General features: G+C 36.8%; 3 protein-coding genes across 5 annotated transcripts in view; 2 read left to right on the forward strand and 1 right to left on the reverse strand.

The window, feature by feature from the left end:
* LOC121386223 (persulfide dioxygenase ETHE1, mitochondrial-like) overlaps positions 1–11,324 on the forward strand; it is a 74,541-nt gene extending 63,217 nt beyond the window's left edge. Inside the window, exons 5-7 of the mRNA XM_041517053.1 lie at positions 912–1,001; positions 2,623–2,739; positions 4,324–11,324. Coding sequence (XP_041372987.1) covers positions 912–1,001; positions 2,623–2,739; positions 4,324–4,391 — 275 coding nt within the window. The 3' untranslated portion in view covers positions 4,392–11,324. The remainder of the gene's footprint in view (positions 1–911; positions 1,002–2,622; positions 2,740–4,323) is intronic.
* Positions 11,325–14,735: 3,411 nt separating this feature from the next.
* On the reverse strand, positions 14,736–49,154 carry LOC121386225 (splicing factor U2AF 35 kDa subunit-like). Of its 2 annotated transcripts, none has more exons than XM_041517057.1 (8): positions 49,051–49,154; positions 40,324–40,411; positions 36,526–36,592; positions 27,808–27,881; positions 21,620–21,691; positions 20,110–20,243; positions 18,905–19,000; positions 14,736–16,024 (listed from the first exon to the last, which is right to left on the reverse strand). In XM_041517057.1, the coding sequence occupies exons 1-8, from the start codon at positions 49,092–49,094 to the stop codon at positions 15,889–15,891; spliced, it is 711 nt and encodes a 236-aa protein (XP_041372991.1). In that variant the 5' UTR covers positions 49,095–49,154; the 3' UTR covers positions 14,736–15,888. The 2 variants fall into 2 exon arrangements, with proteins under 2 accessions (XP_041372991.1, XP_041372990.1); XM_041517056.1 differs by lacking the exon at positions 27,808–27,881 and adding an exon at positions 28,762–28,838.
* Positions 49,155–50,896: 1,742 nt separating this feature from the next.
* LOC121386507 (gamma-secretase subunit pen-2-like) lies at positions 50,897–60,586 on the forward strand. 2 transcript variants are annotated; one of them, XM_041517427.1, is made up of 4 exons: positions 50,897–51,044; positions 54,638–54,720; positions 55,618–55,722; positions 59,466–60,586. In XM_041517427.1, exons 2-4 carry the CDS (start codon positions 54,660–54,662, stop codon positions 59,603–59,605), a joined length of 306 nt encoding a protein of 101 aa, XP_041373361.1. In that variant the 5' UTR covers positions 50,897–51,044; positions 54,638–54,659; the 3' UTR covers positions 59,606–60,586. The 2 variants fall into 2 exon arrangements, with proteins under 2 accessions (XP_041373361.1, XP_041373362.1); XM_041517428.1 differs by having other exon boundaries at positions 50,913–51,044; positions 54,651–54,720.
* The last annotated feature ends 362 nt before the right edge of the window (positions 60,587–60,948 follow it).

A 60,948-nucleotide genomic window follows, 5' to 3' on the forward strand; every position in this document is an offset into this window, starting at 1 on the left:
ATTTCTCGTGACAGCCAATGCACCACAATCGGTATATCGAAGGCCGTGGTATGTGTTATCCTGTCTGTTAGATGGTGCATATAAAAGATCCCTTGCTACTAATGAAAAAATATAGCGGGTTTCCTCTATGACTAAAAAATTACCATATGTTTGACATCCAATAGCCAATGATTAAAAAAATCGATGTGCTCTAGTGGTGTTGTTAAACAAAACAAACTTTTGAATTTGATTAATGGTTGAAGCGAGCAATGGTTGATGTATTTAATTAATCAAAACATACCATCACACCATTTTATACTCTGAATAGCCAATGTGTATTTTTGTACTGGGGTGTTGTTAAACATGCATTCATTCATTCATTTACCGGCCTCGGTGGCATCATGGTTAGGCCATCGGTCTACAGGCTGGTAGGTACTGGGTTCAGATTCCAGTCGAGGCATGGGATTTTTAATCCAGATACCGACTCCAAACCCTGAGTGAGTGCTCCGCAAGGCTCAGTGGGTAGGTGTAAACCACTTGCACCGACCAGTGATCCACACTGGTTCAACAAAGGCCATGGTTTGTGCTATCTTGCCTGTGGGAAGCGCAAAGAAAAGATCCCTTGCTGCTAATCGGAAAGAGTAGCCCATTTAGTGGCGACAGCGGGTTTCCTCTCAAAATCTGTGTGGTCCTTAACCATATGTCTGACGCCATATAACTAAATGAAATGTGTCGAGTGCGTCGTTAAATAAAACCTTCCTTTCTTTCATTCATTCATTCATTCGTTCGTTCGTCCATCCATCCATCCATCCATCCATCCATCCATCCATCCATCCATCCATCCATCCATCCATCCATCCATTCATTCATTCATTCATTCATTCACACCTTAATATATGCAGTTATATGTTTTTGCTTGTTTTTTCCTTCAGGAAATCCCCAGAATCTGTATGACTCTGTTCACAAACAGATTCTGTCGTTGCCGCGTCACTTCATGTTGTTCCCAGCACATGACTATACAGGTGAGGCACGTGAAGAAATTCATTAATTACACACAGCTTCTAGATCATGGTAGCCCCACTCCCATGGCTAGTGATATTCAGTGCTGGGCTAGTAAATAACTATCATTGCCATGCCAAACAGCTAGTGAAAAAAAAAGTTGTCGAATACTGCATTTAAGTCTATTTTGTAAATATGAATATCCTACTCCCACCCCAATATTAGTGTTTTTAGTTTCCATATCCCTGTTTGGGTCACATATCTGATTATTACTATTAGTAAAATTGTATAAATTTAAAGTAGGGCTAGTGAATTTTTAATCATGGCAAGTCAATTTTTAAAATCTATGATCTCATGGCTAGTGGATTTTATAAAAATTCTAGAAGCCCAGAATTACATGAATATAGTAAAACAAAACAAAAAACCTAAATGTTTTGATCACTATGGCTACACAACATGTTGACATGTTGAAATCATTAATATTCTTAATATACTTTTAATATAATATACTTTGCACAGCACTTTATACTGTGTTTTATTTTTATATTAATGTTGATAATCAATTCATTAATTTATTTACCATTGTTTGACACCCAGTAGCCTATCTATTTTTAAACATTTATGCATTCATTAATAATTAAATTTACATTACATTCATTACCATGATTTGTTTTGTGTTCATACCACAATGAACGTAAAAGAAATAAGAGACAGTGCTCAAAAGACACGTTTGTGTGTTCATACCACAATGAACGTAAAAGAAATAAGAGACAGTGCTCAAAAGACACGTTTGTGTGTTCATACCACAATGAACGTAAAAGAAATAAGAGACCGTGCTCAAAAGACACGTTTGTGTGTTCATACCACAATGAACGTAAAAGAAATAAGAGACAGTGCTCAAAAGACACGTTTGTGTGTTCATACCACAATGAACGTAAAAGAAATAAGAGACCGTGCTCAAAAGACACGTTTGTGTGTTCATACCACAATGAACGTAAAAGAAATAAGAGACCGTGCTCAAAAGACACGTTTGTGTGTTCATACCACAATGAACGTAAAAGAAATAAGAGACAGTGCTCAAAAGACACGTTTGTGTGTTCATACCACAATGAACAATGAACGTAAAAGAAATAAGAGACAGTGCTCAAAAGACACGTTTGTGTGTTCATACCACAATGAACGTAAAAGAAATAAGAGACAGTGCTCAAAAGACACGTTTGTGTGTTCATACCACAATGAACGTAAAAGAAATAAGAGACCGTGCTCAAAAGACACGTTTGTGTGTTCATACCACAATGAACGTAAAAGAAATAAGAGACAGTGCTCAAAAGACTTGTTTGTGTGTTCATACCACAATGAACGTAAAAGAAATAAGAGACAGTGCTCAAAAGACACGTTTGTGTGTTCATACCACAATGAACGTAAAAGAAATAAGAGACCAAAAGACACGTTTGTGTGTTCATACCACAATGAACGTAAAAGAAATAAGAGACAGAGCTCAAAAGACACGTTTGTGTGTTCATACCACAATGAACGTAAAAGAAATAAGAGACAGTGCTCAAAAGACACGTTTGTGTGTTCATACCACAATGAACGTAAAAGAAATAAGAGACAGTGCTCAAAAGACACGTTTGTGTGTTGCAGGTCAGACCATGACCACGGTTGACGAGGAGCTCAAGTACAACCCGCGACTGTCGAAACCGAAGAGCGACTTCGTCAAGATCATGAAGGAGCTGACTCTGCCCTACCCTAAACAGATTGGTAAGACTGGTGCTTACATTATAGGGGTGGAAATTAACAAAGATCTATTTGCCTATTAGGAATATGTGAGACTGGTGCATCCATTATAGGGGTGGAAATTAACAAAAACCCATTGGGCTATTGGGAATAGGTGAGGCTGGTGCTAACATTATAGGGGTGGAAATTAACAAAGATCTATTGGTCTGTTGGGAATAGGTGAGACCAGTGCTAACATTTCAGTGGTGGAAATTAACAAAGATCTATTGGTATATTGGGAATAGGTGAGACCGGTGCATTCATTATAGGCGTGGAAATTACCATCTATTGGCCTATTAGGAATAGGTGAGACTGGTGCATCCATTATAGGGGTGGAAATCAAAGAAGATCTATTGATGTATTGGGAATAGTTGAGGCTGGTGCTAACATTATAGGGGTAGAAATTAATAAAGATCCATTGGCCTATTGGAAATAGGTGAGACTGGTGCATCCATTATAGGGGTGGAAATTAACAAAGATTTGTTGGGCTGTTAGGAATAGGTGACACTAGTGCATCCATTACATGGGTAGACATTAACAAAGATTATTGGCCTTGATTTAACATTTCATGTCCTGGAATGTTTTTTAAAATGTCCTGGAAATGTTCTTGAATTTTATGTTTTTTCAAGAGTAAAAATCCTGTTACAGGAGTGGAAATTAACAGAGATCCACTGACCTGTTAGGAATAGGTGAGACGGGTGCATCCATTTTAGGGGTGGAAATTAACAGAGATCCACTGACCTGTTAGGAATAGGTGAGATGGGTGCATCTATTTTAGGGGTGGAAATTAACAGAGATCCACTGACCTGTTAGGAATAGGTGAGACGGGTGCATCCATTTTAGGGGTGGAAATTAACAGAGATCCACTGACCTGTTGGGAATAGGTGAGATGGGTGCATCCATTTTAAGGGTGGAAAAGGAAGTTTCGCCAATTTTGACCCCTGTTCTAGTTCAGTCAAATGGATGAAAGGTGCCAGAAAGCCATGCTATTAAAACCATGTAGCACACATCCCCATGACAGTAATACACCCTTTTCAATGGTTAATCGCTTTCATCGTTTAGGAGGTAGATGTTTATTGCTACCTGCTGATTAGGTCATTCTGTAAGTAAAGGTAGTATGTGACATCATATAATATGTATCACTGCATAAATTTGTTGTAGTCACGTCGCAGTACAAAACTAATATGCAGTCAATTTTATAATAATTATACTGTAAGTTATAAAGTATCTTTACGATTGGGCGCCAGATGCTACAGCGCTCACCTGATGCACAATCAATCTAGTATCGGTGGACCCATTGGGCTATTTCTCGTTCCAACCAGTGCTCCACAACTGGTGTAACAAAGGCTGTGGTATGTGCTATCCTGTCTATGGGATGGTGCATATAAAAAATCCCTTGCTGCTAATTGAAAAGAGTAGCGTATGAAGTCGCTACAGCGGGTTTCATCTCTATATATCAGCATGGTCCTTAACCATATATCCGACACCATATAATCATAAATGAAATGTGGTGTTAAATAAAACCTTTCTTTCCATCGTTTACGATTTGTTTCCGTTTTTTACTTTCAGACAAGGCTCTGCCAGCTAACATGGTGTGTGGTGCATACGATCTTCCCGCCGAGGCCACTACCAACTAAACAAGGGAAATAAAAAATCTTATCGCAGAATTGAACTTGGGTGTGTTAGCCTAAACTAAGCAAGCAGTATTTACTTTATAATAATTTGTGATTGAATACCCTCGCGATAATGCATTTGTGATTCTTGATGCAGTTTTCAGAAACCTTTTCTTCTCTTTATCTGTTGTCTGTGTTCACAGCAATGTTTTTTTAATGGTCGATCTTTAAGAATTTTTTTTATGAAAGTTATCTAATTTTCTTTTGAATTTTTTTGAGTGCATTCACTTTTAATCAAGTTGCTAATAATGTAAAATTGTTACTTTTGATGAAAATAGAAAAATATTTGTATTTTAGAACATGGCAGAGACTATGTACTGCATTGCTGTGGATAAAATTGTTTTACTCAAGTTATAAATACAAATGACTATAATATTTGCATAATTAGCACTCACAGAAGAAATTTTAATACTTTATAGTATTATAAAAATAGTTCTCAATATCCACAAAAGATGTTAACCTTTTTCATAAAAAGCCCTTGAAGTCGAACATTTAAATTAGAGTGTGTTGATTTCTTTTACCTTGTTCTAACGCTAAGCTACTTCCCTTGAGATTTATCATATATTTATGAAAATTAACTAATTTGAATTTTCACAAAAATCGGGCATTAATTTTTAAAAATCAAAACCACTTAAATTTGTGTTTCCCCTCTCCCTTTTTGATCATTCCCCCCCGAGTCGGATCTTGGATTCAAACTACTGGAGTAGGGGGGGGGGAGTGTGTTAGGATTTAGAAGATGACATTTCTCTATTTGATGTGACATGACAATAAATTTCCCAGAGTTAGGCAATGTGTCTTGATTTTAATTTTATAAAGTAAAACCCTGTCATTGTAATAGTATAAACCAGGGATTAATTTCTTTGTCATTGAATTGGATACACTATGAGGTACGGTACTGACAAAAATGCTTTTCAAGGAAAGTTGTAGTGAATATGCATTCAAACTACCACACACTTTCTCTATAATGTCACTTGTCCCGATTCTCTTATTCACTCTGATTCATGCATATTAAATTTACAGGGATGTGATTTTTCAGATTTTTATCTGATTTCAGATTTTTTGTGTAAAATAATTTTCACTGGATTTGATCTGAAATGCTAAAAAAAAACAAGACCTTTATATAGATATGGTACCGAGGTTTCACCTTTTTAAAATCAGTTCAGCTTTTTAAAATTCAGTCCAGCTTTTTAAAATCAGTTCAGCTTTTTAAAATTCAGTCCAGCTTTTTAAAATCATTTCAGCTTTTATTTTTAAATGACTATCACATCCGTGATTTAAAAAAAAAAAAAAAAAAGCAATTGGTTTATTTTTTAAAAAAAGATTTAAAAAAGAGTTTTTTGTTTTGTGGAGTACAAGGACTGTCTATACAAAGGATGGTGCATGCCATAATAACAGACATGAATTTTTAATTTGTGGTGGTCATATTCATAATATAAATAAATATTAAAGGGGCTTTATTCTAGTTGCATAATGGCAGATTCTCGTCAATTATTATTTTTTCTCTTTCTTTCTTTTTCTTTCTTTCTTTTTATTTTTGAGATCATACCTTCAGCTAGATATTTTGTATATTAGAACAATCCTTTTTATTGGCAAATCTACTGAAGGTGAACGTTAGGTTAAACGGATGATGTCGCAGTTTTATGTGTACATGTTTGGCACACAATGTCTCTCCCTAAATCGGTTGTGGTTAATTTCACAATTAAAACTGGAGGTCAAAATACCAAGGAAAACAAGATTTAAAACCACCAGTCAGAAAAGTGATATTGATTTTTTAAAATATACTTTCTATTTTAGCCAAGGATTTTTAGATTCTCCACTGTTTACACCACATGGCAGTACATTAGAATGTTTGTTCTCGGATTAATGATGCAAAGATGTTAAATGGATTTGGAATGATAATGGAATGTTCAAACAAAATGTCCTTTTTTCTTTCTTTCTTTCTTTCTTTCTTTGTGTTAATCTCATAAGAGTTTTAAACAGATTTCTTCAGTTATTGCAATATCTTGCTAATATTCAATTAAAATCAGAATAAATCTTGAAACTTTTCACTCTTTTTTTTTTCTTTTTCTTATTCTCTCTTTTTTTTCTTATTCCAGACACAAATTGTTTCTCTCTTTCTTGGTAAATCCCTCCCAAACTCAAAATATCATTCCTGGAAGTTAAAATGGAAGTGTGAGTTGAAATTCAGTCGGTTAAAAGGATCAGTCATCTACCTGGACATGAGTTTGATTAGTTTTAAACTGGGAACTTCAAATCTTTGTATAGCATTAGCTAGTATGCGTACTTGGCCTGTTGTAGTGGTGTTCCAAATTTGTATAGTATGCTTCTTATATAATTTGGGTGAAGTTTTTTTTTATATATATATCACAATATTCAACCAGAATTGTATATTGTTTTTTTAATGTCTTTTATTCATTGATGAATATTTCGTGTTGCCTTCCTTTCTTTTACTGCTGATTCTATTACTTAGAAAAGACACTTAGGATTTCTACATTGGTAAAAATAGACCTTCAAGATGGGTGCTGAAATAAATTGAGAGCAGTTATTCAGATTACCAGAGGTTAATAAGGTTGAAAATGGTAATTCCTTCATGACAAAGTCTTCATTAAAGAAAAAAATATGATGTACATTTTGAACAGTTATGTTCAGATATATACTGATGACCAAAAGAAAGTATTCTGAAATATTTTTATGTAAAATCGAGCAGTTTACCCCAAGTGCCGTTCATGAACTGTGATGTTCATATTTGATAGTAATTATTGTGAATACCTGTATTCATATCTCGCCAAATGATTATAGTTTTGAAATACAAGACTTACATATACATCAACTTGTGTTTTGAGGAGTTTTTACCATTTCAAAAAAACACCTAGCGATAGACTTTCTTTTGATCATCAGTATATAAGATACACATAGAAGTATCAATATAAAGATAACGATGATTGAAATCTGTAACACTGTTATTACTGTGTCTGTGAAAGACTTTAATAATGAAAATAATAGGAATTGTCAACTTGATAGATTTGTCATAATCTGTAGGTTACCAGGGCCCAATTTTACGAAGCGATCTTATGCATTTAAGATGCTTAAATGCATAACTACCTAATTCACTTAAGATGATCTTAGTGCTAAGATCGCTTCGTGGAATGGGGCCCTGGGCCCAATTTACAAAGCGATCTTAGTGCTAAGAACACCTGAAGTGCATAGGCTGAGGTAGTTATGCACTTGTGGTGATCTTAGCACTAAGATTAGTTTGTAAATCGGGACCAAGTTAACTAATTCACCAAACTCTCACAGCTATTTGATCTCGCAGTTCAATACAAAAAGACTTGCAAGAAGGATACAGTGGGGTTTTTTAGGATGTTTAAGAGAGCTTTACAAATTAGGTCCTCAGGTTTTTATTTTGTGGTAAGTAAACTTGAACATTGGTTACCAGACTTGTTCATTTTGATGCGTGCATTTGAAAAATGAACCTAATATCCAGAGTAACAACCATAACTGGTTATCTCCACTTGTTACGAAAATGACAGTAGTTGACTTTTAGCATTTGTTTTCTTTTTTAACCATAGTTAATTTGTTTTTGAACAAAGTTATTTTCTTTTTTAATGTAGCTAATTTCTTTTTTAAATGTAGTTAATTTCTTTGTTAAAAGTAATTAATTTCTTTTTTAAAGGTACATGTAATTAATTTCATTTTTAAATGTAGATATTTAATGTGGGCTGTCCATACATGGTATGTTTGGAAAACTATATAATTTGAATAAATAAATAAAAGTGTTATTTTGGATTTTTCTGTATTTTTTAAATATTACAATGTGTTTATCTGTAAACAATGTCATTGAACATAACCAGTTCTGTTTGTTAGTCCTGGCATTTTAAAAACAATGTTTACCACATAGAGGGTTAAATAAAAATCTGTATGGCATCCCTCTTGTGAAAGGCCGTGTTTTACAGCAGTTTTTATATAGACATTTCCATATATCGAGCATTAATTGAGTTATTATGTTTTGATAGAGTATTTATTTGGTAAGTTTTAGGGAGTCTTGTCGTACTGTTATCTTATGCATGTATCAATAATATAATAAAGCTTAGCTGATATATTGCACCTGATATATTTGTTAACTGAAGTATCCATTATAGACAGGTTTGTGTTATACAAGGTGTTCTTTATTGCACAGTTGATAAGCTGGTTATAAATAAATGGCATACTGAGAATGATTATTATTGCAGTGTTTCTTAACTTGTTTTGCTCAGCCCAACAGAACATTAAAATACTGCTTCAAATGTTCAAGACAAACCCAAAAATATTATAAAAATATTCATTAATTTAAAATATTAGAACCAAAGATGAACTCCGCATTAAAAAATGGTATCATGACAAATTTTAGTCACTGTCCATGGCGTATTAGTATGCACAAAAACCAATACAGTATACAAACCCAACAAAAATGGCTAGCAGAAATCATTTTGCTGGGGCATACGCGAACATGAGCAGTTGCTTGTGCCGGACAACAGAATCAAATATGAACATAGTCTGATGAGTTGCTGGTAAATAATGCAGCACAAGGTTGGTTCAGGTGGAGGTAATCACTAACTTCCATAGGGCTGACACCATGTAACCGTAAATAAAATGTGTAGTGCGTTATTAAATAAAACAATTCCCTCCTCCTTGTTTCTATAGGGCTGTTATCTTGTGTAGGTTGTAGAGATGAAGGTTTCCCTCGTTTATCATCTGTATAGTGTTTCCGGGTTTGTCACCGTTTCGTGTGTGTTTGTCCTTAATGTTCCATATTCTCCATCCAATACCTAAGTATGGTTTCAGCTGATGTTTTGCATACATTCTGATTGGCGGCTGCCATTTTAGTCCATATTGCAACCCTAACCCTAGGACAAACCTTAATGCCCGATCACCAATACTAAAATTTCCAGATTTGTTTTTTCGTAACCCACTTTCATCTCTGGCATCGAGAACAATGGGAGCCTATAGTCCGTCCCACGGGGAACGCCTTTTTTCATCTTATGGAATTTACTACAACTTATGTATTTCTGAGCTGATTGTTATCTAAATTAAGTCACAAAAATAGTATTTTATTGTTCTTTCCCAAAAAACTTTTACTTTTCTTCTTATGTCAGACCAACAAACCAAACTGAAATTGTTTACAAAAAAACAAAAAATAATAATAATTAAAAAAATTGTAGGTGATGGGACGAACTATAGTTGACGTTTGTGTTGTGTCATGTACTGTATTGGTCTACTGCTAAAATACTGTGTGCCACGATACATGGGTTGAGAAACACTGTGGTATATTATGGGAACATTTTTCAAGCAGATTTAAGCTGCATGGATGTATACCGAATGAAAAAAATAAGGGATCACATGCACGAATAGTACCAGAAAATAATGACTGATTGCGAGCAAAAGCGTTGGTCCATAGTATCACAAGATGGCCATGTTACTGACAGTCCGTTCAAAACTACTGTCTATATGACAGCAGTGAGTTTCATCCGATTGTTTAGACCATGTTTAAAATACAGAAATAAGGGATCGCACAAATAATAACCGTAAATAATGACTGCAGCCAAAATCCTCGATCCTTAAGGCAAGGCCACATGGCACGAGTGTTTAGTACAAGAAGAGTTGCTAAAATAGCCAATTGACAAGGCGAACATTATGATTTCATCGGTTGCTTTGCATTCGGTTATTCTTATGGCTATTCTTGTATAAGGCGATCGTATTGTGTAGTCAGACAGTTTATTCAGTAAAAGGCCTCTGGCCCAAAATACAGTCACTTTACACAATTTAAGAGCTTAAATTTAAGAACTTAAATTGTGTATTGTGTAGTGTCACCTTTAGTGTCAGAAGTTGTAGCTACTGATATTCTCGTATAAGGTGATCGTATTGTTTAGCCTCGCCTTTAGTGTCAGAAGTTGTTATTGCTATTCTCGTATGAAGCAATCGTATTGTGTGGTTTCGCCATTAGTGTCAGAAGTTGTTACTGATAGTGCATTCAACACTACTGAGACATTAAATCCCTCATTGCAACTTCGTATGAAATACAAACATTACTACGCTAGTAGTATATTAAACCTGGTGTACGAATCCATGAGTTTCCTTGTTTCTTTCAATCGGTATAAGTTTTTATTCTGTACACATTTCTAATGCGTATGTGTACAAAAAGAAAATCATTTTACGATAAATGTTTGTGCGAGTGTGCTGTATTTACTGCTTTCAGTTTCTACTCTAGACGTGAGTATCGTACTCCTTAATAATTAGGACTATGTCATATTTTAAAGGTGTGCCATCATAGCTATTTGTTGCTCCCGTCTCCAAAATATATTTTCCTCAACCAACACTATACTCAGTTTTCTACATTTATGGATTTCACCCCCAAGATTTCAAATGTTGGTCAGTAAAAAAAACTAAAAAAACATTGTTTCAAGATTTAAAAAACCCAAAATCAAACAAAACGAAGTCTACTTCAGCAGTGTTTTTGGTCAGTATATCAGCAAAACAATTAAAACCCCAAGCAGTTATGTGGCCGAATATCCTAAAACATTTAAAAAGCTAATTTGACAAATAATATTTGTCAGAGACTAAATCGGTTTTATCACAATGTAATTTATTTCTTTGTCCAGTGACGATCATGCAACCAAAAGTTAATGTTTCTTGTTGGTTATGAATCATCAGTCACAAATGTCCCGTGTCCCTAACAAAATAATACATTAGCTATGGCGTTGTAAAATTAAGCTTACGTGTCACGTTTTTTTCAAACTGATGTAGCTTTTTCCTGTAGATAGTTTTATTCATGTTAAAGTTTGTTAGTGTCTTCTACACAGACATCTGTATAGTGCTGTATGAGGGAAAACCTATTTTCCTAATAAAGGTTTTTAAATCTTACAAATATTTGTTGTTTATATGTGCATGTATTAGTTTTATATAGTATGTGTGTGCATGTGCGTATGCGTGTGTTTGTGTGCGAGAGAGAGAGAGACCGACACACACACAGACAGACATACAAAAAGAGAGAGACGGACAGACAAAGAGAGAAACGGCAAGAGAGAGAGAGACAGACCGACAGAGAGAAGAATTTAGTGTGAGTCTTGGGCAGCAGGCTAACTGGGTTTACTTCTTGGTATGGACCGGCCTCGGTGGTGCCGTGGTTAGGCCATCATTCTACAGGCTGGTAGGTACTGGGTTCGGATCCCAGTCGAGACGTGGGATTTTTAATCCAGATACCGACTCCAAACCCTAAGTGAGTGCTCCGCAAGGCTCAATGAGTAGGTGTAAACCACTTGCACCGACCAGTGATCCATAACTGGTTTAACAAAGGCCATGGTTTGTGCTATCCTGCCTGTGGGAAACCCAAATAAAAGATCCCTTGCTGCCCGTCATAAAAGAGTAGCCTATGTGGTGACAGCGGGTTTCCTCTAAAAAAACCTGTCAGAATGACCATATGTTTGACATCCAATAGCCGATGATCAGATAAAAAATCAGTGTGCTCTAGTGGCGTCGTTAAATAAAACAAACTTTTTCTTTCTTTCTTTTTACTTGGTATGGGTGGAGTCCAGCTCGGTTGCTAGAACACTTTGCTTGAGGTGCTTTCATTCCAAGCACTTCGATGGATTCATTCTCTGACTGGGGTTTTCCATCCCAGCCCAGTGGAAAGTGCTCGCTTGGGATTAATCCCCGTCGGTGGGCCCATTGGGCTATTTCTCGCTCCAGCCAGTGCACCACGACTGGTATATCAAAGGCCGTGGTATATGCTATCCTCTCTTATGGGATGGTGCATATAAAAGATCCCTTGTTACTAATGAAAAAAATGTAGCAGGTTACCTTTCTAAGACTATATGTCAAAATATCCAAATGTTTGATATCCAATAGCCGATTATTAATAAATCAATGTGCTCTAGTCGTGTCGTTAAACAAAACAAACTTTTTTTTCCATCCCAACCAGTGCTCAAAGGCTGGTATATCAAATGTTGTGGTATGTAGTCTCTTGTCAATAAGTGGAAGTGCATGTAAAGATCCTTTGATGCTAATGGAAACATGTTGGTTTTCTCCAAGACTATAATAATAGGTCCTGATTTATCAAATTGTTAACATCCTATAACCAATGATTAGCAAGTCAATGTGCTCTAATGGTGTCTTTAAACAAAGTTTAAAAGTTTTGGGTTTTCACTAGAGCATATTATATTGATTTATTAATCGTTTGGTATTGGAGGTGAAACATTTTGATATTAACTCGGACTCGTAGTCGACGGAGGAAACACGCTACATTTTTCCTAATGCAGCAAGAGGGCGGGACATAGCTCAGTGGTACAGCACTCGCTTGATGTGCGGTTGTTCCGGGATCGATCCCCGTCGGTGGGCCTATTGGGCTGTTTCTCGTTCCAGCCATGCTCCACTGTGGTATGTACTAGTCTGTCTGTGGGATGGTGCATATAAAAGATCCCTTGCTGCTAATCGAAAAGAGTAGCCCATGAAGTGGGGACAGCAGGTTTCCTTTCTCATTATCTGTGTGGTCCATAACCATACGTCCAGACGCCATATAACCGTAAATAAAATGTGTTGAGTGCGTTGTTAAATAAACTATTTTCTTTCCTTTCCTAATGCAGCAAGGGATCTTTTATATGCACCTTCTCACAGACAGGAACAAAGAAAGGGTTTATTTAACAACACACATTTTATTTCCAGTTATACGGCGTTAGGTATTGGGATTGATCAAAGACCGATTGCAAATCAGGTGAATGCTTTACTACTGGTCTATGTCCCAACCCCATCATTAAACAAAGTACCCTTTTAAATCTACGTACCTGTTCCAATCTGAACAGCTCATATGGCACGTGCATGACCACCAAGATGAAAATTAACAATGTCAAAAGATCTGGATCACTTTTAACGTGTTAAATTATGGTACCACACTCCCATGGCTAGTGATATTCATGTTGGGCTAGTAAATAACTACTATCGCCATGCCTGATGGCTAGTAAAAAAACAAAGTTGTCAAATGCTGCATTGAAGTCTATTTTGTAAATATGAATACCCTGCCCCCACCACTCAAATCTAAGGGTTTTTAGGTTCTATAATCATGGCTAGTAAACTTTTTATTAAAATCACTGATCCCAAGGCTGCATGTTAAGAAATATATTAGGTATAATATGTAGTTACAGAAGACATTCAAAGATGGAATTCATGGGCCAACGGACAGGGAAATTATTTTTATTATGCCACGGTCATGTGCCGAAATTGTAATGGGGGGAGGGGGGTGGGGTGTTCTAGACTGGTGAATAAAGTTTATAGAGGGGGATTGAGATGCTTTCCCACAAAATGCATTAGAAAAACAATTTCTCAAACTGTGGGGGCTGAAGAGATTGACCCCATCCGAAAAAAAACCCCACTTGTATGCCAGTACAGGCCGTCCAGCACACCCTTATGAAAAAGTAGGAATGAAAATATACAAAAATTGGACAAAAGTAGGAAAACCGAAGGAAAAAGGTAATACCGAAACGGTACGTAGCGACATTATTCATGCTCATACTGGGAAAACGAATGTGTTAAATCCAAAAAGTGGTATTATTATTTTACGTGCTGCACAGTTTGTACATTTATTTTCTGTTCCATCTAAAGTAATATGAATCTTATGTAACGGTCCTGTTATACAGTTATTTTAAATTATTGTACATTATATTAATATTTATATTTACATGCATAGTATTATAGATTCTGAAGCAATACGTACACATTGTACATTATAATCATGTTAATCATTGGAAACATTGTTAGTTTTCAGAGTGTATTTTTAATATATTGATTATATGGTGCCACAAATTGGGAGATTTCCGTAACTGTTGACTTTTATAATAACATAAGAAATATGCACACTCTAACAGCAATTGACTTGCATTTTGAAACAAAAAAGTAGGAAAAACTTTGAAAAACTAGGTAGTTTGAAGAAAAACTAGGAAAAGTAGGATCATTGGACAGCTTGCCAGTACTGTGGAGACATTGAATAAGTGGACCATGAAAAATGGATATTACAAAACTGATCATGAATGAATTCTTTTCTTTACTCACAATGACTCAATTCACAATTTTATGACTTTCCATGACCCAACTAAAAACTCCAGAACTTTCCAAGCCTGGAAAATGACATTTTAAAATTCCATGACCCAAATCAAAATTTCACAACTTTCCAGGCCTGGCAAATGACATTTTAATATTTCCATGACCAGAATAAACCATGTCATTTGTTTACACCATCTCACCCACTAAAAGGAAATCAAAAAATAATTTTAACAAAACTGATAATTCTAAAAACACATTTATTTCTCATAAACATTGTGATTACAGAATATGAATGAATGACAAATGTAAGTATGACATTATATTCGGTACCATGAAGAAAACATGTATCAAATATCGAACTAAATGTTCTGACATTTATTTAAGATGCGATTTAAAGTACAATTTTTAATACAACATTCTTTACATAATATATGAACCAATATTTTTGGACAATTTTGATTTTTTAAAAAGACTTATAACATGAAGTCCAATATTTCTCTTTGGCAATGTTAAACCAAGAGTCTAGGAACCGTGATAACTTCTAACCAAACATTTTTTAACTTTGAACCAAACACTTCTTTTTGAAAACTTTGAATCAAACACTTTTTTTAATACAAATTTGAATCAACCATTTCTTTTAGACAACTTTGAACCATACATTTTGTTTAGACAATACATTTCTTTTAAACAACTATGAACCATACAATTCTTTTTGACAACTTGGAAGCAAACTTTTTTTTAAAAACTTGGAACCAAATATTTCTTTTTGAAAATATTTACCAAATTGTGATCATCTTACGAACAACTTGAAAAGCCAATATATATTCTAATTTTCCACAACTTTGAACCTCACATTTATTTTTAACCAATTTAACCAATTCTGAAAAATTTGAACCAATATCTGAGATACATCTGAATACCATTTCTTACTCGAAGACTCAGTTTCATCAACACATCTAGCCTGGTGCTTATAAAACTGTTAAGAGTTTAGATTCGAGACTTTAATAGAGTTGGATACGTGAACGTCATGGCAACATCATACAAATTGTATGTGTGACGTTGTTAGAGATTGAGTTTTATAAGCACGGGCACTGATCTTATTAAAACTTACTTCAATAATCAGTCAAATAAGGTTTTTTTATTCACAAAAATATAGAAAACAAAAATAAATGTACATAGGTGAAGTTAAAAAAAACTACATACAGTCTGTTCACAATAACATGTTGAGAATGTTCTTTAAGGTTTGTTTCTTTTCATTACATTTTGGGAATTTTCTGAATATACATTTTGAGAAGTTTCTCTCCAAACATTTTGGGAATTTTCTCTCAATACATTTTTAGAATTTTCTCTCCATACATTTTTAGACTTTTCTCTCAAAATGTAACAAACATTTTCGTCAGTATCTTCCATGCCTGTCTCTTGACCTTGACCTACGACGGTCCCGGCTACGTGACCTTGACCTGCGTTCCCTGCTTCGCGACCTTCGTCTGTTGTCGACATCACGGCGGGTTGGAGGTGATCGAGATTTAGATCTAAAAATAACAACCAATCAAAACATTTCAGACACAACCAAGAATAAATGAAGATGTTTGTACTTCAGATTTAATTAAAAGGTGCATGAACGTGTGTCAATACAAAAGTAGTATTTCAAGGGAGGCAACTCACATTAATTTCAGATCACATTTTAGTCCGACTACCGTCACTATTAATTTAGGGATGTGTTGATGTCATAATCTACAGTATTTGATCAAAATGACTCCCCCCCCCCCCCCCACCACATTACACAAAATCTTTATTGATATTTAAAGACAGTCACATGGCAGGGGACTTACTAAATCATGTAAAGAGTGCAACAAAATATTGTCTGAAATAGAGAATAACTAGATAATGACGTCGGATATCTGCTTTATCGTGTGACGGTAAGAATGGGAAATTCCACGAGGCTCTGTGACTTCATAAGAGTGACGTCAAAAGTCATATCCGCTACTAGTAGGATAGGACTTTGCTTTAGCCGTCGTCATATTCTGTCAAAAGAAATGGTGTTTGCAGGATATATTTAGAGAATAACTAACGAGCTACGAGGAATTACGCATTATCTGTCCCGAGTGAATTAATGTTTTACAGCATTAATTCACGAGGGACAGATAATCCGTAATTCGTCGTAGTGAGTTGGTTATTCTCTTTATTACCCATTGTCAATCTTTAACGATTTTAAAAGTATATGTACGTTCTCGCTGCTGTAACAACTAACAAGCTCTACCAGCCATAACAATATATTCATACGTGCCGTTACCGGTGCACACCCAACAGTATCCACCAAAGAATAGTTCCAAAAAAACCCAGTCAAAATAATAAAATAAAAACATTTTTAAACATTTGTACATATATTTTGATTTTTAATTCCGTAAATGTTCGTATCGTAAAAAAATATTTGAAGTTCGTAGTAATAGTTTGACCGATGAATGGAATCATGAATGAACAAAAAGTAGTCCCGGAAGTATGTAATTGCCAATCAAATCTTTTTAAAGCCAGCCAATCAGTGACTGTAGAAGCAATCTGCACACTGTGCAGAGATCGAAAAAATATTGCCCCGTATATTTGAGCCCATATAGGTAATAAAATATATATATATACTCTTCAAAAGAAGAAACGCAAAACCACATTGTCGTAACATTTGGAGAATTGATTTAATTATTGAATGGTGAGTCCGATAATTACCAAATGTTGCAGGATTGTTCACAATTCACTCTAGTCCATTGTGAGTAAGTGATAGGACACACCACCAAGGTCAAGGTCATCTGGAGTCAATACCGGGTGTGGCCTCCGCGTGTGTTGACAACTGCCTGGCACCACCTGCCCATTAAAGCAACCAGAGTACGGATGACGTCCCGGGGGATGGTGGCCCACTCGGCCTGCAAGGCTGCTGCCAGCTCGGGCAGGGTCTGGGGCTGTGGTTGTCACTGTCGGAGGCGTCGGTCCAACTCGTCCCATAGATGCTCAATTGGATTCAAATCTGGTGATATCGATGGCCAAGGAAGGACATTAATGTTGTTGTTCTGTAGGAAAGCCGTTGTGAGACGTGCTGTGTGAGGCCTGGCGTTGTCATGTTGGAACACTGCGTTGGCGTTGGCCATAACTGGAACGATGTGTGGCCGGAGGATCTGGTCAATGTAGCCCTGTGCATTCAGGTTGCCCTGCACGTGGACCAGGTCAGTTCTGCCAGTGTGTGAGATGGCTGCCCACACCATGACACTACCCCCGCCGAATCTGTCCACTTCCTGCACACAGTTTGCCGCATAACGTTCACCACGACGCCTATACACGCGACATCTTCCATCATGACGTCGGAGCAGAAATCGGGACTCGTCACTGAACCACACCTGTCTCCATCGCAGTTGAGGCCATTGTCGATGAATCTGGCACCACTGCAGTCGGAGTCGACGGTGTTGTGGTGTTAAGATGACACCTCGAACTGGACGTCTGGCACGAATTCCTACCTCACGTAGGCGGTTCCGTACGGTCTGGTCGGATATCCTGCGCAAACCTGGTATTGCACCGGCTGTGGAGGTGGCAGTAGTCAATCGTTCCCGAAGGTGGCGTACCCGGATGTAGCGGTCCTGCCCGGGGGTAGTGACCCGTGGTCGACCGGATCTAGGGAGGTCACGTGTTGATCCATGTTGCTGGTAACGGTCCCACAGTCTGGAGATGGTGCTTGGGGACACATGGAATACCCTGGCAACGGCCGTTCTGGATTCGCCTGCGTCTAGTCGGCCGATGGCATTGTTTCTCTGCGGTTCACGGAGACGTGGCATGTCCTGGATTGTCAACTGTCGGCCAGATACAGAGGCCAGGCAAGCGAACACCCTGCACTTTTATACTGTCGGTGTTCATGTTGCACGTGCAGACAACGCACGTGCAGTGGTGACATGGTTTGCACGTGGCTGCGTTTTTGCGAATATTCACATTTTGGAACTTTATTGTACAGTAGCTGCGTTTTATCGAATGTAACCATGGGAATGTGTTTGGGACATGCAATGACCTTATATTCACAAAGCATGAACCGGTAGGAAACATAAAATCGGAGTTATAACCAATTTGTACCCTTTTGCGTTTCTTTTTTTGAAGAGTATATATATATATATATATATATACATGCAATTTGTCCTAAAAATTAATTCATTCAACCAGCTACATAGTTGTATCAATATTTAGATATAGATGTATAAATTATGGGACATTGGTTGTAGCAGAGAAAAACCTGTGCTCATCATAGATTAGGTCCAATGACATCAATCATGTCCATCAGGTAAGAACTATATCACAGGCTACAAACTGTCTCCTTATTCTTCAACGATACCAGTCAATAATTGGCTACAAAGAAACCTGTAAATGATAAAACTTCAAAGTTGTACCTTTTCTTTCTGCGTCGCCCGTACAGTTCTCGCCTCAGTTCTCGTGATATGGGCTTCAAGTGCATGAAGTTGCAGAATCCTCCTCGCGTACACTCCCTGAAATAGTGTGATGATTAACAAGTTAGTAACAGTTCTACAACACTCACACACACTGCTTTCTGTGAGATAGCAGTATAGTTATGCGTGATTAACCTAGACCAACTACTATTTATTCATTTTACTTCAGGAAAGGAATGGAAGGAAATGTTTTATTTAACGACGCAACTCAAACACATTGTATTTACGGTTATATGGCATCTGACATATGGTTAAGGACCACACAGATATTGAGGGAGGAAACCCACTGTCGCCACTTCATCGGCTACTCTTTTTGACTAGCAGCAAGGGATCTTTTATATGCACCATCTCATAGACAGGATAGCACATACCACAGCCTTTGATGTACCAGTCATGGTACACTGGCTGGAGCGAGAAATGGAAAGGAATGGAATGTTTGTTAAACAATGTTAGCACATATTAAACTATCGCTATTTCGCGTCTTAATATTATGGCCATTTCGACACTTGGTCTAAAGTTAAAGTTTGTTTTGTTTAACGACACCACTAGAGCACATTGATTTATTAATCGCCGGCTAGTGGATATCAAACATTTGGTAATTTTGACATATAGTCTTATAGAGGAAACCCGTTACATTTTTCCCCATAGTAGTAAGAGATCGTTTATATGCACCATCCCAGAGAGGATAGCACATACCACGGCCTTTAATATACCAGAAATAGTCCAATAAGTCTACCGACGGGAATCGATATTAGACCAACCATGCATCAGGCAAGCGCCCTCATAGATACTAAAACAGTACTGGACCTAACAAATTTTCATATCTCCTGAGTTCAATGGCCATAACTATGCCAAAAATGGGTAAATTGCCACAAAAGTCAAACTTGGTCTGTAACAGTACATGATAAAGCTACACATAAAAATTACAGCTCAATATCTTCCGACATTCCGGAAAAAGTGTCTGCAAGTCAAACTTCATCTGTAACTGTACATAATAAAGCTATACACAAAATTTTGGCTCAATATTTAGAGACACTGTGGAAAAAACAATCTGGAAACCTAAATGTGAAACAGCCAGAAGGACAATACAAAACCTACAACCCCTGCAGCTGGACCGGTAGGGGACGAAAATGAAGAAGAAAACCTACCCCATCTCATACTGTCTGCAACAAGCCTCTCGGAAGTCGGTTACTGGTGACAGCTCGGCGTGAATTGGGCGGCCATTAAACCACCGGTTGTTCAAATCAGCAACAGCCTTTTCTGCATCCTCTTCATATCGGTACTGTAAACAAAAGTGGTACATTTAACAATGTTAAAGTTTGTTTGTTATGTTTAACGACACTAAAACACATTGATTTATTAATCATCGGCTAATGGGTGTCAAACATTAGATAATTTTGACATATAATCTTAGAGTGGAAATCCGTTACAAGGGATCTTTTATTTGCACCATTCCTCAGACAGGGTAGAACAATGTGTACACAAAAATATATTTTTTAATTAGTAGGCATGCACAGACTGAACATCCTGGTACTCTGGGCCCAGTTTTACGAAGCCAGCTTAGTGATAAAATCACCTTAAGTTCATAAAGTAATGTATTTTGGTGTTATTCAATTCTCTGCATATGAAAGCTATCATCCGAGCAGAAATGTCTGATTGTGCTAGTGTGGAAGGATTAAGCTAGAGAAGGGCTACCCCCACTAGCATCTCACCACAGTCAAAATAACAGAAAAGCTGATTTAAAGTATTGCAAAATATATGTTTCACATATCAATCATCGTAAAGTTTCTCCCCTTCCAACATCTTCCATAAAGTTCACAGTTATCTGGTATCAATATTATGCCCCGATGCCACCCATCTCATCCCTCACCCACTCAATATTTTGTACAGGCTTAAATGTTATATGCATTTTTATCAGAGGCAGAATAACACGTCTTGGCTCCCAAGGCTGAAATGGCAGACATTGCTGTCTAAGGGGAGCGATCAATCTGGCTAGTTCTAAATTGTTTTTTTATCTAAGCACAGGAATTTTACTAAAATAGTGCGTGATTAGATATCATTGCTCACTATGGTAATATCTTAAATGGCTCCCAATAATCTAAATTAGGGGAGCAATTAATCACTCCCCTCTTATTCTTTTTATGGTGAGATGTGAAATGGGAAAGATCTAATGGGTCTACCAATACTAGCATTGTACCAAGTTAAATTTTGTTTTGTTTAACGACACCACTAGAGTACATTGATGTATTAATCATCTGCTATTGGATGTATTCTTCTTCTTCTGCATTCAAGCTATAGTTGATAATGCTTTAGATTTGGAGTCCGGTTGTAGTGATAAAAAATATTGGATGTCAAACATTTACTAATTTTGATAGTCTTAGAGAGGAAACCCGCTACATTTTTCCATTAGTAGCAAGGGATCTTTTTTATATGCACCATTCAACAGACAGGATAGCACATACCATGGCCTTTGATATACCAGTAGTGGTAGACTGGCTGGAACGAGAAATAGCTCAATGAGCCCACCAACAGGGATCGATCCCAAACCGACCGTGCATCAAGTGAACACTTTACCACTGGCTACATCCTGACCCTAGCATTGTACCATGAGGCACTGGTGCAGACTTTTACTTCAGTTATTTCAATAGCTATGCTTACCTTAACATAGACATTTCCAACAAGATGGTCGCCCAAGTTGTCACAGACGTTCATCTCTTCAATCTCACCGTACTGAAATACAAACAAATAGTGAAGAAAACAATAAAACAACATGGGACGTATGTGTTGTAACAACACATCACTTGCTGGATCGCAATTCTGAGATCACGCTGAAAAGATTTTGTTATATTTCTGCACTGATCCATATTTCCCTCGAGAAACCTGGTTTTGGGTTTCCTTTCACATACCCCATTAAACCTTCTGAGATGATACATTTTGAGAATTTCCTCTCCATACATTTTGAGAATTTCCTCTCCATACATTTTGAGAATTTCCACTCCATACATTTTGAGAAATTTCCTTCTGAACTGTGAACTTTCCATAAAAAAAAAAAAGAACAGAAACATTTTTCTTATAGTGCTAAAAATAGGAAATTCTAAAAAAATTCAAATTGTTTCATTACCCAATTATTAAGGTTCAGACACGTCTACCCCGGCCACAAGTTCTGACGTTACTGTTTTCAGTATTGTTTTTAAAGAAAGAAGTGTTTTATTTAACTCAACACATTTATATGGCGTCAAACATATGGTGAAGGACCACACACAGACAATGAGAGAGGAAACCCGCTGTCGTCACTTCATGGGCTACTCTTTTCGATTAGCAGCAAGGGATCTTTTATATGCACCATCCCACAGACAGGGTAGTACATACCACAGCCTTTGATATACAGGTCGTGGTGCACTCGCTGGATCGAGAAATAACCCAATGTGTCCACCGACGGGGATCGATCCCAGACCGACTGCACATTGAGCGAACGCTTTACCACTGGGCTACGTCCCGCCCCTTTGTTTTTCAAAAGTCCTGAATGAAGATGCCATTTTTGGTCTCAATTTTGTAATACAAACAACATTGTAATATTTTACAGCATTTCCCTCCATGTTTTGGTAGTTAATTAATTTCCAATTTTATATAAAATGACTAAAGCAGGCATCCAGTGGGCTTCCAGAAATAACACCATGATTATATACTCAAAGAAAGAGTAACTAAAAAATTTCTACAACTTTATTATGAATTAAAATTCATGAAAGTACTTCTTAAAGCCAAACAATGTTTTTTAAATTTGGACGTAACTGCTAAGTTGTTTTTTTTTGGTAATTCATGAATTTTATTTTATCATATCCTAAGTAATTGGAAAGTAACAACTTAAACCCTTTTCCGATTATAACAAGTTCCAAATTTGCAAAGGCCTGCATGTTTGTATCTCAAAGGCTGAAAAAAAGCTTATAACATACTGTAAATAGAAAATGGCAAAAATCACAAAACCTAACAAGCATATAACCAGTACGAAATAACACAAAGTAAATTTAAAAAATGTTTTAAATGCACTTTAATTATTTCTGGTGAAATAAACATTTCCCAAAAAAGATGGGCACACACACTTGTTCAATGGCTTAACTCTGTAAAATAAACAAAAACTTTAAAAAATGAGCAGACTACTTATTGAACATACAATTGTATGATAGCTACCACATTATAATTTACGTATCAGATATTAAGAGTGGGCGAATTGAGACAACCAAGAACTAACACAGAGACTAACCCCATAATTATCCCCGTCATTCAGCAATTGATTTATTGCAATGAAAAGGAAAGAAATTTTTCTCTGCCACTGGCACCCATCTCCCCTCCAGATTTAATATACGTAAATGCCACTTTTGAAGGTCAGTAACATTGTTTAAAGGGTATGGGGGGGGGGGGGGGGGTAGTGGACATATTAGTAGTTTGTGGATATATGTAAGCATCTAGTTTTGATAAACTCCTGTATCAAAATGATGAGGGGGAGGGAGATCATAGCAGTAAAGTAAAAAAAAACCTGACACATCATCAATATATACATGTAACTATACTTCTTTTTTCAATCTTAGTGTGTGTGTGTGTCATGGAAGTTATATTTAATAAATAATTCTTCTCAGAACCCCTTTTAGAATTAACTACCACCTATGTAACTTTAATTTACCATACCATTTACCCACACCTAGCTTACACAAGTTACAGTTTAGATTTCGTTCGTCCGTCAGTCTCTCTCTCTCTCTCTCCTATCTCTCTGTGTGTGTGTGTGTGTGTGTGTGTGTGTGTGTGTGTGTGTGTGTGTGTGTGTGTGTGTGTAAAGTATCCATTTCAGTTATTTTTATTTAATAGTTTATGATAATTTTGTTTGATAAATGTAAGAATAATCAATCAATTGTAATATATTAATATGTAAAAATATCTGTCACTTCTTCACTGTGGTTGTTATGGATACAAGTGTAAACAGGAGTTCTGTGAATAACAAAACGTAAGTTGTTTTTGTTTAAAGTAAAGTAACAATGGGGTCATAGTGACCTATATTTAAATGAGGCACATATCAGGCATAAAAATTAATTCCATTTGTCTTTTTATTAATAGAAATGTACTGATCCTGCCTCATACAGTAGTATATCAGACAAAAGCTACCATTACTTAAGTGGCAAAAAGCAGGCATAATATGTAATTTTATAATAAAACACCCTGCACTGCAAAATTAAATATACTTCAATATCTTCATAGTAATCTGTACATGTATTTCCGTAACTAAGTGACTGGAAAAACTTACGACAGCCAGTTTAGAAAAATCATTCCAAATAGTTTTTAAACTTATCATTTTTAATTGCTTATTGTTTTTAATTGTTAGTTTTTCAGTTTGGAATACAGTGAAACTCCTCTAAACCAGATATCCTGGGAACCAAATACAAAGTCTGATTTAAAGAGATATCCAGTTTAAGAGAGGTTCTCATCTGTACAGATATTTAAAAAGAGGACGCAAAAAAGTCCTGTTTTGAGGGGATTCCGGTTTACAGTGGGTCCTGTTTTGAGATGTTTCACTGTATATCCAGATATTAACTAAACAAGCAATATACTATGGATTGAGGCTACATGAAATCAACAGGTCGAGATTTAAACACACAGGAAACTGGCTTCACACTGAGAACTGCAAATAAACACGTTGATGTAAATACTCCGTCAGCTACATTGACCATCACAAGATAGACGGGGACAGATCTACCAAACTTTTCTCCAATCCATGGGATTGCATTCACCAGGCTCAAATGCAATCTGAATGAAAGTAAACTCTCATCAGAGTTTAACATACCCACTATCGACTGCGGATGCATTCAGCACATACATTGTAAATATTCAATTCCAGTGCCATACCAAAAATGTCTTTCTGGCGGAAACACTGACAATGGGGGCAATGTCCCTACCCCCAATACATCACACCTAATTTCCCCCTCCCCACCAGTCTTTTACATTTGCCTGTTGCCCCACAACTCACAGACAGTGTGGGTGCCCCTCCCCAACAGATGCAGATCTAGGGTAAGAAAATGAAAAAGGGGGTTGCACACCCACCCACCCCTTTTTCGTCGACGTTAAAATTAATAAAAGCCTGTTTACACACATGTCTGGCACATCCCAATTCCACAAATACCTGGATCCACACATGCCTCCCACCCATCCGCTGCATAAAATACCGTCTACGCCAATGCCTCGTATGACACAGTGTATCAAAATTCTCCAGACAAGTTACTTAAAAAATAGCTACATTTTGTTTTCGCATAAAAGAAAATGTCTCTTTTTGTTTCCGGTGGAAAAAAATTAAATAAAATGATAATGTGCAACATGATATATGTTGTTGTTGTAGATGTAATGAATTTCTTCTGTGCACTGTCGCTATAGATGCGATGAATGTCTTCCCATGTTAGCATGGTGGATCCAGCCAAATGTAGAAGCAGGTGAATTCTTCAAATTAAATCCAAAAGTGTACAATAATATAAAAATAGTTCTAATGTTTGCAGAAAGGATTATGATTACAATTACTAAATTGTATACAGAGGATACTAAACGAGTGGCCGTTAGATACTGTTTATCTTAGAACAAGTTGCTTAAAAATGTATTAACAAGTGAAAGTGAGTTAGATATGTTTTCAAGGAACGAGTTGTAAGATAAATGGTATCAAACGGCCACAAATTTAGTATTCTATTTATCACCCACCTACAATTACCATGGCATTTGTTGTATCACCTGCAAATGTAAACATTTACGATGCCATGACCTAATTTTAACAGTGTATGAATACATCAACTGATGTTTATGGAGTCTACTTCCGCGGACTTATAAATAACTCGTAATAGTAGCTAAATAAAAAAAACAAAAATAAAACATTATTTTATCAAACAAAGACTGTTTAATAAATTATTTTGATATATTTAAAATGCAGATTGATTAAAAAATATCTAATATGAGCAATGATGTCAGTAGGCAACACCAAAACTGCTTTTTTTTCATTTGATTACATCATTCATTAAAAAAAGTACAGAATAACTATAACATATATCTTACTGTAATTTCACTTCAAATCCATATTTTGTAAATAGTACAGGTGGTTTAGTAATTCTCAAACAATAACATTTCAATAGTAATTTTGCAGCATTCTAAAAACAGAAACGCCATGTACCCAATATAAGGTTATTGTAAGGAGATGCAATGTTACGTCATTGGAAAACTGACGTCATTCAAATTCAAAATTAGCTATATTAATACAATGCTTTGGCACATTACAATAAAACCAATCTACTTTCCTTGATGTCTGTCAAAATAATTCCAAGTTCTATACTGCGCAGACAACACAGTTTACAGGTTGGTATGTCTTCTTTTTTCAAAGACTGCTTAGTGTTTGTGCAGAATGATTTTTTAAATGGCCATGCTGAAAACCAACACAACAAGCCATTCATTTCGTAATGGATGGAAGTTCATTGCCACCAACTGGCTGTCGTTTAAAACAGTGGTGGTGTCTTTTTAGAATTCGTCGGCAAACAGAATATGCTATCTGGGGATGAAAAGTCGCTTGGTCGAAGCTGAGAACAGGAAGGAATGAAATGGTTTATTTAACAATGCACTCAACACATTTTATTTACAGTTATATGGCATCAGACATATGGTTAAGGATCACACATATTGAGGGAGGAAACCCGCTGTCGCCACTTCATGGGCTACTCTTTTCGATTAGCAGCAAGGGATCTTTTATATGCAGCATCCCATAGACAGGATTGCACATACCACAGCCTTTGATGTACCAGTCGTGGTGTACTGGCTGGAGCGAAAAATAGCCCAATGGGCCCACTGGTGGGGATCGACCCCAAACCGACTGTGCATCAAGCGAGCGCTTTACCACTGGGCTACGTCTCACCCCCTAAGCTGAGAATAGAGTTTAAACAGTTTTATAGGACAGCGTTCATCAGTTGTAACCCAAGCTTTTGGAGGTAGTAAATGGATATTCTGAATGTTTTCTCCAGTGCGTTCAACACGAGATGGAATGTTATGAATGAAAAAGTAGTCCCAGATAATTAGGTTAACCCCAATCTGTAGACCAATCACATTACAGATTTGTCTGGTATTACACTGTGATTTCTCTTACAGGTGGGTGATAAAAATATTTAATAACATATTCTGAAAAGATATTAAATTATGTAAATTTAAACCATTATGCACACATGTACAAGTTCATTCTCTCAATCCTTTTAAGTTTAATACAAACCTAAAAATAAAAAGCAAGAAATCATATTTTTAGACATGCTTTCTGTTACATGTACGTCATAAACAGTTATTTGTTGATTTAATTTTCAAGTTGTTCAGGCAATTTAAAAAAGTTTTTAAAAAACTTACATCCGTCCAGTAACGAATAGTAGATGGGTTCCGGAGATTTTCTAAATGACAAAACTTACAAAAACACACAAATTCAACCACGTCAACATATTTACAGCCAAATTAAATGTAGAAAATCCATACAGCTAACTGCGCATTAAACTTGTATGATGCTTTAAACAGTGAATTAGTAATAATTATCAATGGATCTTGAGCATTTTACCAAATATTCAAAACATGTATTCAGGTCATATTTACATTCTTTAGACGAAAACAATTTCAAAACTATACCAGTAATTTAGATAGCTCAAAATGGAGTCTTTTTTTTATTTTATTTTATTAAAGAGTCCACTGGATATTTTTCATGCATTCATATAATTTATTCTTTATAGCCTCTACAACGTAGACGCAGTCCAGAACAAAATAGGCTGCCAGTTATAAGGACTGAAATACAAAGAATAATCAGATACCTTTTCCATTTCAACATAAACCTCTTCGAAGAATTCATCATAGTGCTGCTGTATTTCAAACTCATCCATTTGGACTACAACGAAGCAGGAAATAGCGTTTACATATTTCACCAAGTTGTACAATGAAAGGAAAAAAATGAATTAGAGAGGTCACTGTTATTGCAAAATGTTTAACGAGTGCAACTGCAGGCAGGCAAATTCTTTATATATAAAATAGACAAGATAAATTTGTACATGCATAACCATTTAAATTTACATAATGTTGTATTTGTTTTCTTTTCTGAATATATTAACAATGCAATAACAATTTAGTAACTATGTCCTTTCAGAAAATATTAGGACTACCGGTATTTTTTATTATTATAAAAGTGAACGTTTCTGTTTATTTGAAGAATTTGCCTGAATCAATGTCACTTGCTATATTTTGCCTGGATCCGCCGTCTATGCTGAAAATCAAAGAAAGTGTAATATTACTAAGAAACAAGCACTTGCATTAACAAGCTTCTCTTAACTGTTTACTCAATATGACACACATACTTGTGTACAATTGTACATCAAAGTATCAGACCTTTAGACCATCAGTAATCTTAAAATGCTTCAGTTGAAAAACATTTTCTCTTTTACGTTGCTTTCAACATTTTGCACTAAAACAGGAATAAATTCAGAAGACAGTTTACTGATAATTTTATTTAAAGCACAACCATATCAGATTCATATGCATTCCAATTTTAAAAGGTTATTCCAATTTTAAAAATACAATTTAATATATTTTCACGACAAGACATGTAAATAATACGTCATATTATTTTCCCAGTTAAACTTCCACTATACAATGCAAGTGCCTGTTTCCATGTTTTCTAATCAACCGTTTTCACATATATAAGTGAATACGACTGACGGACGTACTCTATACAGGCCGGGGGGTACATATAACGGGGGATGTAGGGAAATTACCTTGTCCTCGAGTTCCGTAAATACCTCCTCAAAAAAATCATCGTACTCTTGTTGGGCTTCGACCTCATCGACAACAACTGAAACAAAAGATGATCACTGAAACCTTAGCGTTCCAAGCAAGCGATTACACAGCTCACACTAACAAACCAGTCTTTATCATTGTACACTAATAAATGTATACCACAGGATTTCAAATGCAGGGGTGAAACTAGTCTAAAATATACTGGAGTGGGGGTTAGTTATAAAACAACATGTTTGGGCCAGACTACTATCCATTTGATTAGAGTCGATGCTCCTCTCAGTGCATATTTATTTATTTTTTTAATAAAAATAAATTAAATAAAATGTTAAAAATTTTAAAAATTTAATTAAATTTTTTTGGGGGGAGGGGTTCAATGCATTATGATAAATATCCATAATTGCAACCATAAACCAAGTTTTATTGATCCAGGAGCGAAATGCAAAACTTTAACATTCAGCAAAAAACTAATATATTTTAATTAAAAATATTTAACTGATTACATGTACTAAGATGAACATTAATTGGTGCAACTAAAAACCAAGATTCTATTACTTATAGTTTGTGAGAAACTTATCTAAACTTAGAAACTTTAACATAAAAGTTACCATCACCTTCGGAAAAGTAATACCTATATTTTGCATTTTTACTTTGTAATGGAGACACAAAAAGAAATCCAAACATAGTAATTTATTGTCTTTTCCCCGTTACGCAAACAGGGCACTTTCAAACTAAAAGGATATGTATCAAATCTAGGGTGTACGTGTGTGTGTGTGTGTGTGTGTGTGTGTGTGTGTGTGTTTTAGAAATATTGTAACTGGATCAAATAATTACATTTAGTAACACTACCTAGTTGAATTACAGTTGGGAGTCAAGACCAACAAGCCAGAAAGCCATTCTTATTTGTATTCCGTATACAATCTTTATTTTCCATTTTGTCAGTAATGATTCTTCAAAGCTGAGTGCATTTTCCCTTAAATTCAATGGGCTAGTCCGAACACGCAACAAATAAAATTGCTACAATATTTATATATTTAGAATAATATCTATATACTGTTATGTTGTATTTTATCAGCAATGTTTCTTCAAATCTGATTTTACAATTTCACAAGCTTGTCTTAATCTCTCAAATGTTTCATCATATCTACAGAAAACCAGTCTAACGGACAAATACACTACAGTGCTAACACTGAAGAAAGTAGAAACGAGAGGTCATGCAAACTCAAACAAAATAGCAGGTTTCTTCTTTCCTACACAGTCTCAACCTCAAGAGCTCCTCCGGTCTGTATCTAAACATTAATTACAAACTTCATAAAGAGAAGACATTTATAAGTATTTTCAGAAACATCATGCTACTGTGTCAAATTTCTCAGAAATTAAACACATTAATTAGTAAATAAAATCATGTGAATTGTATGTATTAAAAATTATCAAATTTGGCATACTTGATCCTTAGAGAGTGCATATTGGATTTAGAAGGGTGCCACGAAATCGGGGGTACAGATGACCTTCAGACTCTATGTCAAGGCCACATTTCATAATAACTACAAACTTTCCGAATTTATATGATTTACTGTATTCTGATTGGCTGACGTCACTAAAAAAACAAGCGTTATCCTTCCATAAACCTCATAAAAATAAGTCATCACGGAAGACCAAGATCGACTGGAACTATTTTTAGCTGGATGGGCGAGAAGCCCAATGACCCAGTTCGGTGATCGTTTTAAAAATAGAACAAGGAAGTGACCTGTTTTCTCGATTAAAAAAATAAGGGAAACTGGATGAGATATTCATGTTACAAATAAATAAAAATTACAATATATTTTTTATTTGTTTTTATTCTGTTAAAAAAAACCCCAAAACATCCAATAGTATGTATACATGTATTCCTACGCTTATGGCTGACGGTAAGAACGAAAGAAATTATTTTTGAGTGTTTTAAGGTACACTTCTTGTACTGTTTGTAATTATAAAAATTGTTTCTAATTTTTTAGGAATTTATCAATGTATAAAAGTCACAAATGTAGTATAAAATCGTGTAGCGTAGAGAAGCGATTTTATACCATTTGTGACTTTTATACATCGATAAATTCCTAAAAAATTAGAAACAATTCTTATATAACACTGTGATTTTCTAGTTTGGCTAGATTTAAGTACCTCATTCTTCATCAAAGGTGTCCAGATAAAGGATATAGCAATGTAGAAGATATATTTTGAATTGTGTTGTCATGACATTATTTTCAAGGTCAAGGTCATAATGATAAAACATGAAAATCTAAATTAGTTATTTTTGTCAACCCACAGGATCATGGATATTTATGTATTATATTCTCAGCCTAGTAACTATACTACTCAAAAGAATTTAAGGGTCAGACGATATTTTCGACATTATTTTCTGAATGTCAATTAGATTAGCTAGACCATAATGTCACGCATGGTATTGTTCCATTTTGACGAAAGTGGGTCTAAGCAACCCATAACTGAATTAAAATCCACTGTCATTGACACTGTCGACTAGTTCTAATGGCGAGAACATGCTTACATTTGCACGTAAATTAGGGCGAAAGCGAAAGGTCTGCTAAGTGCCCATAACTTGCTTTTTCACAAAGCGCTTCATTTGCACGCTTTGCACGTGTATTCCATGTTCCCAATGCTGAATTTCCGTATAATTGGTGCTTGCGTTCGTGTACAGTGCACACTCCAAATTCGACAATGGTACGACTTCAACTGACTATCGAAGATCGAGGAAGGGCTATTGCTTGGCTTCAGGATGGCAATACGCAAAGAAATGTTGCTCTGAGACTTGGTGTCAGTCAGAGTGTTGTTGGCCGACTGTGGCAACGGTACCAAGCAACGAATTCTGTTCGAAATCGTCCACGTTCGGGAAGACCCTGAAGCACTACAAATAGAGAGGACCGCTACATCACCACACAACCACTGCACGCCGATTACGTGACAATCTGCGGACTGCGACTGGATCTCAAGTGTCTGATCAAACCATACGCAATCGTCTGAGAGCCAATAATCTACGGTGGCATCTGCGGTGGCAACGTGTTCAGTGAGGTCGAGTGATGTTCACTGATGAGTCCAGGTTTAGTCTCCAGTTCAACGACGGTCGGGTTCGTGTCTACAGACGTCCTGGGGAGCGCTTCACTGACGTTAACGTTAGACAACGTCACCGGTTCGGTGGTGGCAGCGTCATGGTGTGGGGTGGCATCTCTATCCACCACAGGATCCCCCTCTATGTGGTGGATGGCAATCTGAATGGAATCCGCTATCTGAATGAGATTATCCAGCCGTTGGTTCTCCCAGGCCTTCAGCAGATTGGCGGCGGGGCAGTTCTGCAGGATGACAATGCCAGACCCCACAGCGCCAGGGTGGTAATGGACTTTCTCAGACAACAAGGTATCGCCAGGATGGATTGGCCAGCATATTCGCCTGACTTGGCCCCAATAGAGCACGCCTGGGACGAATTAGGCAGGAGAGTTCGGGATAACCATGCCCCTCCGGCCAACCTTCATGATCTGGGTCAACTTCTTATGGCAGAGTGGCAGACCATTCCCCAAGAGTTCTTCAGACGTCTGATCAACAGCATGAGGCAACGATGTGTCGAGTGTATTCGCGCCAGGGGTGGATTCACACACTATTAAACGAATGTTCTAATGTGTAAAATCCATGTTTGACAACCTTCAACTTTGACAGCATGTCATGTGACTTTCTTGTATACAGTGACGTTTATTTGTGGGTTTTTGTAAATATGTAACAATAAATAAAAAATTTGGTGTAGTTTACATCATCAATCTAATACACTCTGAAACTTATTTGGTTATAACTTTTTGACCATTAAATTCTTTTGAGTAGTATAATATACTCGAGATGACCTTGGTAATGTAGGTCAAGGTCATGAGTCATTTTATCATTCAAGGTCATCAAAGATGAAATTGAAAATGATGCCCGTGAACAAAATTAACACTTTTCTGAAAATGACCACAACTTACATGCATATACCGGGTATGTACTTGCAAAAAACAATCTCTCATGTTGTCATTATCAGTCAATGATGGGTGTCATTGGTGATGACTGCAAAATTCTCAGTAGCATCAGATGCCAGTCAGTTTTTCACATTTAGATTTTACATAAATTTAGTTATAAATGTACTTATGTTCCACATGACCCACCACATTTGCACATTGTAGTACACTTCAGCCCTACCAATTTGCATTTGCAATGTTTGTGACACCAAGGTTGAGCTTTGCAACTGCATTTGACAAATTATCTGCAGGCCTTTGCTGCTTCTGACAAGAGGGTCCAAAGTGGCATCCAAGAATCATCATGCTTTGTCCAGCCATAACCCTGGGGACTAGGCTGATTTTGTTCTGACTGAAGACAACTGGTCCATATGATTGCTTTATACTGTGCCCTGTTAACATGTTGCAGTAATGCAGCCTGGGTTGGAGGTAGACTCTCCATTGCATGTGTTGATTGTGAGAAGAGCTCTTGTCTTAAGCCATTTACGCTGCTCTGGTTGGTGATCTTATCATACAGAATGCACGTGAATCGTTCCAGTGAAGCAAATGTTGTCATTTCCAGTTCAATGATCTGAAACGGATGGTCAGCCATATGGCAGAATGATTCGGTGACACTTGGATATGACTCCCAGGCTTCCCAGGCTTTTTTCTTCCCCTTTCCAAAGAATTGTGACGTGTATCAGATCCTGTTAGTGAGTGGAATACAGGTAAGGCTCGACTCTTCAAATTTCCAAGTTTCTTGCAGATGTTGTTGATGGAATAGTATTGAAACCATTTTCCAGAACCAAATGCTACCCACAGTTCAATTTCGGGGCGACCTGATTTAAGAGTGAAGAATATTCCAACGAGTATGACGATGACATCTGTGTCAACTGTTCATACAAGGATCATCTTGGCACCTTTCTCAAGAGCGTCACTGATGTGGATGCACATCCTCGAGTCTGCCTCTTCATGAGTACAGGTTCCCATGGGGTGCTTGGAGTCAATTGAGAGAACTGATTCTCCCTTGGTGATGTAGACCTCTTTTCCTGGTGGAAACTTGTGAAGAGCTGTCTTCTCAGTCAGGAGATTGAAGAGCTCTTCTTTGTTCTTTGGGTCTCGCAAGAAATCTTTAAACTTTGAAGGCAGTTTGGAATGGACCTCGAACTTTGGTTCTTGTTCCTTTTCCTCTCTTTTCTCTAGTTGACTCCTTCAGGCTGTCAGACTTGTATTTGTCCCACACAATGTCGATCCTGTCAGTATTGTCCATTTGATTTGTGATCCATGTGATGAAAACCTTCTCACAGTACTCGTCAAATGTTGAGACCTGACACGTTGGGAGGAGATGAGATATGACAGCACCATCAAATACCTTGGCATCGAAGTACGCTGGTGTTTCAGCTTGAGATTCTGTGTGAAGAAATGTCAGTAGATCTGACTTTTTTGTTGGCAGTCGAAGCTTCCCATTATCTGATAAGCATGGTGGCCATGAGTGGTTCTCATGTGAGAAAAACTCTTTGGGATCAACATCTCGGAACATGCTTGCAATATAAAGCTGACCAAAGAGAGTGCAGTCACTTTTAAGACAGGCCATTGTTTGCCTGAGGATGCTTAAAAAGGGGCAGAGAGTTCTTCTTGACTGGTTCATGGATTGACACTATTCTGTCAATGATGACATCCTTGACATATTTCTTGTACTGACTTTAACCTTTTTCATTTATTCCTCTCACTGTTTCCACCACATCCACATTGGCACAGTTGTGAGTGTCCAGAGTTGATAGTTCAGGACTATCATCACAAAATGGATTGCCCATTTGTTCAATGGCCTCACACAGACTTATCACCTGTGCTTTGAAGCTTTCTTGAGTTGTGGGTCCTTGCTCATGGTGATCTACTGCCAGTACGTCATCCTCGATGAATTGACTCTCGAACTCACTCAGCAGCCTTGCTTGCTCTGGCCCAGCAATCATCCACTGTCGAAAGGCTACTTGATTCTCCATCAGTCCAATAGCTTCACCAGGTGTTTTCACAATCTTATTGTTCTGTTCACGTGCCTGATCTAATGGTATGCAGGAAAATTTGCGCTGTGTCTTTTGAATGACCCAGAAACGTTTGAAGTCTTCTTCAACCTCTTGTGGCAGTGCTTTCATATCTCGTATGTGTATCGATATCCATCGTGCGTAATTTTGATGATCTAATGCAAAATACCAAGGAGCTAGAGCCTTTAATGTTTCAACATATAGGTCAAAGTCACCAGTCCATTGCGTCCTGTATAGCTGCACAACAACACATTTATTTCACATTCAAAACTTCTGTGGACTTAAAAATACATTTTAGTACATGCTTACGTCAGCTAATGGAATACACTTTTAACCATTAAATATAACGTAAAGTGGCAGCCATATTGATAAATGGTGGCCATCTTGAAAAAAGAACTAAACAACACAAGAAATTTATTTCATATGAACATATTATTACCAAGAAATATTAAAACGTGATATTGCAGAACCTGAGACAATCAATTTTTTTTCTTCAAAAATGCATTTAAGCCACGACCCCCTCCCTCATTAGAAAATAGGCTGCCATCTAGTGTTGCTACCATAATTCAACCGTGCATCAGGGCTAGAAATGATCCGGAGACACCCCCTAGTAGTGTGAGGTGCCAAATCAACTGTGTAGTGGAAGTTGCATGACAAAAAACATTTAAGCTGGTCCTGGTTCCAGGACTATTGCCAGCCTTATAGAAAAATGGCGGCCATTTTGAAAAAAAAAATCGTATCCACATTGAACTTACTGAACAACAATACACTGTTTATCTCATATGAATGTTATTAGCAACATATCTTTAAACTTTATGTTTAAACCAAGAAAATCAAATCAAATTTTTTACTATTACACTAAGCCACGACCCCCACCCCCCCCTCTTACATTCCTTTATCGTGACCTTGACCCATATGCTGAAGGTTATTCATGTGTTCTAACTATAATTTATGCTAATAGTAACCAAACTGAGTTGAAATAAATGATTATAGTTAACCAGAAAGATAAATACATAACATATTTGATATTTTCAGTATCGTGACCTTGAACTTGATTTTGAAGGTCACCCAGACCTCTGATTTCGTGGCACCCCTTCTGAATCTGATCAGTAGGCCCTAGGGGGCATGTGTACCAAATTGCTTTCTTCAACTCGGTAACGATTTCGTCAAAAATGGGGTTAAGCAACCCCACTAGCATCTAAAAATCTCTTAAATGTATTTTCTCATTGACAGAACAGCACATACCACTGTCTTTGATTGCCAAAGGGCACTATTTGGGGTAGGGGGGGAAAACCCAAGACCACCGAGAGCAATCGATCTTAGAACCCACTGCGTCTAGTATGAGCTCAGCACTCTACCACTGAGCTATATCCAGTAACAATGAAAGAGAAACAGAGAATTTAAAGCAAATACATAAAAATTACAACTTGTTAGTCGTGTTTTGGTTGCAGCACTAGTTAGTAGCATCACACAATTCTGTCTGTCTTGTGGGAAGCTTTTTAACAGAAAACGTTCAAATTCTTATACATTTTAATACAAAGGTATTATAAATTATCTGCGGTAAAAGGTCTTTAACAATCTAATTTGTGCATCCCTGATTACAAAGTGTATAAACAATCCAACCCTATTATGTAAATTAAGAGATTATTGAAAGTGTAATGATAAATAAATATATATATATATATTTAAAAGAACTCACTGTGAGATCCATCGGCGGTGAGAGCTGCATTCTGTGGATTCAGATAAAGATTCTGCAGCAACACCGTCTGAAAAAAAGAAATATATACAACATTCTTCAAATAATAACGTGTACAAATATTTCAGGATTCCATCTACTACTCTTATGTATCGGACACAAAATCTTGGATTCCACGAAGCATGGAATTAGGACGTTACATTTGTACCCTGTCTATACACAGAAATATTGTTTCTTAGCTTATGGATGAAATGCACGCACATTTATTTGGTAAATTAACCTTCTGAGTACTGCAGGCTAGTCATCTCGCCCGACATCACATCAGTCGACATACTGTACACTGTATACAGTGCATTCCACAATTCATATTTCCCGCCGTTTTGTACATGGCACTCACCAGAAACATAATAAAAGAAAAAAGATTTCTTTTCAAAATGGTGGCTTTTATTTTGTTTTTTTTTCAATTGAAAATACCTTGAAATTTTGAGTTCAAAAAGTGGTTTTCGGCAAGTATTTTCGCTTGACAATGGCAGCATGTCACAGTCATTTTCAGGGATCGATAGCCGATTGTGACAGCTAATATGATAATAAATCTTATTGTGTTACCAACAATGAAAATCACCAAATATTGCCATATAAATCCTAGTTTGGGGGGGGGGGGGTTAAATTCTGGTCAAAAACCACTGTTATTGGGAATAATGAACATAAATACTGGACAGCTGGCTACAAATGTGACTTTTCCGATTTTTTGCCACCATTTTAATCACCATTAACTGATCTAAAATCATAAAAATAAAACCATGAAAATAATACTTACCAATTCATATATGAACTCTATTTCATGTATATACTACTCAAAAGAATTTAAGGGTCAAAAATTTATAACCAAATAAGTTTCAGAGTGTATTAGATTGATGTTGTAAACTACACCAAAAATTTAATTTATTGTTCCATATTTACAAAAAACCACAAATAAACGTCACTGTATACAAGAAAGTCACATGACATGCTGTCAAAGTTGAAGGTTGTCAAACATGGATTTTACACATTAGAACATTCGTTTAATAGTGTGTGAATCCACCCCTGGCGCGAATACACTCGACACATCGTTGCCTCATGCTGTTGATCAGACGTCTGAAGAACTCTTGGGGAATGGCCTGCCACTCTGCCATAAGAAGTTGACCCAGATCATGAAGGTTGGCCGGAGGGGCATGGCTATCCCGAACTCTCCTGCCTAATTCGTCTCAGGCGTTCTCTATTGGGGTCAAGTCAGGCGAATATGCTGGCGATACCTTGTTGTTTGAGAAAGTCCGTTAACACCCTGGCGCGGTGGGGTCTGGCATTGTCATCCTGCAGAACTGCCCTGCCGCCAATCTGCTGAAGGCCTGGGAGAACCAACGGCTGGATAATCTCATTCAGATAGCGGATTCCATTCAGATTGCCATCCACCACATAGAGGGGGGTCCTGTGGTGGATAGAGATACCGCCCCACACCATGACGCTGCCACCACTGAACCGGTGACGTTGTCTAACGTTAACGTCAGCGAAGCGCTCCCCAGGACGTCTGTAGACACGAACCCGACTGTCATTGAACTGAAGACTAAACCTGGACTCATCAGTGAACATCACTCGACCTCACTGAACATGTTGCCACCGCAGATGAAGTGTGCACCAGTGACGTCTGGCCGTTCTGTGACGTGGTAGGAGTGGTGGTTGAACAGCCTGGCGACGGCAGCGTAGATTATTGGCTCTCAGACGATTGTGTATGGTTTGATCAGACACTTGAGTTCCAGTCGCAGTCCGCAGATTGTCACGTAATCGGCGTGCAGTGGTTGTGCGTTGACGTAGAGCCATATTGGTGATGTAGCGGTCCTCTCTATTTGTAGTGCTTCGGGGTCTTCCCGAACGTGGACGATTTCGAACAGAATTCGTTGCCACAGTCGGCCAACGACACTCTTACTGACAACAAGTCTCAGAGCAACATTTCTTTGCGTATTGCCATCCTGAAGCCAAGCAATAGCCCTTCCTCGATCTTCGATAGTCAGCTGACTTCGTACCATTGTCGAATTTGGAGTGTGCACCGTACACGAACACAAGCTCCAATTATACGGAAATTCAGCATTGGGAACATGGAATGCACATGCAAAGCGTGCAAATGAAGCGCTTTGTGAAAAAGCAAGTTATGGGCACTTAGCAGACCTTTCGCTTTCGCCCTAATTTACGTGCAAATGTAAGCATGTTTTCGCCATTAGAACTAGTCGACAGTGTCAATGACAGTGGATTCTAATTCATTTATGGGTTGCTTAGACCCACTTTCGTCAAAATGGAACAATACCATGCGTGACATTATGGTCTAGCTAATATAATTGACATTCAGAAAATAATGTCGAAAATATCGTCTGACCCTTAAATTCTTTTGAGTAGTATATTTATAAAACATTTAAGTGAATATATGTCAGTAAAACTTATAAACTTGTACCCACTCAACATGGTTTTTGTTAAAAATTAATCCAGTTGTCTAAAGGTTAATGAGGATAAAAAATGTCCAGGAAGCATTTGGTTCAGTATTGCTTCATCATTCTATAGTTAGGTTTCATACAGGGAACATGTTGTTTACAAAATCTTGATTAGCAATATTTCTAGTCCACTGAAAATTGATTAGCAACTACTGTTTAATGTTTTAAAATTGTGTAGCGATCTCTCAAATTTACTTAGCGAATTGCAATGCATTACTGAACAAATGTTTCCTGTCAGAGATTGCTATGCAGTTCTAAGATGTTAAATAGTAGTTGCTAATCAATTTTTAAATGTCACTAATCAAACAATCTAATTAAAATTAACTCCACTATTACATGTGGATCTAAAGACAGCCAGTTGGAGCTCATGTCCACCAATTAAAACCTTACTTGCAGAATCCTGCCAGTGATTTAAAAATAATTTGAAAACATTCCGAATTATCCTGAGGGTATACGACATGTTTCGTGTGAATTACGAATGCTTTAAAACATGTTTTATTTTATAAAATAAATAATTTGTAATGTAAAACTGAAGACCGATAACCCACCCCGTACGTATTGGTATGGTTCGCTGTACTGCGGCCACTAAAATAGACTCGCCCGATATGTTTAGAATTTGTATGCTCCCAAATAACGTTATAAAAGGTGAAGTGTGATTGGTCAATATTTAAATTATTATTTACAGACGAAATATTACCTCGACACTGGGGACTACGCAGTGTTTTAAATCACTGGCAGGATTCTGCAAGTAAGGTTTTGATTGGTGGACATGAGCTCCAACTGGCTGGTGTTAGATCCACATGTAATAGTGGAGCTAATTTTAATTAGATTGCTAATCAAAGGTTTTAACATTTATTTTGTTCATCTAATAAATGAATTGCCCAAATGTGAATTTTATTTGTGGATCAATTATCTCCAGTTCATCATTGAGCAAATTTTTGGTGGATGAAATGAACTGTGAATAAATCATCTGCAACCCATTAAAGACAGGGGTAAAGCGCTCGCTTGATGCGTGGTAAGTCTGGAATCGGTCCCCATCAGTGGGCCCACTGGGCTATTTCTTGCTCCATCCAGTGCACCACGACTGGTACACCAAAGGCTGTGGTATGTGCTATCCTGTCTGTGGGATGGTACATATAAAAGATCTCTTGCTGCTAATTGAAACGAGTAGCCCATGAAGTGTTAAATAAAACATTTCCTTCCTTCCCATTAAAGACATGTTGCTGCAACATACAAACTAATTGAACTATACATTATTTATCAACCAAATGCATTCTACACTTACCTGACTAAAAGTTGGTTTATTATGAAGTCGAGAACATCTCTCACCATGTCGACATGCTCCAATTTTGAAGTAAAATGAACAGTTTACTCTGAAAACATAAACATCACATTTAAAATATATACTGTCAATGTCCCTAACTATGTTAGGCTTTTAACTTCATTAATTTTAGTTTTCTCATGCACGATTCGTGCAGTCAACATTCAGTTTGTTGTCTGTTGTTTATTTGTGAAACATTGCTTCACAATTTGGAAGTTGTTTAATTAACAATACAGGGCTAGCTCTGCCACTCGCCAAATTCACTAACTGCGAATTTTAGGAACAACTGGCAAATTTTATTTTAATATGGCAGTGTTCGAGATTAAAAATTGGGGGGGCAGTATCCCATTTGGATACTAACATTTCAAAATCTGGTATCCCACCTGAGAATTTAGTATCCCACTTTTGGATACAGTTACCTGATATTCAAATATCAAGCAAGCCAATTTTAATTTTAATAAATGAAAAAAGGCTATATCGGTTGAAAAAACATTTTATAATGGCTACTTGCCATTTCAGTGTTTTTATCAACTTTGGAATTACTAGGCCTAATTAAGTGACACTTAAATTGGAAGGAAACATCCCCCCAAAAAACAATAGCGACTTAGCAGTTCTCAGTCTTTTGCTATACCGCTATTGTTCCAGTGTAGCATTAGACTAGGTACGAGTTGGGGGAGATATTGTTACAGCGTAACATTGGTTAACTTCACCAGTAAATGATGTCTTACACTGTTTCAACGAAAAATATAAACTCAGGATTAAAAAACACAACATTATGTGGTATCCTGGTGGGATACTGGGTTCTTGAAGTCTGGTATCCAGAATTAAAATCTGGTATTCGCGGGATATCGGAATACTGTTAATCTCGAACACTGTATGGCGAAAACAATGTGTAATAATTGATATTTTGTTGAAAAATGGTTATAGGTTTTTCTCTTTTTTTAATAATTTGGCAAAGGTTTCTGATCACCAAGAGCTAGCCCTACAAATTAGTAAACTTGTATCTTAATACAAAACTTTACAAACCCTTAAAACCATTAATTTTGTACTTAGTCATTTTATTTATTCCTTAATATGCCTGATATCGGGTCCACTTGACTCATAGAAATTGTATTAAAATGGAGGAACATGAATTAACATTTGGTACGTGTCATATGATTGCATGCCAGATCAACAAGTAGGTTTAAGAATTTAAAGTTGAATTTGGCTAAGATATGTCCAAGTTACAAATTCGTGAAGAAAAAAAAGCTAATTAAAAAAACAATGTGTCGTTTGTAGGTGTGTAGCTATTTTAAAAAAACTATAATTCTGTTTAACTACGTTACTTGAACTGGGATGCACATTTTCTGATAAAATTTGCCAATAAATTTTTGGCATCCAGCTGAAACCTTTCATCCCCCCTGTTATTAGACTTTCCTTTTATTTCATATATTCGATTACAGAATTTATGACACATTTTTCTGTCCCTATTTTAGTAAAAGGTACACACGATCCATTTGTAAATTACATATGAGTGTTGTAATTGTTTTAAGAATATATTACAAAATATTATATTTTACAAACTAATTAAGCATAATGGGTATAAACATACTGCCTCTCTGTATGGACATCAAGTATTGTCAAAGAGCATGGGAAACATGTGCATGGCTGTTAACAAAAGTAAAATGTCGGGACTGAAATTTCAAGGTACAGGGCATTCAAAATGGTAATGTTTTATATGACAATTGTAGTCCACTTTAAATATGTATTTCTCCCATCCCACACCCTGTTATTTATTTTATTGGATAAAAACATTAATTTGATGGGTTCTGCAGTGAACCTATATTAATTGAAATAGCAGTGGCCTAGGCAGGATTTTGTATTGGGGGGGGGGGGGGGGGGGCCCACTTGTGTAGTGGGATATGACAGGAACCTTTTTAAAGTTATTAATAAGCGAAAAAGTAAAAATTTCCCGGCTTGACTGCTAGCTGATGGACGGCAAATCAAATATTCAAATACATTTACATCGGGTGGCCCTTGTGTTATTGCAAATTCATTATGGGAGGGGGTCGTTAAAAATTGAGGTAAAAGCCAATGTCTGATACTGCATTACGCTCACATTGAATAGTCCTTTGTTGATCTTTGTGTCATTTAACAATACAAAATCTTGCAGTTTCAATACCCCTCTCCCCTTGTAACGTTTTGTGACCGTGTCATATTTTACTTTGGGGTCTTTAGTAATACATATATGTTAAAATAAAATGGCAATGACTGGTTGCATTTTACATTATGAATTAACATTACGTTGCACAATAACCACCACCACCACAACCCCCCCCCCACCCCAATTATGTTTTGTCACATCCAATAATTCCCACACTCCTTAGTGCACGTTGCGTAGTTCTCGAATGATCCCATTATTCAATCATAAATAATAAAGAAGTAACATACCGCTGGTCGGTAAATGTTATATTTGACCGGATCAACTTTATTAAGTTTCAACATCTATAATACACAATCTAATCTCTCCCAGCAGAACTATTACATTGTAACAGTGTTCAAACTCGCACGTGCTGTTCATCATATGATGTGACATCGGGTACGGCCATTACTTCAAAGGGAGTGAGTAGCACATTTAAATTAAAGTTGGGGTTTTTTCACTTAATTTACAACTACTGTAGTAACGTTTTTTGCAGGTTTTTAACTCTTTTCATTCGGCATACGCACTCATGCGTAATACTACTTTTCATTCGGGATACGCATACATGTGTAGTTTGGGAATTCCTTGGGATGTCCCTTATCTATTTATATCCACGGAAGTTATCCCACAATTCCACGCGGTAGGTAATAGAGCACACTTCCTTCCGGCTTACCGCCATTTTTAAACTGAGAAAAGTATTGTTTTGTTGGTAGATATCGTAGTTTTTATCGAATTTTTTCGCGATTTTTTTGTTTAAAAAACTGTCATGGCGGATGCATCTAGCGACGGGAGTGACATTGAAGCAGAAAACGATTATGTAGGCGATAGATTTACTGTGATAGACGCAAATGAAGAGTGGATACACGAGATGTTTGAATCTGATACCGACGGCGATGAAGAAAACTGCGATTTTGATGGTTTCCACGAGGAATGGATTTACGAGGAATTTTCTCAGAGGGCAAAAGCAAACCTATTCAGAAAGAGGGCGGGTCTGCTTTGTGTCCATCCAGAAGAAGCCGGTGCACTGGATTATTTTGAACTTTTTTGGGACTTGAACATGTGGCAACACATTGTGACCGAGACAAACATTTATGCCGAACAAGAACGAGACAAAAATCCCCCACCAACCTACGCCCCTCATTATAGACCAACAGACATTCCGGAAATGAAATCATTCATTGGATTGTGTTTTGGGATGGGAATACTGAGGTTGCCTGCCAGAAATGACTATTGGCGTGTTGGAAAGTTTTTGTTCAAAACTAATTACAACCACATCATGCCAAGGGATACTTTTAACTTGTTGTGGCGTTATCTGCATCTACAGAATAATGAAGAATTGGGACCCCAAGGAGATAGAAATGCCGACAACTTTTCAAGATCAGATGGTTTGTAAACTATCTGAATGAAAAATTCCAGTCTGTTTACATGCCATACGGACAGTTTTCTTTGGACGAGAGTATGGTCAAATTCAAAGGCAGATTGGGATTTCGACAGTACATGCCTGCAAAACCCATCAAATGGGGAGTGAAAATTTGGTCGGTGTGCGAAGCAGACACTGGTTATTTGTACAACTTCCAAATTTATACCGGAAAAGATAACGGAGTCCAGGAGAAAGGTCTGTCACACTGTGTTGTCATGGATTTGTGCACGCCATTGTTTGGAACTAACGCTTGTATTTACATGGACAACTACTATACAGGAATTGAACTGTTTCACGATTTGCATGTACATGGAATCCATGCTTGCGGAACAGTCAGGGCAAACCGAAAAGGACTACCAAACAGACTTTTGCCGAAGAATACAAAGCTTCAAAAGCATGAATTCAAGTTAGCTCAGAAAGATGAACTGACATACTGCATTTGGCAAGATACCAAACCTGTTCTCTTCCTTTCAAATTTTCATTATCCGGATGATACTGGAATCGTATCCAGAAGAAACAACGTCCGCCAAAAAGTGAACGTCACAACGCCATCACTCATCAGTGACTACCAGATGAATATGGGAGGTGTAGATCGCATGGACCAGATGATTCACTACTACATGATAAATCATCGATCTCGCAAGTGGTGGAGGCGTATATTTTTCAGCCTGGCCATGTCATGCGCACATAATGCATACATATGTGCCAAGGATGAACATCCGATACTATCGATGAATCGCTGGCCCAACTTCCAGGATTTTATCGAAGACTTATCTGAGGAACTTATTGGTAACAGCAGGGCAAAAAAGGCTGTCAAAGTGTGTAACATTGAAAGGCCAGTGCTAGAACACAAGGTTGAAAAAATTTTCACAAAAAGAAAAGTGTGTCGAGAGTGTTCATTAGCGGCATCAGGAAAGGGGCAGAGGCCAGGAGCTACAAATTTTGGATGTGTGCAATGTCAGATTCCTGTGCATGTTGAATGCCAGTCCAAGCACATTATGAGATGTTACAGTGCCTGAACTGCTGTCAAAACATTTGTGTACATATCAAGTGACAAACCTGTATATATTTTCATTTGAATACTCGCCTGAACTTTTTTTCTTTCTTCTTTTTTTTGACAATTCCATGGATTATTGCAGTGTAAATAGTGTGTATGTGCTCTTGGAAAATCAACCTGGATACATGTTTTGATCAGTAAGTGTATAATAAATTATTTGTCTTACCATGAATGAATTCAGTGAAGTTTTATTATTTTGGATCATAATGATGTGATGTGAATCGTTTGCTTGGAGTATAGGCACTTTTGACACGTCGACTTGAATTTATTATAACTCCATTATTTATTGGTGTATCTTAGATATTTTTACATCATAATGTAGATAATTGAATTGCCTATAATTAATACACTGACAAATCACCTCTTTTAGCATGTTTTCATTCAGATATTTTGACATCAACACAATTTAAAAAAATTTTACTACCATATTATGGTATATAATATATATAATAAAATATAAATATTGCATAAAATTTATAATAAAGTACACAGTTATAAAGGGCATTCAATTCCAAACAAAATGGTATTTTCATTTATATATATAACTTGATAAATAAATATTTTATGGCAATTTATAGTAAACAGCGAATTCCCACATGCATTTCCAGAAATTCTCAGATATTGGAGGTCACATTCACATGTGGGTTGCAGAATGAAAAGAGTTAATTACAAAAACCACACCAAAAATCATTTATTTATTTTTAAATAATAACAATAAAATATTTGAAAAAAAAGTACGAAACATATATACACACCTTTTTACAAAATAAGATCGTCTGCTTAAAATAGCACAGCAAATGATAGTGCAGGTGCACATTAAGTCAATACTTTACTTTCTACGTCCGTTCGGACTATGTAAATAGTGGATTGGACGTGTTGCGATAGATCCCAAATATGTGTTAACGCAAATGGATGAATTAAAACAAAAAGTTGTATTCTTCTACCAAAACTGTATTATATCAGACAATGTAGGCATTATTACTAAAAACTATGACACAACAGACTAATTTGCATATCCAGGTCAGACTTGTTCGTAATCGATCGGAAAACCAAAACGAAACTTGTTCGATGTCAGGTTTTTTTTTTTTAAATATACAATTAGCTAAATTTTTAAAAAAAAGTATGAGTTCAAGTATACGCAATAAGAGCAACTTTGGGAATCTTTACTGGGAAACTGTTGGGTCGTAATTGGGAAAAGGTTTGATATTGGATTGGGAATTTACGTTAGGGGAATGGGGCCGTTCATCGGCCCCAAAATGTATGGTAGATTATACCCATCCGATAGGTACCTAAAGGGGGGGGGGGGGGGGGTCAGTGGGGCAAAGAAAACGGTCGAAGTGATCGGGTTGACATTACGGAAACCGAAAACGGCCTAAGTGATTCTCATTTTAAAAAAAGAAGAAGAAAAAACTGAAAAGACTGAAAAAATAATTTCCACAATTTCTCTGACGACAGACAGTTAACAGCCATGCATGTGTCCTGACTGTTGTTGTTAAGGGGTCACCCGAAATATGCCAAAAACCCGGTTTTTGGCATATTTACAACCAAAAAACCTTTTCGCAATCAAAAAACCTCACAAAAACCATAATTCTGCTTAAAATCGTATCCAATAAGGTTTTTTTTTATATACTTTGACAGTTTATCAATATTATATGATTTACAATTTATATGAAGCACAAATATTGTTGTCAGTCCTAAACATATGCATACGTCCATTTCCGCCTTGTTTGTAAAATGCGGAACAGGACTGATTTTAGGGTCCGACTATTTACCCTCAAGATACCCCCAAAATACGTATTGGATGAGCAGCTTTCGGGATTGTACTATATGAAATAATGAACAGGTGTGTTTCGAACAATAGCTATTGCTTTAGTGACATTTTTTTGAGTGTAAATATACCAAAAACCTGCTTTACAATATTTACAATAAAAAACCCATTTCCCAATCAAAAAACCTCACAAATGCGGGACAGAACAGATTTCAGAGTTTATGAAGCTCCAATTACAATTAACATGTGTGTTTCGAACAATAGGTATTGCTTTACTGACGTTTTTTTTTTGGGAAAAAGTTTTTTGAGTGTAAATATACCAAAAACCCGCTTTACAATATTTACAATAAAAAAAAAAACATTTCCCAATCAAAAAACCTCACAAAAACATTAATTCTGCCAAAATCTTATCCAATAAGTTCTTTTTATATACTTTGTCTGCTTACCTATTGTTCGAAAAACACTTTATGAAACATCAAAAGTGAATACACAGACGACCTACTCATTCGCCACCCATGATAGATCTCACCGGAAAGATAAAAAATGTTTGTGATTTTAGAGTTTCTGAAACATCAAATGTCAGTAGACCAACGACCTACTCATTCGAAAAGATTAAAAACAAAACAAAACAACAAAGGATGTAGCTGAACTTTGTTACATGGTTACATCCTTCAGTTAGCTTGGGTCTTAAAATTGAGTAGATAATCCAGGTATATAAGAGGTCGTTTTATAATATTCAGTCCCATATCCACCCCCCCCCCCCCTTGCTCCGGAGTTGGTCACTGGCGAAGTCAGAGGCTAAATCTGAAGTAGGCGTGCCTGAACTCAATAGCTATTGTTCGAAACACACCTGTTAATTGTGATTGGAGCTTCATAAACTCTAAAATCTGTTCTGTCCCGCTTTTGTGAGGTTTTTTGATTGGGAAATGTTTTTTTTTTTTATTGTAAATATTGTAAAGCGGATTTTTGGTATATTTACACTCAAAAAACTTTTTCTCAAAGAAAAAATGTCAGTAAAGCAATAGCTATTGTTCGAAACACACCTGTTAATTGTGATTGGCGCTTCTTAAACTATAAAATCTGTTCTGTCCCGCATTTGTGAGGTTTTTTTGATTGGGAAATGGGTTTTTTATTGTAAATATTGTAAAGCGGGTTTTTGGTATATTTACACTAAAAAAAACGTCACTAAAGCAATAGCTATTGTTCGAAACACACCTGTTCATTATTTCGTATAGTACAATCCCGAAAGCTGCTCATCCAATACGTGTCTTGGGTGTATTTTGGGGGTAAATAGTCGGACCCTAAAATCAGTCCTGTTCCGCATTTTACAAACAAGTCGGAAACGGACGTATGCATATGTTTAGGACTGACAACAATATTTGTGCTTCATATAAATTGTAAATCATATAATATTGATAAACTGTCAATAAAGTATATAAAAAAAAACTTATTGGATACGATTTTGGCAGAATTATGGTTTTTGTGAGGTTTTTTGATTGCGAAAAGGTTATTTGATTGTAAATATGCCAAAAAAACTGGTTTTTTGCATATTTCAGGTGACCGTTGTTAAATTCATATTTTCTTCTTTTAAAAAAAATAAGAACCAAATTGTTTGTCATCGTAAATAATTCAGAAACAAATGACCCAAAAAACCCTGAAATGTGGAATCGTGCATATATGCAAAAAAAGCTATGGGTTATTATACGATTTATTACATAATAATGAAGTCCAAGACACTTTTGCTTACTAATATGATTTTGTTTTACATTCAGGTTGATTATTATCATTATATTTCAAATAAATTGATTGGAATTAATATGAGTTAATGGCTAAATGTAAGATATTCTTTCTGCATGCATAATACTCAGGTTTTATTGTTAGCTTGAATGTAATTTAGGATAACAATAGTATATAATAGACTGCTTAATATAACTTTTTCTTCTGATTCCACTGTCTCAAACTACAATCATAACAATTAATAACTGAATAGGCATGATCTCTCTGAGACTCATTTATTAAATCATAAATGGCCCTTAACAGCAAAACAGATCACACACACAAAACAACCTCTAAACGGCAAAACAAAAAATGTAACAATGACGCTAAAAACAAAAGAATGGCCGTGTAATTTCGTGATATGAGCACATTTGAACATTGAACAATGCTCATAATTATAAAGAAAGATCAGACTGAACAGTAAAAATAAAGATCAATGAAGAAAATCAATCAACCAAGCTTAGTAGTAAAAGTTATCTATGTATATATACTTGTCTTTTTCTGTTCCAAAAATGGAAGCCAGATACTCAGCCATGTCGAAGACACACCAGCCGACGTCCAAGCAACTCTGACCGGAAGCGCCCGACCGGAATATTCCAAAAAGCAAATAATGATACTAAAAACAAGAATCAGTAAGAGCGTCAGTATTTTTTAATAAAAAATAAAAAAATAATAATAATGCAATAAATTAGTGACTACTTGTTACCAATTTCATATATAAATCATAAACTTTCGATTGTTGTAATTTTCATTGACGATATTTAGTCACATATTGCGATTATAATTATCATGCTGTAATAAATAAATAAAAGACGGTAGCGAGCTATGGATGAAGAACAGTTGACTGTCTAAACTGGGTTCACTAGGGACCGATGAAATATGCCGGTTTAGGCAGAGTGCCGGTGTAGACAGAGTTCGTCCAGAGTTACGGTTCTTGCAATAATATGAATGCAATAGTGATCAGAAAATACCAACGTAACAAAAACGTCATATTACCCAAACGTTTGGACAATGTGTAAGACATATATATGAAAGCAAGGCTAAGCAATATTTTTTTTAGTGATTGGGCAGATAAGTATGTTTCTAATAGAGGCTATAAACCTGAACGATATCTGCGTTTTCTCTCTATCGAAATATTGTCCTCGTACAATTGCCGGTAATGGTCATTACGTTTTAGTATATCTGATACTGTCTTTCTTCCAACATTGAAGGGGCAAGATGTAGCCCAGTGGTAAAGCACTCGCTTGATGCGCGGTCGGTTTGGGATCGATCCCCGTCGGTGAGCCCATTGGGCTATTTCTCGCTCCAGCCAGTGCACCACGACTGGTACATCAAAGGCCGTGGTATGTGCTATCCTGTCTAAGGGATGGTGCATATAAAAGATCCCTTGCCGCCAATTGAAAAGAGTAGCCCATGAAGTGGCGACAGCAGGTTTCCTCGTTCAATATCTGTGTGGTCCTTAACCATATGTCTGATGCCATATAACCGTAAATACAATGTGTTGAGCGTGTCGTTAAATAAAACATTTCCTTCTTCCAACATTGAATTTCAAAGTCCGAAGTCCGGAATAAACATTATCCGGTGTAGGCAGAGTGTTGTTCTTAATAAATCAACGGTTGGTCAGGTCAGGTCATAGGGTTTTATGTGCACATTCAGAACACGCTGTTGTAGCACACGCCTGTCATGGGCGCAGGTGTCGGCATAGACGTACGGGCTCCCATTTTTGTATGGGGGCAGGCCGACTTTTGTCCGAATTAATCAAAAGTGCCCGAATCTAAGTTACAACGGATATTCATATTAACATTAGGCCTACTGCCAGACAGCTATATTTGGTTGCCATTTTTACATGGATTACACATAATACTGTGGGTAGAAAGATGGAAATACATGGTGTAAAGTGTTCAGACCAGCTGATTTTGCCCGATTCCTTCTATTGTTTTTGCCCTAATTTGAGGATTTTCTCCAGGACGGGGGGGGGGGGGGGGGGTTGCAAGATCACGTGCCGGTGTAGACAGATGCTTGAATCTTAATTGGATATAAGCACGAAAACAAGATCAAATGAATGAATGAATTTAGCCCCAAAAAACTTCGGGAAACCCCCTTTATCGTCCAGTGCAACATTTAAAAAATATATATAATTCTAGGGTTAATTATGGAAAAATTATGGATCGATTGATTTGTAGTTGTTTATTACAAATAAATGTGAAAATGACGAAATATTGTAGTTTCGACTTTGACATAGGACCTTTAAGTCCACCAACGAGGACATTTAGTCATACTAATGGGTCTGCGTTTTAGTACTATTTCCTCCAAACGTATTTTGATTTGACACCGAATACTTTCATTTTGATGCGTCAAACAATATATTGTCACATGAAGTCGTACACCAGTTAATTAAGTAGTGAATTTGTTTTTGGACGGAAGTTATTCGAAAGAAAAGAAATGACTAAAATAATTTGTGACTAAGTATCAGATTGGTGTAACTGTAAGTTGTGTTATTAAAATGTTTTAACAAAAACATCACTTGATGTTTTGATTACTACAGTTCCATAATTAATGTTAAATCAAAGATGATTCAAACGGGTTTTACTTTTAGTCAAAACATCAAAACGTCCCCTTGCCAAAACGGGTACCAGACGTTTCGCCCCCCAGCCAGTTCGCCCCAGGTATGTTCGCCCCCAAATAGGATGTCAGTTCACCCCCACGTGCATAACCAGTTCGCCTCTACAAAGGTACCAGTTCGCCCCCAGTCAGTTCGGGTCATGTTCCTGGGTTTCTAGACGTTTCGTACCCAAACTCGTTCGTACCATACCGGTTCGTAACCACTAGCATACCAGTTCGTAACCAATTAAATAATGTCATATTTTTTTTAAATACACAGTTATAATGTTATATTACAAACATATTGTAACATTTAGCAAAAAATTTGTTGTAATAATCACTCAGTATCTTTTATAAGCATTAAATGAGCAATTATGTGCTGTGCATCACTGAAGCATGCCGTTTCGTAACCAAAAAGCATACCTTTTCGTAACCAAAAAGCATACCTTTTCGTAGCCAAAGAGAAATTCTTTTGTCTTGGATATCGATCGGAATATTTCGCAAGACCGATCCTCTCTTCGTACGTATATATGCTCAAAACAAAAACATTCATACACGCACACGCACGCACATATAACAAAAATATAATAAGATCTGATATCCCATGTTTTTGGAATGTGGACTTTCTTTTAGGTCTAATAATGCCTACATTGTCCGATATAATATTTTATCCATTTGCTTTAACACATATTTAGTAAACATTCGCTAGACTGGTTTGTGCGCTTCACGTTAAACCAAATGGACATGACGAACATCAATCAAATAGTTTGCGAACGGTAGGAAGAACATTCGTTGGCTGAACTGAGGACAGCTCTCGGTGCGAAAATTCGTCACGCTTCAGTCAGCTAAAATGTTTTTTGTCATGTAAAAAGAAAAATGTTATGTGTTTGAAATATATCAACAAATAAGCTGACTTCGCTTGACATGATTCTTCGTGACAATTTCTAATCGCTAATTATTAAAATGCAGTTGGCTAGGATTTTTGTTGTTTTGTTTTTCATGAAATAACATGTACAAATGTGGGTACGAACTGGTATGCCGATGTTCATCTGGTTACGAACTGGTATGGTACGAAACGGTATGGTTACGAAACGACCTGATACCATGTTCCTGGCCTGGAAAGTCATGAAATTTTTATATTGGTCATGGAATGGCCTGAGTGTAATAAAGTTCAGGTCAGGTCATAGGGTTTTACGTGCACATTCAGAACAAGCTGTTGTAGCGCACGCCTGTCACGGGCCTCCGTCCATGGTTACTAATTAGTGGCCAAAAGAACCCCCGCAATAATCCCTCAGTTAGAATAATGCTCACCAGAAGAGGCCATATCGAATTGCTGTTCAAAGCCCTCTTAGGTGTTAGCCGAATATGCATAATCAGCATCAAGGTTATGTAGCTGATTAGCCATTGTTTTATTTCTTTCTTCTTAAAACAGATCATATCTGGCAGGAATGGATGTTTTAATAAATGTTGATGATGTGGTTTGTGGTTTGTGGTCGGTGTCTACGCTTATTCAGCATCCTACGTTTAATTACATCTGAAAAAAAATATAACCCCGTATTACAATTCTTATGACTCATGATCAGTCCAAATTGTGGAAGGACAACAACCCCTCCCCTCTAAGAAAAGAAACACACACAACACACACACGAACACACTTTAACATCCTCTAAAGAAACAGTACAATAATTGTTTAAAAGTAACAACTAACTGGGGGCGAACTGACAAATATTTGGGGGAGAACAGGTCAAACTGGGTGCGAACTGACCGGGGGCGACCTGGCTGGGGTGCGAAACGTCATGGATTCGCCAAAACGGCCCCAAGCGAAAACGGAACCAAATTGGACAAAACGGAACCTAGCATTGGCCAAAACGGCAACAAATATTTAAAAATTTATATATTTAAAAAAGAAAAGAAAAAAGGTTTCATTTTCGCCAAAACATTGAGGTGCCATTATATTTATAGCCAAATTCAATGAAATTGGTTCCGTTTTCACCAACAAAAATGGTTCTGTTTTGGTAATGGTGCCGTTTTAGCCTGATCCTATTTAGACACTGCCTGCACACCACTCCCTCAGTCACAGTCAACGTGTCCACTGTCTTGAAAGTTTGGGAGTATATGTTTTGGGGTTCTTTTTAGTTAATAATAGAGAGGAAAGGAAGGAAGGGAATGTTTTATTTAATGATGCACTCAACACATTTTATTTACAGTTATATTACGTCTGACATATGGTTAAGGACCACACACATATTGAGGGAGGAAACACGCTGTACTTCAGTCTTGTAAACATACTATAGTCTAGATACCTGTGGACAAACATACAAATCCATGACGTTTCGCCCCCCAGCCAGTTCGCCCCCAGGTCTGTTCGCCCCCAAATAGGATGTCAGTTCGCCCCCAAGTGCAAAACCAGTTCACCCCCACAAAGGTACCAGTTCGCCCCCAGTCAGTTCGGGTCATGGAAATCCTGGAAAGTCATGGAATATATATGTACCTCTTACGCCTGAGTGTAATAAAGTTCTGTTCTGATATACGTGTTTGTTCTGTGTTACACTGTTAGAACTAAAGACCAGTCAGAAAGCACATGACTTGTTCAAGTCGGTGAGACATTTCCGGTAGAACAATATTAAGAGTTTACTGTTAAAACATTTAATCAGTACTAGCGAAAGTTTTCAAAGTGACGGTAATAAAACATATTTTGTTACAATGCCAGGAAAGTGTAAAGATGGTTGGATTCAACATGAAAATTATGTACAAAAAAATTACTTCCAAGTACTTCGTTTCGGTCTGAGCCATGTTTTCTATCAACAGACGACATGTGTTGTTTTAGCGGCAATTAATGTTTCTGTCTAAATCCGTTTGTGTATCATTGTTTTGACATGATAGATTCAAAACATAAAAGGGTTACTACAAAACACGCCTTCATAAAATATTAATCAACTAGTTTATTACGCTGTACCGTGAGCGTGGGACTGTTACTTTATGTCGCGCATGCGCTGATGTGACTATGTGAAATGGAGTATCAGTATTTAAGTGTTTTTCTTTCTTTTTTCTCACTTCCACCCTGTGGTTTCCAAGTAAACCCTGTTACTTCCAAGTAATTACGTTTTGCTTTTGGAAGGCAGTTATTCTTTTTAAGTTCATAACAATTTCCTGCTGGCCTAAACCTAAAATAAACACACACACACACACACACACTTTAACATCCCTCTAAAGAAACAGTACAATAATTGTTTAAAAGTAACAAATCATTGGGGGCGAACTGACTAAAAGTTGGGGGCGAACTGACAAATATTTGGGGGCGAACAGGCAAACAGTTGGGGGCAAACAGGTCAAACTGGGGGTGAACTGGCTGGGGGGCGAAACATCTGGTAACCAAAATATACAAACATGCACATTGTAAACACACTTAAATTTGTATTTGCTGATATGTTGTAAATTAATTATAACTTATAATAATTATATAGTGATTTATTATAGGTGTTTTATTTAGACAAATAAAATGGATCTGCGAAAAGTGAAAAATGAAGACAAGCTGGAGTTGTGTCGAAAATATTACTTAGGTAAGGAGCAAGAAATCATAGTGATAGATTCAGCATAGTGATCGGGCATGGTGAAAGAAAGTTGACATTGGGGGTGGGGGGGGGGGCTTACTGAGATTGAGGGCACAAAGCAAATTTTCTAGGGGGTTTGGGGGTAAGTTCCTCCATAAAATATTGAAAACTAGATGTCCTGAAATGCAATGTACTGCATTATAAAAGTAAAATTCATCTCTGCCTTAAGATTTACTACCAATATTATTTTTGATTCATAATTGTTGGGGGGGGGGGGGGGGGGGGGGGGGGGGGGGGGGGCTACAGCTCTGTCAGTTTTGAACCCTTGTTATGGCACTTTCAGAAAATCAGGATGACTAGAGAGTTAAAGCCAGAAATATTTTACACTGCATAACAACTAGAATCTGTGCCTTTAAACAAAAATTATGGCTTTTATTACTCAAATGTACTATGGAAATGTACATGTAATTATAGTAATCAACAAAGTATAGTGTTTCAGAGCTAGCTCGATGCGAGTTGAAAAATTGCTAAATTATCTACTAAACTTAAAAAATTGCAGATGCTCCGTTATTTTTCAATATAATATCAAGCATTGCATAAAGGAAAAAATATTCTGCCTTATTTTCTATTTCTATTTCAATACTTAAGACAATAAACACAATGATAGTATGCGCTAACTAACATCTAACCCAGTGTTTCTTGTCATAAGTAATGAAATAGAAAATTACTTTGCCAAAAAAAATAAGAGAAACAAGTAGACAATTGTTTTTAAAATTTCTAGTTGTCAAAATTGACAATTTGCTTAGGTACATATAGCCCTAGGTTTTCTTGTTAACAAGCACCAGTAAGTTGGTGAGCATGAATCCACTAATTTGTGAATATAATTCTCATGTTGAAATATTTTAGGAGGTTTTGCTGTGCTGCCATTCCTGTGGTTTATCAACTCGATCTGGTTCTTCAACGAGGCGTTCCGAAAACCGGCGTTTGAGCAACAGCAGCAGATGAAGACTTGTGAGTGTGTTGTGTTGTAACCAGTCCACCGGGCTTCAGTTTTACTTGATTGTCATGCATTGGTTCAGACATGATTCAGACACGATATTCTGGGCAAAGCTATCTCAGCTATTTATTCAGAACAGGGGTTGGTAGTAGGGGGTGTCACGATACACCTACCCTCACGATACGATACCTATCACGATACATAAGCCACGATGCGATTCGTATCACGATACATAAGCCACGATGCGATTCGTATCACGATACATAAGCCATGGTCTGTATGTATCACGATACATAAGCCATGATATGATTCCTATCACGATACATAAGCCATGGTCTGTATGTATCACGATACATAAGCCATGATATGATTCCTATCACGATACATAAGCCATGATATGATTCCTATCACGATACATAAGCCATGGTCTGTATGTATCACGATACATAAGCCATGATATGATTCCTATCACGATACATAAGCCATGATATGATTCCTATCATGATACATAAGCCATGATATGATTCCTATCACGATACATAAGCCATGGTCTGTATGTATCACGATACATAAGCCATGATATGATTCCTATCACGATACATAAGCCATGATATGATTCCTATCACGATACATAAGCCATGGTCTGTATGTATCACGATACATAAGCCATGATATGATTCCTATCACGATACATAAGCCATGATATGATTCCTATCACGATACATAAGCCATGATATGATTCCTATCATGATACATAAGCCATGATATGATTCCTATCACGATACATAAGCCATGGTCTGTATGTATCACGATACATAAGCCATGATATGATTCCTATCACGATACATAAGCCATGATATGATTCCTATCACGATACATAAGCCATGGTCTGTATGTATCACGATACATAAGCCATGATATGATTCCTATCACGATACATAAGCCATGGTCTGTATGTATCACGATACATAAGCCATGATATGATTCCTATCACGATACATAAGCCATGGTCTGTATGTATCACGATACATAAGCCATGATATAATTCCTATCACGATACATAAGCCATGGTCTGTATGTATCACGATACATAAGCCATGATATGATTCGTATCATGATACATAAGCCATGATATGATTCCTATCATGATACATAAGCCACGATATGATTCGTATCATGATACATAAGCCATGATATGATTCCTATCACGATACATAAGCCATGATATGATTCCTATCACGATACATAAGCCATGGTCTGTATGTATCACGATACATAAGCCATGATATGATTCCTATCACGATACATAAGCCATGGTCTGTATGTATCACGATACATAAGCCATGATATGATTCGTATCACTATACATAAGCCATGGTCTGTATGTATGACGATACATAAGCCATGATATGATTCCTATCACGATACATAAGCCATGGTCTGTATGTATCACGATACATAAGCCATGATATGATTCGTATCATGATACATAAGCCATGATATGATTCCTATCATGATACATAAGCCACGATATGATTCGTATCATGATACATAAGCCATGATATGATTCCTATCACGATACATAAGCCATGATATGATTCCTATCACGATACATAAGCCATGGTCTGTATGTATCACGATACATAAGCCATGATATGATTCCTATCACGATACATAAGCCATGGTCTGTATGTATCACGATACATAAGCCATGATATGATTCGTATCACTATACATAAGCCATGGTCTGTATGTATGACGATACATAAGCCATGATATGATTCCTATCACGATACATAAGCCATGGTCTGTATGTATCACGATACATAAGCCATGATATGATTCATATCACGATACATAAGCCATGGTCTGTATGTATTACGATACATAAGCCATGATATGATTCCTATCACAATACATAAACCATGGTCTGTATGTATCACGATACATAAGCCATGATATGATTCGTATCACGATACATAAGCCATGGTCTGTATGTATCACGATATATAAGCCACGATATGATTCGTATCATGATACATAAGCCACGGTTGATATGTATCACGATGCATAAGCCACGATGTGATACGTATCATGATGCATAAGCCACGATACGATTTGCATCACGATACCCCATTAGTGGTGTTTTCCCCATAAAACAAGAAGTTGAAGCTTAAGTGAAGTGAGTTAAAAATAAGAAATAAACATAATAAAAGTGAAACATTGATTAAAACATAGTTTTGATATAGACATACCACATCATAGCACATTGACATAAACAGGAATATGTCCTCTGTCCACTCCACTGTCTTTTCTCGACAGATTTAATAATAAGTATACATTTCAGTAGAAATTGGTGTTCGTAGATCGATAAGGAATTAAAAATATAAATTGATACAAAAGCTAAGGTATCGTGTATTGTATCGTCAGCAGTAGTACCATGATGCATCAGTGTATCATGACACCATTAGTTGATAGGAAGGAAGGAAATGTTTTATTTAATGACTCACTCAACACATTTTATTTACATATGGTTAAGGACCACACAGATATCGAGAGAGGAAACCTGCTGTCACCATTTCATGGGCTACTCTTTTCGATTAGCAGCAAGGGATCTTTTATATACACCATCCCACAGACAGGATAACACATACCATGACCTTTAATATACCAGTCGTGGTGCATTGGCTGGAGCGAGAAATAGCCCAATGGGCCCACTGATGGGGATCGATCCAAGACCGACTGTGCATCAAGCGAACGCTTTACCACTGGGCTACATCCCACCCCTCCCTATAGTACTGTCGGAAATAGAATAAAAATTATTTTCGTCGATTATTTCTTACATATTAAACTGACAAGTAAATATTTTGTAAATATCTATTTAATGATAGTCTACCTACTTTAGCATTTACTTGTTTGGGCTCTCATTGATGTGCAAGGTGGTGTTTACTCTTGAAATTAAAAGAAAGATGTCAAGAAATTTTGTGTATAGCTTTACTAGGTACTGTTGCAGATCAGTTTCAACTTTTATGGTGTTTTATTCATTTTTCAGAGGGTGGGATACAGCCCAGTGGTAAAGTGCTCGCTTGATGCATGGTCTGGCTATAATCAAAAACAAATACAAACCTTTTCTTTTACCCAGTTGTGGCCCTTGAACAAAATGTGAAAATTGGTTAGACCTGGTAGGGGACATGTATTGCTTTTGACAGTACTCTTAGAATAGGTTTTTTCTTCATTCACCAAATCCGTTTATGGTAAATCAGGCTTTTTCCAGAAAATAAATTATATTTAAAATTTATTAAAATATACCTATTACTTTGCAAGACTTTAGGGCATGTAATTTTACCCTCCAGTTGCGAGACATATCTCAGTGGTAAAGTGCTCGCTTGATGCGCGGTCGGTTTAGGATCGATCCCCATCAGTGGGCCCATTGGGCTATTTCTTGCTCCAGCCAGTGCACCAAGACTGGTACATCAAGTGATGTGGTATGTGCTATTCTGTCTATGGGATGGTGCATATAAAAGATCCCTTGCTGCTAATCGAAAAGAGTAGCCCATGAAGTGGCGACAGCAGGTTTCCTCCCTCAATATCTGTGTGGTCCTTAACCATATGTCTGACACCATATAACCGTAAATAAAATGTGTTGAGTACGTTGTTAAATAAACCATTTCCTTCCTTCCTTTTACCCTCCATATCTTCTGGTCAGAAACCCTGTAGGTGAGACATTTGATTGCATGGATTTCCTCTTCTGTTTCAGATGTGATCCGGTCGATGATACTAACGACCATATCAACAGTTGTCATCGTGGCATGGATCGTCGTGTTTCAACTCAACCGAGTCAGCTGGGGGGCGACGGCCGACTACATGTCGTTTGTCCTCCCAAGAGGATACGCATGAATTACCATCGATCATCCATCTTATTTCTGATTCCATTCACTCATAGGCATACATTAACAATGTTTTCGGAGCAATTATAGAATCTGTCCTGCCACGTAAACAGGGGACGTGATTGCACAAAATGTGTGCAGGGTGTGCACGTGCATACATACATGCATGTGCACACACACACACACACACACACACACACATGTATATCAGGGTTTAAGCTGTCCATCGCCAAATGTGAATTAAAATTTAATTTGACAAATATATTTCATTACTAATTCACAAAAAAATATCTATTCGAAAAAAATTGTTTTCTGTTAATAGATATACGACCATTTTTGCTGTTTGGCTAAATTAAAGTTTAATTTGGCGACCGATTTCTTAGCAAATTCACCATATGGGGTCATTATCACTAAAACAGTTTGAATGTGACCTAGATGTAAATAAGATTACGGAAAATAAAATCCATGAATGATGCATCATGGGGAAAAAACATAAGTTGGTGATCTATTCTAAACAAGAAAGCACATACCACGGCCTTTGACCAGTTGTAGTCCTTAACCATATGTCTGACGCCATATAACCATAAATAAAATGTGTTGAGTGTGTCGTTAAATAAAATATTTCCTTCCTTGACCAGTTGTGGTGCCTGGTTGGAATGAAAGAAAACCCAATCAGTTGAATGGATCCACTGAGGTGCTTCAATCCTGCGACACAAACACACCAGGCAAGCACTCGATCGACTTAGCTAAATCCCACCCCAAAGATTACAAATTTAAACAATTGTTTATTTTGTTTGGTAGGCCAACATCGTTTTAATTGAGTTACTTCAAACTTTAATACATATGTAATTATGTGTATTTTTCTGTTTTTGTTCTCTTGGTGTTTTGGGGTTGATTGCTGTATATATAATATATACTTGGTGTATGTTGTTTATTCTAGTACTTTAAAATATCTTAGGTATCCTCATTTAAGTTGCCCCCCCCCCCCCCCCATTAAAAAATTCCAGCATCTCACCCTTCTCACTCTCACCATGCATGCTTTGGACTGCTTTAGTATAGCATAATTATGATAAAATACTGTTTAATTAAATAAATTTAAAATAAAATCACCCATTTGCATGAATTGCCTCCCCTTACAACAAAATGTGGGGGGTTGGAGGAAGGGGTTGCTGACACATAATCATACGGTTAATACATAAAGGATATTTCATGGGTTTTTTTTATCAAATATGATTTATATCTCATCCAGTGAAGTTTGCAATCATATCTCATGAGTCGCGCTCGAGTGTGATGAGATTGCAAACTTCAAGAAATTAGATATAAATCATATTTGACAAAAAACATGACATTTTC

Source organism: Gigantopelta aegis, chromosome 12, assembly GCF_016097555.1.
Source record: "Gigantopelta aegis isolate Gae_Host chromosome 12, Gae_host_genome, whole genome shotgun sequence".
Taxonomy (NCBI): Eukaryota; Metazoa; Mollusca; class Gastropoda; order Neomphalida; family Peltospiridae; genus Gigantopelta; species Gigantopelta aegis.

Coding starts and splice junctions, on each gene's coding strand:
- LOC121386225 (XM_041517056.1), bottom strand. CDS start 49,094: ATGGCTGAGTATCTGGCTTCCATTTTTGGAACAGAAAAAGACAA. Junction 28,839..36,525: donor CACCGCCGATGGATCTCACA/GTGAGTTCTTTT, acceptor CTTTTGTTTCAG/TTGTTGTCGATGAGGTCGAA. Junction 20,244..21,619: donor TTGGAAATGTCTATGTTAAG/GTAAGCATAGCT, acceptor TTTTGTTTACAG/TACCGATATGAAGAGGATGC.
- LOC121386507 (XM_041517427.1), top strand. CDS start 54,660: ATGGATCTGCGAAAAGTGAAAAATGAAGACAAGCTGGAGTTGTGTCGA. Junction 54,721..55,617: donor GTGTCGAAAATATTACTTAG/GTAAGGAGCAAG, acceptor GAAATATTTTAG/GAGGTTTTGCTGTGCTGCCA. Junction 55,723..59,465: donor ACAGCAGCAGATGAAGACTT/GTGAGTGTGTTG, acceptor CTTCTGTTTCAG/ATGTGATCCGGTCGATGATA.